This window comes from Durio zibethinus, chromosome 23, assembly GCF_047325235.1.
Source record: "Durio zibethinus cultivar Kanyao isolate XHJ-2024 chromosome 23, ASM4732523v1, whole genome shotgun sequence".
Lineage (NCBI taxonomy): Eukaryota > Viridiplantae > Streptophyta > Magnoliopsida > Malvales > Malvaceae > Durio > Durio zibethinus.
The window spans coordinates 19,419,909-19,480,856 of record NC_143184.1 but is presented as its reverse complement, the minus strand read 5'-3'; the positions used below and the strand labels follow the sequence as shown (position 1 = coordinate 19,480,856).

Sequence of the window (60,948 nt, the reverse complement as noted above, 5' to 3'; positions counted from 1 at the left end):
CTTTATTATGCAAACCAAATCTTAATTATGAATAGTCTTAATATCCAAGGTATTAGAACAAAATGATTTTTATAATTTCCTAATTGAAAAGAAACCATATCTTGATCTATAATTTTTTTATTTAAAAATGGCATTTTATAATTATTTTTTGTTTTTCTCTCTCTTGACCCTTTAACTTAACACATTTTCTTGATAGATGGAATGTATCAATTTATAGGCAGAGAGTGAAAATATTTTTTCATTTGTTAAGTGCATTTAATTCGTATGTTCTATTAACGTATGAATTATAAACAAAATTTTCTTTTATTTACATTGCATTCATTGTTTCATAAAACAAAACTCTTATTCATTATAATGAAACTCTTTTAGTTTAATTATGTTGATTAAGAAAAAGTTTTGTTGACATTAATTAAACAAAACCTTTGTTTTAATTATCTAGTTTAATAAATTCAATACTTATTAAATTATAATAATTAAATTAACTTATTTTTTTTAAGTTATTAAACCATAAATAAATAAAGATATTTTTTAAGTTAGATAATGACCATGTAGGCCATATAATATCCAACAAAGTAAGGTATAAAAAAATAATATTTTAATATCGGATTCGGATATTTATTTTATAAAATCAAGTCAAGTTTGAGGTAAGAAAAAACTTGTTTTGACTCGACCCATTACCATTATTAATTTTCTCCAAAAGAAAGGTTGCCCATAATATTCTTTTTCAAATATCATTATCTAATGACATTTCTTTTGGTGAAATCATAAACGAGTTTAATCTTTCTTTACTTTTTTTTCTTGAATAATTCTAATGAATATCTTATTCTTATTTTTGGTTATAAGAATGTATTTCTTTTGAAATTCAAAATACCAAAATCAAAAGGTAAAAGATAATAGCATAAGAAAACATGTACAATAAAAAGTGATTGAAATATGTCATTAATAGTAATGTCTATTAAATGTAGTAAATGGAAACCTATATATAATAAAAGTGATTATTGAAAAGTGAATATTTTATTACATAAATGAAATTTTAGAGTTGAGTATTTATCTTATATAAATATAAGATAAACTTCATATGCACCGTTTATAAATTTTTTTTTTCATTTATAGTGATTATCATTACCCAAAAAATTAATGATGTCAAAATTTGTGTAAATTTTTAATAAATTCTAAAAATACCTTCAGATTTTAATTTTTTATACAAATTTAAATTTAAAACAATCTTAAAAATTTATTTTTCTTGAAAGATCTAAAATTAAAAACCCAATTTGGTTTTTTATTAAGTCTTTTATACAACCAATATCAGAATATGAGATAAAAAACTTAGTGTGTTACTATTATTGTTGTATTGAGCTTTTAACAATTCTTTTTTTTTTTTTCCACATAATATAAAATAAAAAAAATATTGAAAGGTGGAACCATGAATGAAGGTTAATGTTTAATCAAAATATGCAAAATTAATATTATAGACCAAGTTTGTCTCCAACTCAATGTCAATTTTTTTTTTTTTAAATATCGATCCAATCCCTAATTATAAAACACACTTATTAGATCAGGTATAAAAAATAAAAAATATAAAAAGTCAAAAAAAATTCAGACGAAATGTTGACACTTTTATTAATATTTTTTTAAAAAATTATATAATTAAAAAAAAAGAAAAAACTTATTTTTTAATTAATAATATGAAATAAATCCTACACAATTTTAAAAAGATAATTTATTAAATATGCAAGGAAAAAAATTAAAATTAAAATAAAAAAGCAAAAATGCTATCACCTACAGTCTATTTTGAAAGTCAAAAAGTTAATTAAAAATTAAAAAAAAATCACCTGACAACCTATATAGAAGAAGAAAGTAAAAGCCGAAGTCAATAAAATTAATTTAACGTAGGAATTGTTATAATCCATATCTAACCTAATTATTTGGAAGTTAGAAGCAAGAGGGGAAAATGCGGGATTAAATCCCATTTCTAGCCCCAAGATCTGCCATGTATCTCTTTTCCGACCCTCTCGACTCCCACCCGCTGTGGTTCAAGCCCTCTCTATTCCTCTCCACTAACTTCGACTCTGAATCCTGCATCGCGGATCTCCAAATCCCAGCTCCAGGCCAATCTCTCTTCTCTCAACCATGAACTCATCGACCTCATCAACCGTGATTATACCGACTTTGTCAACCTCCCCACCAAATGATAGTAGTTGAATCTAATGTTACCATTCCTTAGCAAAGCACACGGTAAAATAAAGATCCAACAGATGGATAGATATTCTAGAAATGAAAGAAGAGAATGGAATACTGAATAGAGAAGAAGAGAGAAGAGCAAGAATTTAGGAAGTTTGTCAATGATTCCTTTCTGTTCTTTTTTCCTGTATCACCTTCCTTTTTACACCAAAAACAAGCTAGACGTTAACACCGCTGTAACAAAATAACAGAATTTGATTTTTCTAGCAAACGAAAATATAACCAACTGGGCAGAATGCTAAATGGGCTGCAAAAATGTTTATTGGGCTAAGTAAAAACATAAATTGTCACTAGGTCTACTTGGCTCATATCAACTACCCTGCCCTTGAAACCATCCTTGTCCTCAAGGATTGAATGAAGGAAACATATGCTGCAGCTCGTATAACCTTTCCCATGTGGCATCCTCTGGAAAACAATTACTCCACTACACCAAAACCTCTATGACTGCCTTGCCTCGTTTCTTGATCATTCTCCTGTCTAAAATTGCTATGGGCTCCCTTGCCAACACTCCTTCAGCATCAGGTAGTGAAAAAATGTACTGTGTCACTGCTTTGCCAATTTGTTTCTTCCGCTGTGAGACATGAAACACAGGATGTATTTTTGCTTCCTTGGGCAACTCCAGTCTGTAAGTCACTGCCTCTATCTTCTCTAGTATCTTATAGGGTCCAAAGTACTTAGCAGCCAATTTTGAGTAAAGTCTGTTGCGAACTAATTTTAGCTTGAAAGGTTGAAGTTTAACATAAACCAAATCATTAATCTGTAGCTGCCTGTCAGACCTATGCTTGTCAGCTTGTTGCTTCATTCGGTTTCTTGCCCTATCTAAATGAAACTTGAAAAGTTTAATTGTAGCCTCCCTTGCTTAAAGACTCTTATCCACTATTTCCACCTTAGAATCTCTGAGTAAATATGGCCTGTGAGTTTGAGCAGGTTGACCATAAACTATTTCATAAGGTGTTGTCTGGATGAAAGTGTGGTGATTAGTATTATACCACCACTTGGCCAATAGAACCCATTTCGACCAGCGTTTAGGATTTTCACCTGTTACACATCGTAAATAGGTTTCTGAACACCTATTAACCACCTCAGATTGACCATCTGTTTGTGGATAGTAAGCAGTTGATAACTTCAAATCAGTCCCCATCAACTTAAATAGCTCTTTCCAAAACAAGCTAGTGAATATTTTATCTCCATCTGAAACAATAGTTTCTGTGGAAACTGAATGTATATTGAAAAACTGCTTATCTGAATTATACAAGAATCTTAGGTTTATATACAACTAACTAGGGGTTAAACTAGGAAACTAAATCTTCCTTAATTCTAGGGATACAAATACTTAATTCTAGAGATACAAATATAAATATACAGATTACAAGATTACAACCAGCTGTAAATAAGTGTTTTCCCACACTCCCCCTCAAGCTGGTGAATAGGTGTTTTCCATTCCCAGCTTGGAAATAATTCCTTGAAATGTTGCACTGCTGAGACCTTTAGTCAACACATCTGCAAGTTGACCCTTGGTTGATACATAAGGTGTACAAATCAACCCACTGTCTAGTTTTTCCTTTATGAAGTGCCGGTCTACTTCAATGTGTTTTGTTCTGTCATGTTGTACAGGATTGTGAGCAATGCTTATTGCAGACTTGTTATCACAGTAGAGTCTCATTGGTCCATCCCACTTGATCTTCAAGTCTTCTAAGATAATCTTTAACCATAGTAGTTCACAAATCCCTTGAGCCATTGCTCTGAACTCTGCTTCAGCACTTGATCTTGCCACCACATTCTGTTTTTTACTCCTCCAAGTCACAAGATTACCACCTAAGAAAGTACAATAGCCTGAAGTGGATCTTCTATCAGTTACTGAACCTGCATAATCAGCATCTGTATATGCTTCTAGAACTAACCCCGAATTTCTTTTGAATAAGATACCTCTCCCAGGATTGGCCTTCAAATAGTGCAATATACGGTAGACAGCCTGTAGGTGCACTTCTTTAGGACTATGCATAAATTGACTTACCACACTCACAGCATATGCTATATCAGGTCTAGTATGTGAGAGATAAATGAGTCTTCCAACTAATCTTTGGTACATCTCTCTATTTACAGCAGCATCTTCATTAGCTTCTCCAATTTTATGATTAGGATCCATAGGGGTATTTGCAGGTTTACATGCAAGCTTCCCAGTTTCCTTCAAAAGATCCATCACATATTTCTGTTGTGAGATAAAAATACCATGTCGTGAGTGAGCTACTTCAATTCCTAGGAAGTACTTCAATCTCCCTAGCTCTTTTATCTCAAATTCTCTAGCCAAACACTGTTTTAGAGATTCTCTCTCTTTTTCATCATCTCCAGTTACAATTATATCATCAACATACACTAATAGAACTGTGACTCTCCCTGAATCAGAGTGCTTGATAAACAATGTGTGATCTCCTTGACTCTGTTTATATCCCATTACTAGCATCACTTTGGCAAATCTCCCGAACCAAGCTCTAGGAGACTGTTTAAGGCCATATAAAGCCTTTTTTAGCCTGCATACTTTGTTTGCTTCTAGATGACCTTCAAATCCCGGTGGAACCTTCATATATATTTCTTCTTCCAAATCACCATGTAGAAAAGCATTCTTTACATCAAATTGTTGAAGCTGCCAATTGTAATTTGCAGCCAATGATAACAAAATTCTAACTGTATTCATCTTGGCAACTGGAGCAAAGGTTTCCTGGTAATCCACTCCATAGGTTTGAGTGTAGCCCTTAGCCACTAACCTGGCTTTATACCTTTCAACAGTACCATCTGCCTTGTATTTTACGGTGAAAACCCATTTACACCCCACTGAATTTTTTCCTTTAGGCAACTCTACCAGTTCCCATGTCTGATTTTTCTCTAAGGCCTCCATTTCTATTTTCATGGCTTGCCTCCATTTCTCATTGGATAATGCCTCAGATAATGTAGTTGGAACAGAAATAGTGTTTAGGCTCACAAGAAAATTTTTGTGGGATGGTGAGAATTTTTCAAATGACACAAAATTAGATATTGGGTATAGTGGATGCTTGGTACATTCTCTGGTTCCTTTCCTAATGGCAATAGGCAAATCATAATCACTGGTTATAGTTTTAGGAGATTCATGCTCATTTTGAGAAATAGAGTCAAAAACTGTAGTTACCTCATTTCCAGAGTTAGGATCAGGCTCTTGGACTGGCACTGGTTCAGGATCTGGAACTTTCCTTCTTGAGTACACCTGTAATTCCTTCATAGAATCAAGAATAATATTATCCTTTGTCACATCTTCTGTATTTGGAATGGGTTCAGACTCAAATTCAGTGTTTGACTTGGGCTCAGCAGAAACAGGTTTCGACTCAGAAGAATTAATGGGTGTAAATGTTGAAGAAGGGGGCAAATCAAGCAAAAAGAAGTCTTTATCCTTATCTTCCATGAATGAAGTCTCCCCCTGAAGATAAGGTTGAGTAAAAAATGGTTTATTTTCTTCAAAAGTGACATCTGCAGACACATAGAATTTTTTGGTAGGAGGATGATAGCACTTATATCCTTTTTGAGTTGAAGAATACCCCACAAAAATACACTTAATCGCTCTTGGATCCAACTTTCCCCTGTTATGACTGTGAACATGAACAAATGATGTACAACCAAATATCCTAGGTGTGAGATTGTTTGTGGTATTGAGGTTGGGATAAAATTGTGAGAGTAGTTCCATAGGAGTTTTAAATCCCAAAACTCTTGAAGGTAACCTATTTATAATGTATGTGGCAGTGAGAACAGCTTCCCCCCAATAAGATTTAGGTACATTTGCTTGAAAAAGAAAGGCTCGGGTTGTGGCTAGTAAATGACTGTTTTTCCTCTCTGCCACTCCATTCTGCTGTGGAGTATTAACACAAGATGACTCATGGATAATCCCCTCTTTTTGAAAATAGGTGGATAGACTATGGTTGAAGTAGTCTCTTGCATTATCAGACCTAAATCTCTTGATTCTCACTCCAAATTGATTTTGGATCATGTTTTGGAAGCTTAAAAACACACTATTCACATCTGATTTGGATTTAAGTAAAAAAACCCAAGAGACCCTAGTACAATCATCTATGAATGAAACAAACCATCTTGCACCAGAAATATTAGGAATTGTAGAGGGACCCCAAATGTCACTATGAATCAAGTAAAAGGGAGTAGAACTTCTTTTGTTACTGATTGGAAAAGACACACGTCTATGTTTTGCAAATTCACAAATATCACAATGAAAATCTTCAACATTTAATCCTTTGAACAAAAAAAGGAAACATGTTTCTCAAGGTTCCAAAAGAAGGATGTCCAAGACGAAAATGATAAAGCCAAATTTTGCCTTTATTGGAAGATTTTTCAGAAAGAAATGACAAAGGTAAATTATTTTTGATACTACTTGTGCTATTTGATGTCTCAAGATAGTATAGTCCATCCTTCTCCTTAGCAAGTCCAATCATCTTCCCCGAACTCTGGTCCTGAAATTCACAATAAGAGGGATAAAAAGTTACTTTGCAATTCATATCTCTGGTAAGTTTTTGTATAGATATCAGATTAATAGATAATCCAGGAACATGAAGAACATTTTTTAGAACAAACGAGGGATTAACTTGAACATCTCCTAATCCTGCCACTGTGGTAAGTGAACCATCAGCAACAACAATTTTCTTATTACTAGGACACAGGTTATATGTACTAAACTTTTGTGAAGAATGTGTCATGTGGTCTGTGGCTCCTGAGTCAATGACCCAAGAACTCGTAATAGGCTTAGCCGAGACATTTAATCCATGAGAACCAGAAGCTTTACCTGAACTAGAAACTTTACCCAAAGAACATACCATAGTAGGCTTTTCAAGGATTTTCAATAAGTTTCTCAGCTTTTCAATCTCTTCCCTGTTGAACTCTCCTTGTTTCTGAGACATCTGTAGTACACTAGTGATTTTCCCAGTTAACATTTTCTCAAATTGAGTGGTAGTGATATCTTTCTTTGAAAGGGTTCGGCAATGAAGGCTTAAACAGGATTCGGCAATGAAGGCCTAAACAGGATTCGGCAATGAAGGCCTAAAAAAGTCAGCAATGAAGGCTGAAAATTTTGCTTCCCAAGAAGAGCCTAAAGCTCTGATACCATGTGAAAACTGAATGTATATTGAAAAACTGCTTATCTGAATTATACAAGAATCTTAGGTTTATATACAACTAACTAGGGGTTAAACTAGGAAACTAAATCTTCCTTAATTCTAGGGATACAAATATAAATATACAGATTACAAGATTACAACCAGCTGTAAATAAGTGTTTTCCCACAGTTTCAGGTACTCGACGCAACTTATACACATTGTCTAGATAGAGTTGAGCAATTGTAACAGCAGAGAATGGATGAGATAATGTGATGAAATGAGTATACTTACTCAATCTATCCACAACCACCATAATCACATATTTACCAAATGATCTGGGAAGGCCTTCTATAAAATCCATGGAAACATTAGTCCTTATCTTGTTTGGAATGGGTAGTGGCTGTAATAACCCCGGATATGCTGCAGTATCATATTTACACTGTTGACAGGTTGAACTTTCCCTGACAAATTGCCTCACTGCTTTCTTCATTCTTTTCCAGTATACCACATTAGCTATTCTCTTCATGGTTGCTTTAACTTCTAAATGACCTCCAACAACAGAGCTGTGGAAATGTTTCAACAATTCTGGTCTCATACTACTGTCAGCTTCTACCATAAGCTTCCCTTTTGGCCTTAGCGGATCTGCAACCTAAGTATATTTAGGAAACTGATTAAGCTTATTTTTTATATTATGAAATAAGTGTACCAAAGCGGAATCATGCAACCAGGACTGTTTAATTTTGTCCATAAGATCATTAGTGATAAATGAAATGGCATATAACAGGACTGAAGGCTTTTTGGAAAGAGCATCAGCTGCCACCTTCATAGACCCTTTTCTATAAACGAACTCGTAGTAAAAACCTATCATTTTTACCACCCAAAGTTGCTGGGCAAGAGTATTTGTTTTCTGATCCAACAAAAATTTAAGGCTTTGATGGTCAGTTTTAATTTGAAAATGCCTTCCAATTAAGTATGCACTCCATTTTTTTTTTTTACTACAGCAAGTATGGCCATCATCTCATTTTCATAAACCAAGAGTGCTTGATGTTTACAGGATAAAGCCTTAATGAAGTAAGCAGTAGGCCTCCCCTTTTGACTTAAGACCGCATCAATTCCATAATGCGATGCATCAGTCTCCACTACAAAAATGGAGTTAAAATCTGGAAGAGCTAAAACAGGGCCTATTATCATTGCTTGTTTAAGCTTCTCAAAAGTTGTAGTAGCAGTCTCTTGCCATTGGAAAGCATTTTTCTTTAATAATTCTGTAAGTGTCTTGGTTATAGTACCGTACCCCCTTATGAACGTCTTCTAGTACCCTGTTAATCCCAAAAACCCTTTCAACTCCTTAATGGTTTTAGGAATAGGCCACTCTTTGATGCATTCAATTTTCTTACCATCCATACCAACTTGTCCCCTCCTGATAATATGTCCTAGATATTCGATGGTTGTAGCACCAAAGTCACATTTTGACAATTTGACATACAGCAGATTCTGGACCAGAACTTCAAATACCCGTTGCAAATGTAGTAGATGATCATTCCTGTTAGAGGAATAAACCGTGATATCATCCACAAATACCAACTAAGGAAAGGTTGGAAAATGTTATTCATCAAACTTTGAAAGGTGGATGGTGCATTGGTTAATCCGAAGGGCATCACTAAGAACTCGTAGTGTCCTTGATGAGTCCTAAATGCAGTCTTATGTTTGTCTGCAGGATTCATTCTAATATGGTGATATCCAGATCGCTAGTCCAATTTAGAAAACCAATGTGCACCTGTTAACTCATCTAACAATTTTTGTACCAGAGGTATAGGAAATTTATCTTTAAATGTAATCTTGTTCAATTGTTTATAATCCACACACATTCTCCAAGAACCATCCTTTTTCTTTACCAGCAACACAGGAGATGCAAAAGAACTGTTGCTGTCCTGAATGATTCCCGACTCCTCCATTTTAGCAACCATTTTTTCAATTTCATTCTTCTGGATAATAAGATACCTGTAAGGCTTTATCTGGACAACTTAGGATTCATCCATCAAAGGCATTTTGTGGTCTTGTGGTCTTATAGGTGGTAATGCTGTTGGAGTTTCAAAAACCTTAAAGTACCTGTTCAACAATTTCTGCAGATCTTGTGGTAACTCAGAGAAGTTTGCATTACTGGAAATTCATCATGTGTTTGAGAGGAACCAATTCCCATGATCAACATCAAACCTCCAACGTTACTAATCAACTTCATTTGACTTGTCGGCTTCCTTGTAGTTAATTGTACTTGACTGGCCCTTGCTCCTTGGATAGTATACCAAGTGTTCCACATAGTAAATTGCATAGTGAGCAATTGCAAAGTCCCAAAGAATAGGCCCTAAAGTTTGGAGCCATTGTATTCCAAGAACTGCATCACAACCCATCAAGGGTAAAACAAAGAAATCTGATTGCTGCACCAACCCTTGAGTCTCCTAAGTCAATCCTTTACATATATCTCTAGCCACCAGTTTATCACCATTGGCTACTGTCACACTAATGCCATTAATGGTTGAAACATTACACCTCAGCTTCTTCACCAATGACTGGTCCACAAAGTTGTGAGTGCTCCTAGAGTCCACCAACATTACTAGTTGCTGGTTTTTAACTTACAATGGCTCTTCATGGTTCTGCATCCTTCTGCCTCCATCAAGGCATGTAAAAAAATAACATGTCTATTCTGAATTTTAGTATTATCTTCCCCAGATCCCTCCTAAGTCTCCACACAATTAGAAAATTCTTCAACCTCTTGTGAATTATCATCCCCATCTTCAGTTAGCATTTGATATAATTGAGACTTGGCGCACTTATAGCCTGGAGTAAATTTGATACCACACCACACACACAGCCTTTTTTTCCTCCTCTCATCTCTTTCTTCTTGACCTGGTATCTTTGCATTGGTAGTCTTCATCAGGAGGGATATGGTTTGGCAAGATTGGGTTTATGGGTGTTAAATTGTGTCCCTGGTTTTGTATGTTGGTTATAAGTGAAAAAGGAGGGTTTAGAAGTAGGCAAGAGTGGTGGCAAGGTGGATTTAGGGGAATGGAGAACAGTGTTGGTTAAAGGTGGAGCTGTCACAAGGTTCTTGTAAGGTATAAATGGTCTTCTAGGTACATTGAACAACAAGGACTTCATTTGTTTAGCTAAATTGAAAGCATGAGTTAATGTTTTGGGGTAGAACATCCAGACTGTTTTGGAGATTTCGGGTTTCAAATTACCAGAAAAAAAATCCTGAGAGCATTATCATCCGAAATAGACACCAAATTTAGGAGACTTTCAAATTCCTCGTAATAATCATCAAAATGTTAGTTTGCTTCAGGACAACAAGTTCAAGCATAGAATCAAAACATTCAAACTCAGCAAACCTATTTCTCATCTTAGTGACATAATGAGTCCAACTCACCTCTTAAAGCTTCCCTTGACTCTTCATAAAACGCTGATGCCACTGTAAAGCTCTCCCCTCCAAATGCCTCATCACCGTTATGACTTTCTCAGTTTCCTTGGTTTGGTCAGCTTAAAAAAACTGTTCCATCTTAAGCAATTCCCCCTAAAATCCTCACCTTCAAATCGAGGGCATTCAATCTTTAAGTACTTAGTTTAGAATCTAGAAATTTTAGCTGGTTTTGTTAGAGAAACCTTTTTGAATGATTCACCCCTGTTATTTCCAGATTCAGCTATGATAAACTTTTGTTTTGAGTTTGATGAAGCAATTGCCATTGAGTCACCCTGGTTACCTCCCTTGGTCAAGCTATGCACCTTATCCATCACCTTTTCAAACATCTGGCGTATTTTCTTTCCAAACGACTCTATTCGAGCTCGAAACTCAGTTCTGACCTTTGTCTTCCACTGTTCATTACTCGCCTTCATTTTCTCAAATTCCTTTTGCAGCTGACCCGCATCCTTGTGTAGACGAGTAGTTGTTCCTTCAGCCATTGCCAAGATCTGGTAGCTCTAATACCAATGATAGTAGTTGAATCTAATGTTACTGTTACTTAGCAGAGCACACAACAAAATAAAGATCCAACAGATAGATATTTTATTTTGGAAATGACAAAAGAGAATAGAATACCACTCGTCTACAGGAAAGAGAAAAGAGAGAATTTAAGAGGTTTGTCAATGATTCTTTTCTGTCCTTTTTTCCTTTATCACCTTCTTTTTTACACCAAAAACAAGCTAGATGTTAACACTACCATATCAAAATAAGAGAATTTGATTTTTTTTTTCTAGAAAACGAATATTTAACAAACTGGGCTGAATGCTAAATGGGCTGCAAAAATGCTAAATGGTTAAGTAAAAACATAAATTGTTACCAACTTTAGCTCATATCACAAAACTGGTCGACGTGGATTCCGTGGTGCTTCGCATGCGTGCTCCGCTTCTTGAGCTACGCGACAAGATCCAAGGCTTCAGGGGAGCTGTTGAGACCTCATTCATAATTTGAAGAATGGACTGAGCCAGCGAGCAGAGGCGGCTGCTGCCAGAGACCTGCTGGAGTTGCTGCTCGACACCTTTCATGTTGTTTCCAAGGTAATAGTAATAGTACTGTTTTTGATGATTCATTTCTATTTCCATTAGTATTGATGTAAACAAACTCCTTTATTAGGTTGAAAAACTTATAAAGGGGCTTCCTAGTGTGGCCTCAGATTGGTCGAATGCTTTGAGCATACAACATGTTGAGAATGGAACAATGAATCTCAGAGAGACTCAAAGCATCCTTCTTGAAAGAATTGCCAGTAAGATGAATCGCCTCAACTTTTATATTGCTCATGCACAGGTGCCTCTCCTTCTTCGCCTGTAAATTTTATGCCATAGCCACTGAGATATTCCTCATCTAATTAATTTGTATTTGTTTTCTGAATTTAATTATTTATATATTGATAGTAATGGAAATTCAACTTTTTCTCTGATTCTCCGATATTATTGCAGGAAGAGTGTGATTAATATGGTTAACCGTCACTTTAGAAATAAGTTTGTAAAGAACATTGCACAAACTTATTGGTTTCCTCTCCGGATTCTTGCATTTAGGAATTAGTAGTATATTAGTATTATGGTTAACCATTTCATCAAAATCACCTTTATTAAGAAAATCATAGCAAACATAACCTCTAACAACATGCCAATAATTTTGGTAAAACATTCAATCCATACCATCAGGCTGTGGCAATTTAGAAGGATGCATTTGCAGAAGAGCTGTGTGAACCTCTTCATCTATAAACTTATGCATCAAAGTCTCATGAACATTATATATGCACCCACCCCATATCAGCTATAAACATTTCATTCATATCAAAGTCTCATGATTTGGAAAAATAGTTGAACAATCAGGGTAACTTTGCTTCATGGTGACTGACAGTAAAATTTGTTTCATATGCATTATAGATATGTGCCTCAGAGTGATGTGAACAACCACCAAGTTAAAAGCCTTTTCATTGGAAGTATAAATTCATGGAACATCTGTTTCTATGCAAGTGCAGAACCTGCCTTTCATTCAGAACATTGAAAAGAGGATTTGGAGTGCTAGCCTACTGTTAGATGCTAGCTTGGGACACTGTTTTGTAGATGGGCTGGAACACAGGGATGTCAATGCACTTTATAATTGCTTATGTGCTTATGCAGCTGTTGATAACATTGGTAATGCTGAAGAAAATTTTCACACAGCCATCGTGGTTCCATTGATATAAAACGTAATTCCACATGGGCCCTTTGGAGGAGTTGTTAATGGGGCATCTTGGGATGAACTTGAGAATGATTATCAACAAATCAAAAAATATATTGAGTATGATTTTAAATTGTTACTGGAAATTGCTTCTGCAGGTACATACCTATGCCTTTTTATCCCATTGAAGTCCTATTGATTCTGTGGCTTCATCTTGTTCTTCATTGGGTCTTTAGTACTAAGTTGTATTGGATTTCATGTTGGAAATAGGTATGTTTCCTAACAAGGATATGCTTGAACTTTGTGAATATAAGTATCACAGTTGTCAAAATTCGATGTCTAATTGGTACCTAAAATGGATATATCACTGTTAGTGAAGAGTCTCTGTAACATAATTTCAGTCTTCTCATAGCCTTTGCATATCAAACTTCAGATCCGCTACATGTGGAGGCTGTTAAAATTTTGTGATGTTGTTTTGTTCAGAAAATTCAGGTTCACATGTATTTGACTTCTTGGCAAATTTGATTCTGAAAGAGGCCCTTGCAGCAAACCAAAATGGAAAACCTGGTGGAAGACCTAAAGAATTCCTGAAAAACTACAAATCAAACCTAGATTTCTTGTCTTATCTTGAAGGTATTCATCTGACCTTTTGATTTGCATCTAAGACTAAAAACTTTGCAAAGGTCCGAACTACAGTCTATTTTATTATATATAAAAGAATTTTTCACTGTCAGGCTGTTACCCATCCAGAGCTGTTGCCAAATTTTGAGCAGCACCTTTTATGTTGAGTTCACGAAGCAGTGGAAGGTTGGTATTTATTTCCCTTTTAAGGTATTTAGTGTAGTTATTAGATGTTTATTTTACTAATACTATTGTGCATTATTACTTAGATGTGAACTGCTCATATCTTCAACCACTCAGGTTTCAAGAAATAGCAGGTGCTCTGGATTCTGCACTTACAGCATCCAGTCTTATTCCTGTCTAGAATTCACATTCTGATGAAGAAAATTCTCTGAACCTGACACTTAAACAAAGTGTTACCCTTTTGGAGAGTTTGAGATCCCCCTGGAATGAAGAAGTTCTTATCCTTTCTTGATCTGACAAGTTTCTTCGCTTGTCCTTGCAGCTGCTCTCGAGGTCATTCCTTGAATCAAATAGTTTTGGGTAGTCTAGATTTGCTGAAATATCTTCATTTGACTGTATTTTGTGTGTGATAGATACTCAAATTGGTTGTCATCTGGATTGGCTGCCTGGAAGAAGGGTAGTAGTGTCTCCAACACTGGATGTGAATGGGCTCTTTCAGCTGCACCAGGCGATTTTGTTTTATGTACGCTCATGTCTTTATTTCACTATATTTCTCAAATATTAAATTTACTGAGTTACTTTTTGTAATACATAGAAGTTTAATCAATGGTGTTCTTCTTTTTGAATTTTGAAATTAAAATTGTTGAGAATTGGATGAAGAACTAATAATTACTTTTGTTTGCATTCCTAAATAGGGAGATAATTATAGATAAATAATTAGTTCTCTGCATCCACTTGATTCTTTCTAATGCAGAAAGTTCTAGAGAGAAATTAAAACTGTTAATTGTAATTTCTTATAACATTCTAGTATGTTCCTAAATCTCATTATTAAAATGTAGAAAAATAAATGAAAGTAGTCGTACAATTGCTTCAGATCTCATCATTTTCAGTTCCACTAGTTCAATCTGCTGAATTTTGTGCCTTGTTGTTGATAGGACTTTAAGCATTCTGTTATGTATTTCTTTTTTTCTTTTTTTTAATTCTATTCAAAAGCTGCTTTCAGTTCTCCAAGTCAAGCACTATATTAAAATTTGAAAATATTGTAGGCCATAATTATCGTTGATTGAGACTTTTGAGCAGCATATGTATGAATGCACTTGTGCTTGCAGATTATTCATCACATAAATTGTCTGGCCAAGGAGATTTGTGGTGCATACCCGGATCATATACTTCAGGTTCAATCTTCACATTCCACTGAAGTCCTTGATCTAGTAAAACAAAGCATTTTGTACTGTGGAAATTCATTGGATGATTTATTACCCTTAGTTATTGACGCAATTAAAGAGGCTCTAGTTCAGAAGTCTGTTGAGGTAAGCATTGCAATGTCAGTTATCACAATTTGCGTCATTCTCTACGTATGAAACCACCGTGACAGGTTTAGTGATTTCTATTGTAATTTGGCTGCTTGCAATTTTCATTATACTCTGGAATTTTTTGTTCATTCTCATTTATTTTGATTTCCACAGGACCTGAGACAGCTGAATGAAATAACTGCAACTTACAGGATGACAAATAAGCCTCTTCCTGTCAGGCATTCACCTTATGTGGCAGGGTTATTGCGCCCATTGAAGGTATGAAATCTTTTTAATTTCTATTTATGTCACAAATCACAACTACTGAAGCATCATTCCATGCCATATGCTTTATGAAGAACCCCTGCTTCTCACCTTTGCCCTGTTTGATGACAATTTATTAATGTGGGATGTCATACTGTTGTGACTTTGGCCACTTTTTCAGTTATTCTTCCATCATAATAGTGCTTGTTAGTGGATTACTATGAAAGCTTCTACCTTCTGGGTTGTTTGCAGTATGTGTAAAGTGTCTTGGTTTTGGTCAGTTCATTGTTGTCAAAGGTGCAAGACACACTCCAGGTGTTAGGACCCTTACCCAAGGCACAAGACACTGGACACAAAGAAAGCACTCACCTGAGTGAAGTAAGGCGCTAATTTCTAAAAGATAATTAATATATACCTAAAATGAAAAATTCTATGTATTATGTGTATTAAGCTTAAAATGTACGGAATATATGATTTTGTTAATAAACATTAAAGAGTTTACTCTATCACATTGCCTAATGGATTCAAAATATCATGAATTATCATAATTAATGCCACCAAACAATGTTCCAAGTTTCCTTCTATTCCATCTTCAACAAAATATTTTTTGCATCAATTATATTACTTTAATTTTTATATTCCTTTAAATGGAGCCGAAACTGTCATTTTTTTTGCTATTGAAAGAGTAGTTGACTAAAGAAATTAAAAACTGAAGAAATCAAAGGACACTTGAGTCAAACTTGCCTTTTCTGTGCATAGGTGCAAAAGGCAACTTGCCTGAAGTGGTCCAAGGCACTTTGCCTAATTTGCACTACACCTTTGAGCCTAGGCATAAACCTTGACAACCCTGGGTGGGTGAGGGCGAGAGACAAGGAGTGAGATGTCACATTAAAACATGACAATTAGGGTTTTAAAAATTGATTGATGATTGATAATGGTTTGGGGCCCTTGGACCATATTGGCCCTAATTAGGCTTTAAAGGCTTTTCAAAAGTTTAGACTCCTAACACTTATCTTCAAAACCTAGAGAGGTTAAATACTTGGATGACCCATATAGGAATACGGAGAAAAAAAATGCCTTTAGGATTCTCTCTCTCTCTTTTACATGTAAATATTTGTTTCAGTTTCACCCTTTGTATAATGAACAATACTCCTTCAACATCTTCATTAAATTAAATGATTGCTTATAATCAAGAAAGTCAATTTTATATAATTGAATAAATATCTGTCTCCATCTTTCTCTCTCTTTTAAGTATATCAGGAAACCCTGTGCCTATCTTTGTTTTGAACCTTTTTTAGCTATCTCACCATGTCTTGATAAAATGCTTTGACACATACTTGCATCCGACAGCCACCATGTCTCAGATAAAATGTTTTGACACATACCTGCATCCAACAGCCATGCTTGAGTTAAAGTAATATAGATGATGAAAAAAGTTCATATGTTTTCTCAGGTATGCTTGTTGGTATCACCTTTCTCTAATCCTTGAAGATTAGGACATGATGAGATGGATTTGAGCAACCCGCTTGTTTACATGGTTTCAGTTTCATGCACAATTAATAACTTATTACTGGTGTGAGTTAGATACTTCACTCACACTGAGATTTTTAAGCAACAATAGAATTGCATCAATTCAGATTGGAAAAACCGAGTTTGCTCATACTAGTCTCAATAGTACATGGTGAATGCATGACTGATTGATTACCAAAGATGAAAAGGAATAAATAAGTAAAAGCAGGGTGGAAGAGGGTCATGGACAGTTATTTATATTCTTGGAAGGGGAATTGTATGGTTCGGTATGTTAATCAATAATGGGATTTATATCTGATGGTTACTTTTTCAATTCTAAGATTAAGGACCTGAGTCAAGAACTTAGTACTGAGAAATTAATGCAGTCAATGGATTTAGCTCGAAGTTTTGCTGGAAAGTTGAGAGAGAAAAGTTTGCAGGAACGAAAAAAAAAGTAACGAAAACAATTAAATACTTTCTTGTATGATTGTGTGTCTCTGTGTTAAAAGATTTAGAATACTAAGAATATAAATGATCACAAAAGGCATACAATGAGTTTAGCATTTTCATTTAGTTTTTTTTTTGTTCTCCTTTTCCTCTAAAATTTCAACAAATGAAACCATTTATTTAGCGGTATAAATATGTTATGTTGTTCAGATACATGGATAAATGTTGCACGTGGTATGTGTTCAATAGCAGCGCTTTTAAAATTTTTGAGTTGTTCCTTATATTTGGACTATGGAGGGTCAAAATCCTATATGCATGTCCACGTTGAGGTGTTAAATATGTTATATGTGTCTGCATGCATACTTGAAGAAAATCGAACAATTGAAGGAACATAAAAATTGAAATTTAATTAGATACAAATGATTTTTTTGCATTGAAATATTAAAAATTTTAGATGTATACAGACTATATTTATTACTTGCTTTGGCTTGGATTTTCCATGGAGAATGCGTGTGTATTCTATCTTCAGAGTTTGTGGTCTGCTGCCCACATAGGCAATCATGGCATGTTACTTGTGATCTTTAAACCTCAATTTTTAATGCTTACAGAGTTTCCTGGATGGTGAACGAGCTTCCAAGTATTTGACAAATGATGCTAGGAATAATCTACTGCTAGGTTCTGCGACAGACATAACAAGTCGCTATTATGATCTAGCTGCTGACCTTGTCAGCATGGTTAGTATCACAAACAATTTATTTTCGTAGTTTTCCTTTGATTGAAATATGCTTTGAATAAAACCTCTAGATTATCTTGTCCAGGCACAGAAGAGAGAGTCTTCACTTGAAAGACGAGCTAGGGCAAGCTCAGATATCTCAGACCGTAATGTTTCCGACACTGACAAAATTTGCGTGCAATTATTTATTGATATTCAGGTGAGTTTCCTACAAATGGCAATGGATTGGGAGCATACTGCCTATTGCTTTTCTCCAGAAAACAATTTTTACAATCCCTGTCACTGCTGTTTACTCTGTCAGAATATATATATATATATATATTTATGTTATCCATTTGTATACCTTTAACAGGAACAGGAGTATGGGCGCAACCTTGGGAGTGGAAGCTGCTAATATTGCTGCATACCGATCCTTATGGCAGTGTGTAGCACCTGCTGATCAAGTTTTGGGATCACCTTCTCCTTATCTTTTCTTTTACATGCTAAAGCACTTTACTAGAATCTTTATTTAAGTTGAACTCACTGCGATTTAAAAAAAAAAAAAAAAAAACACTGAAAGGAGGAATTGATATTTTGAATTTGAGATTAAAGACAAATTTATCAATATATTATGGATTAATATTGAATTTATCATTCTATTTTCATTAACATTCATTTGATATACTTTTACATTCAATTTCTCAAGAATTATTTTATTCTCTATTTTTGATTTGTGATTTAAGCGTGGTCAAAAATTCTTGAAGTGTAATATTAAATTTTTTCATATCACAGAAATAACGTTTTCAAAAATCTATTTGAATCTATCTAAGTAGAAAATTTTATTATGTTGAAGAAAATTTTAAACATAATAAAATTTTCTTAAAGTGACTTTGCCTAAATTTGCTATCTCCAAACTAAGTTGCATTAACCAACGCCATTCTCTCTCTCTCTCTCTCTCTCTCTCTCTCTCTCTCTCTATTGTATATGTAATGCGAACTATTTCAACTAGACCGCCCATTCTATTAAGAACAATATTTTATTGGAAGCCTTTGGAATCTAGTCCCATAAATAATTAAATTAAAATTCTTAATTACAACTAGGGTCCATTAGCCATTTCACATCTACCAATTATTGAAATTACATATTAAGTGTCCGTTCCTTTTCAAAATAAAATCTTAATAAATGGGTACATTAGTCATTCATTATCCAGGGTACAGAACAGAAAATGGCTGCTGATGATGAATCTTGACCGTCTATTTGTCCCTTCTTCACCATCTTGTTCATAGGAGACTCAATTGTATTTCTCAAGTCTTAGCCTGGTATCATCCATCCCTCCAAACTTCATCTTCTTCAACTCTCAGCAATTCAACAAATTAACAGGTGATACTTTAATATATATATATATATATATATAAATGAAGAATTCATCATCTTTGCTTCTTTATTGTTTGCTTTTATGATTTGATTGTTTGAAGAAAAATTTAGGCAAAAAATCCTTCATCTCCCTGTGTCGTTGCTAACACTGGCATGCATGTAGCCCGTTTTGCCTCTAAAATATATATACTCATCAGTCAAACTAGAATAATCAACTGCTTTCAGTATTGTGTAAAAGAGACGATGGCAAAAGGAACTTGAAAACTGTACACTTAGAGACAACGAATCAAACTATTTTTGGCACTCTATTAAGCCAAAAATGTTGAATTTCAATTATACTATTCTCCCTTTTCATTTGACCTTTACACTGTTTTTGCTTTCTATTTTACTTTTAATTTACCAGAGTTGGACCTTTTTTTTTATATCGGATAGAACCTTAGCTAAAGGATGCTACTGAAACTTCAATGGTTTTAAAGTTTGGTCCTTTAAATTGAAAGTCTAAGTAAATGAAATTTGTTAATAGCTTGGGAGTTTTATACACGTTTCCTTGTGAATTTTCTTGCTGCTCTACGTACTGTAAGTTGTTGTTGTTGTTATCATAATCATTGGTTGATTGATAATTGCAGTTACAAACTAAGGATAGACCTAGGAGAAACTTGCTTTTGTCCTGTTTGTTGGCATGGAGTCCAAGTTAGTTGTGCACAATGGTGGTTGCCATTGCAGGAAAGTAAGATGGAATGTCCAAGCACCTACTAGTGTTGTTGCTTGGAAATGCAACTGTTCAGACTGCTCCATGAGGGCAAAAACTCACTTCGTTGTCCCGCGTGAAAGGTTTGAGCTTTTGGGAGATTCCAAAGAGTTCCTTACTACCTACACTTTTGGAACTCACACGGCAAAACATACATTTTGTAAGGTTTGTGGAATAACTTCATTCTACACCCCACGGTCTAACTCAGATGGCATTGCTGTTTCATTCAGATGTGTAGATCCTGGGACACTCTCCCATGTTGAGATTCGTCATTATGATGGGAGGAATTGGGACAACTCCTATAGTCAGAGTGGCATTGCATCCTTTTCAAAGGAGTAGTCCAAAATTTGGTGCGATTTTGTGCATTTTGGTATCAAATCCATGACTAAGTGCTGCAAGAATGAATTTATAGAGATTTTCAGCAGAACTATTTTATAGAGATTGTTTAGTTTCCTTTGCAAAGGTATGTTGTTATGATTTTGGATTGGTATTGCATAACTTTTTGGTTTTGTGTATGCAAGAGGTTTTGTGTATGCAAGAGGACTTTGTGCACAAGACATGTTTGCCAAAATGTCTGTAAAATATCATTGCTTTGCTGGAATGTGAGATGCCTTAAAAGGCTTGCTAAGTTTATTATGGGGTTATTCTCAGGGCATTGGTATGGAATATAGGGATGGGTCTCAATTTGTTACTTGGTTTGCGCTTCTTTCTTGAAGGAAGTTTTTAATTGATTTACGTCAATAAATCTTTTATCACTTTAGAAAAAAAAAAAAAAAACCACAAATTCCTGTAATTTTGGGTTCTTCGGCTTCTTGTTGTTGGCTAAACCTGTGATTTATGCCTCGCTTGTGTTGAGAGTGAGTCTTCGATTTTGTTGGCATCTTGTGGCTACATCAAGCGTCAACGAGTTTCTTTTTCTTTTTTTTTTTAATAAAAAAAAAGTTTTTTACGTCATTTTTTTATTTAATAAAAAGAGTATGGCTGTTAAAGAGGGACATGATCCTTTCCACCATTTATGAGCATTACTCAATAACGGATTAAACTAGCCCGAGTGTTGATCATCTCAGGCACACTAGCAATAATTTGTCTACTGTTTCGTTCAATACGCTCTGGTCAATCCAAGTATTGAAGCACAAGGGAATGAATTTGGAAACCATTAGTCTTACAGGCAGTGTTTTACATTTCAAAACATTGAATCAAAAGGTCAAACTTCCTTTATTAACATATTGCCACTGTTCAAGAAGCTCAGCCAGTACCCCGCTTAAATTAAGGTGTGATAGGATTGAACAAAAAAAGTGAATCTCAAAAGTTCATTAAGACTCAAATCCACCAATCACTTCTTTAGTAGCATTGAACTGCATTGTGCCATTATTTTAGATGCCCTGGTAATAGAATCAGTCATGTAGAAATTATCAACAGCAGCCTTGAATGGTGTCAAATTTATCTCCTGACTACAGTCGGGATTCAATGAAGGCCCAAAAGCAGCTGGCTGTATCTCATCCATGCACAGTAGGTTTGGTGCCACAGTCCTCATCCTCGAGCGTATGGCCCCCAGTGTATCGTAAGGTAAACGAATCCCTGCAATCTCTGAGAGTGCTCGAATGATCTTCCAGTCATCCCTAGCATCACCAACCGTTGGGACCGCTGGCAATGTTTGCTGAGTGCACCCTTCTGTATTTTCATATGTACCCTCCTTCTCACTGTATGCAGCTGAAGGAAGAATTAAATTGGCACGATACACACTACGGTCCCCATGGTGCCCCTGATACACCACAAAAGCATCTGCTGGAACTTTGTCCAAGTTCAAGTCATCAGCACCCATTAGATACAAGAACTTAGCAGACTCAATGCTGTTGCTGGATTCTGGCACAAGTCCAAGGTCGAGGGCTGCAGCCTGGCCAGCATTGAGAAGTAAAACATTGAATCCATTCCAGTCAGGTCTGATGACGTTCCCATACTTTGCTGCAATGGCTTCAACAACAGAAAAAATAGCATCTTTGTCCTCTCTCTCAAACAGCCCAGCACCAACAATGATGGCTGGGTCTTTAGCATTTGAGATGGCTGAACAAAAAGAATGACGACCTTCAGCAATCTCAAGAAGTGTTTGTGGGCCAGTGCCAAGATGCTGGTAATCATAGTTGAAGTCTGTTGGAGGACCAATGTAGCCAACCTTAGCATTTGTTGCCCGAACTGTCTTTCGGATTCTGGCATTTACCATAGCTGCTTCAACCCTTGGCTGAAAATTAACATGAAATTATATGATTACATTATACTTGCTACATACTAAGGCTTGGTTTAGCATTGCTGTTGAAAATAGATTTTGTGTTCAAAAGCTGCTTTTGAACCAACCTCAATGCTAAATAACAAAAAAAAAAAAAAAGGGCTTTTCAGTTTAAAAGCCTAGCTTTGCAACCCAAACCAAAAAGCTACTCTAGAGAAGCTTTTGCGGTGGAAAAGAACTTTTGGGATAAAAATCACTATATTACCCTATGTTTCTAATATTTTATTATTTTATGCATATATTTTTAGACATTTGAATTACCGAGCTTTTTCATAGCAATAATAAACACTTAGAATTTTTAATTATACTTTTCTAACCACACTTTTTAAACGCACTTTTTTCAATCCAAACTTTTTATAACTGCAACAGCAATACTAAACTAGTCCTAAAACCAAATCCATTGGTGCTGTTCACACACTCACAATTCAGTGCTATGGGAACACTATCTTTTCTACTTAAATAGTTTTGTTGGTCTTTTAAGGTTTATGGCCTTTTTGGCTAAGAATTTTTTAACTCTATAGGTAGTATTTTTCTTTTTCATTCTCCCTTACACTCTTAGTGCTGCTTGTAGATTTTTTGTTCTCAATTTTTTTTAGGTCTTTTATTTGGAAACACCTTTTTATCAGCTTTTGCTGTTTTTATTTTCATCTCTTTAACTATCAGTTTTTACTCTGTTTTTGTTCAGTTGCTTATTAAATTTTATCATATGAAATTTGAAGACTAGCCAATTGACTTTAAATCCCAACTCAAGGAATATGCCAATTTGTTTAACTAAATTTTATCATATTTTAACTATCCTAATTCTGTTTTTATTAAATTTATCATACGGAATATGCCATATGTCATTTATCATTTCATTATTTAATAATTACTAGCTTATGCTCATAAAAAAGTTAATTGCAATTCGCTCTCTTTACAGTTTTAAAAGCACTTTATAGATTTAACAATACTATATAAGACTTCGGTAACATTTCAAGAAAAGTGTTATCCAAAGAATTTGAATTGTATAATGGCAAATATAACATTTATGTGGTAATAACAACTAAAGATAAGAAATATAGTTAAAAACAATAAATACTACCAACACCTTTTTACTTTCATAGCATAAAGTGAAGTTATTTAAAACTCAATATTATATAAATAGAACCTTTTTTTTATGAACCTAAACAATTTTTTTTTTTCGTAGGACAAAAGCCCACATACAAACCGAAGCAAAATATTACACTCCCATCACATCCCAACATTTACAGTTAATTCACACAGAAGACAATTATGATTCAAGGCTAAAGAAATAATTAAGAGAATGAAGAGAGAGTATGCATCTGAAAATATTCTCTCAATTTAGAAGAAAAATGTAATACCTCCCATGAGAGAGATTGAGATAAGTAATTGCCAACTATGCACAATGGATGTGAATAAAAAAGATTGTAACATTCTGTAAGAGCAAAGGCAAGAAGTATATAATATAAGAATTTGGGTCACCAGAGAATTACCTGGGTACCAACCAAAAGGAATACATCTGCCTTCTCAAGACCAGCAATACTGCTATTCAGAAGATATCTGTATCTTAGATCACCATTAGGGCTTGTGCCAGTTCCTTCGCACCACACATTGTTTGATCCCATTTTGTTTAATAAATCTTTCAGTGCCATCATAGATTCAGCATCAGAAAGTTTACCAGCAACCCCAACAATTTCCTCTGGTTTAACCTGAAGGGCAACCTCAGCAACCACAGCCAATGCATCACGCCAGCTAACAGCCTTAAAGCGCCCATCAGCACCACGAATCATGGGGTCATTTAGCCTCTGTCTCTTCAATCCATCATAACAGAAACGAGTCTTATCTGATATCCATTCCTCATTTATATCCTGCAAATATAAGTCAAGCAGGGAAAAGATGAATTTATCTTGTCCAAACCGATCAATGGTCCAGCCATTAGCAGATGAAATTAAGGTTTTAATTCTTTTTTGCTAAATCTAATTTGGAGAGCCAAACAGACATTACCAACCATAGTTTTCTTTTTTCTTATCACTTTTTTCATTGTTTTTTATTGTTAGTTAGAAACATATCAATGAATCATGCATGTTAATCAAATAAAATGGAAAGCACCATCAGCTTTAAAGGTGCAAAGTCCCTCCTTCAAAATTTAAACATTGAAACTTAGGTAATTTTATGATAAGAAAATTTAGTTACTTCAAATCCTTGCACAAATTGGAAGAGAGAATGTAACCATTACTACCTAGATGAAACGCCCTATTCAAGTAGTCCTCAATTCACTGTTTTCAAATTCTTTAGGGGGATGCAATGGTAAATAGGGGGTGCAGTGCAAAGAGGAACGCCCCCTTTCTGCAGGAACTGCACTGCCTAAACAAACAGGCCCTCAGAATATAAATTCAAACAATTGAAAATTGGGTCTAAGTCATAGAGCATGAAATAAATTATTAGCCACAACCATCTTGGCTTGTGAAACTTGTCATTACGAGAATGATAAGTAGTCACTAAGACACTCACATTCGATTTAGCTTACAAATTTGCAACAAGAGAGGGAGCTAGCACAAGATCAAGGCCTTCTAGAACATCAACAGGACTGTAATAATTCTATCACATACAGCCCATGCCACACTTACCTATTGGCAGTCACAAACTGGAAAATAAAATTTATCTTGCCAAAAACTACGACAAGAAATCTACAAAATGATAACACAAATGTGTTGCTACATATGTCACATTAATCACAATGAGAATTTAATGCTAACATAAACCCATCTTAGGTTATTTGTCATATCTCTTCGAGAACTACTATGAAGGCTGCTTATCTCATAACAGAAACAACATAGCTTTGAGTTACTGAGGAGTCAGCTCAAAACAATTTAAGACTAGTGCAAAAGCGGTCAACATATAGTTTATTGATTGATGGGCGTCAGAAAAAATATTCCTAGAAATGAGTGTCCTATAAGCATCTCATGACAGTTTACCAACCTCATTTAAACGCGGAACGATACGCATAACCTCTGGACCTCTGCTATCAATCCGAATGTTGGATCCAACCGCATCAGTTACATCAATGGTCTCCGTTCCTTTCAACTCCCAGTTTCGGGCCTTAAATGCAAAGGGTTTAGACGTAAGGGCTCCAACAGGGCAGATATCAATTACATTTCCAGAAAGTTCACTTGTCATAAGCTTTTCAACATAAGTCCCAATTTCTTCTCCACTGCCACGACCTAACATACCAAGATCCTGAACTCCAGCAACTTCTGTTGCAAACCTGACACACCTGTCAAAACAACAAAAAGTTATTAGCCTTAAACTCCAACCTTTGCATCGTAGAACAGCAACAATGTAGCCTATAGATATTTCTCTAGCCTATAGATACATCTCAAACAATCAAATCCTCGAATGATCACAAGACTTACTCTAGCCCCAAAAACTGCTTAAAGAAGGAGATGCAAAATTTGGCTTGAAACTTGAAAAGAAAAGATGCTAACAAAGCTGGAGATTTTACATAAACTTGGTAAAATCTATTCATGAATCATAGAGTCCAAGAAAATTTTAATTTTGGCTCAATCGAGGTGTTTACCACAAGCAACATTGTTAAGTGCTTCCAGATTAAATCTCTTATCAAGGGCATGATTTTTGTAAGCGAAGCTTTAGCCCTTGGACTAAGTTGTGTAAATGTAGAAGAAATGCATTAGTCTAATGTAATTAAGTAAAACAAAATTTTACACTGCAAGTAATATAGGCCAACTTAATTAAAATCTGATACTAGAACATTGTAAGTGTAGGACAACTTGTGATTCAAAAGATGATAGACCTATCAATTAAAAATATAAGCAATATTTGTGACAATGAAACACCTATTCGTTCTAAAGTGGAATTTAACAAAATATACATTCTCAGTTCCTATATCTAGCCACAAATGCCTAATGGTAAAAATGCTCAACGTATTTGATTACTCGGAAGAAAATTTTAGAGTGGATGTAGTCACCCTTCGGATTTCATCTCTTCAATTTTATAACCAGCATAAACTTTAAAATATGAATAAATAAATAAAGGGGCAGGGATATTGTTAGGTTAATTTCTGACCTTGTACACTGAATGCACCGAGTCATGACAGTCTTTACTAAAGGACCAAGATTCTTGTCGACAACAGATCTCTTCATTTCAGTAAAACGGCCACGATCAGATCCAAAAGCCATAGACTGATCTTGGAGATCACATTCCCCACCCTGATCACAGATTGGACAATCCAGTGGATGGTTCATCAGCAAAAATTCCATCACTCCTTCGCGTGCCTTCTTTGCCAATGGTGTGTCCGTCTTAATCTTCATTCCTATGTCATAGTCCCAAGCATGATTAAAGAACATAATCCAAAAGAAAAAAAAAAGTAATCAGAAATCCAGAACCAAATCAACAAATAACAAAAAGAGACCTTAGACCATAACCAGCACAGCTTTCCAAATGCTAAAGTTCATTTTATTGAAGCAAATAAAATAATACCCAAATCATTAAATGGACCTAAAATCCGTCACGAATCTTTATAAAAACTTTAAAATTGTTCATCCAAAGAAGATTAAATCCAAAAAATATGAAAAAATTTAACAAAAATACAAAAAAAAAAAAAACAATGAAATCGAAAGTCTAACCAGGTAGGGCGGGCATGGCGCAAGAAGCGACGGGCTTGGGGGATTTTTCAACCTCGACAAGGCACATACGGCAGTTCCCAGCGATCGAAAGTCGGCTATGATAACAAAACCTAGGAATGTCAACTCCAGCGATCTCGCAGGCCTGAAGTACAGTCATGCCCTTAGGGATTTTCACCGGGAACCCATCTACGAACACCTCGATGGCATCATCAGGGTTCGTGAAGTGGACCCGAGCACCGCCCACGGGCTTCTTCGGTGGAAGCGGAGTTGGCTCCGGCTGCGGTGCTGCTGCGGCCGCTGAGGCATCGGGGGATTGGAGCTCGGGTTTGGTGACGATGGGTCGGAATCTAGAGTATTGAGAAGAGAGGATTCTTGAGGTTTTTAAGGTTCTTGAAGCTAACAAGCCTAATCCCATTTTGTTGGCACTCAAAGATCTCTAGCGTGCTTTTGTTTGAACTGTAAAGAGTGGCTACAGATTTCTAAATGTTGCGCAATTGGCTTCGATTGAAAATGTAGGCGTGTGATTCCCACAAGTCGGGTTTCAAATTGACCCGTTTTTTGTTCTCGTGGTCAAGTTACGGGCTTTTCATACGGTGTCGTGTTAGATTGCTAATTTGCCTTGATTGTGTACAGAAAGACTAAATTGAGCCAATTTTTTTTTTAATTTTAATTTATCTTTAAACTCCTATTTAAATATTTACTTTGGTTAAAGAAAACATTATACATATAATCCTTTTTAAATCAGTAACCTCTAACTATTAGTTTTAATAACATGTTAATTGATCTAAATATCAATCGACTAATATTTTTTAATTTTTTTTAACACGATCTAGTATTTTAAATTTTTTTTTCACACAACTTCATTTAGTTTCTAATATCTTATTGTGTACTGTAAATGTCTATTTTATCCGAAAAATCAAATATTGAGTCTAAATAAACCCGAACTAATTTTAGATTCTTCAAGCCTAGTCAAATACATTAATCGAATATATCAAGTTAATTTCGTATAATGTTAATTTCAATTTTATTAAACCTTTAAATTATTATTATTATTATTATACATATATTTTTATTCATTATGACATCTTCATTTTTTTTCTTCCCTTCTCCATTTTTCTTTCTTCATCAAAGTTACAATGTATTTAATGCATTAGAAATTTTCATTGAAATTTTCAGTTTCTCTGAAAGCTTCCCTGCCTAACTTTTGGCCTTTGAGATTTTAGTAAAACTGGTAATAACCTAAAAAAGTCTACAAAAATCTGAAAAAAAAATCTAAGATTTTGATCTTCAAACTGGCTATGTAAATAGAGCCAATTCATAGAAAATTGAAGAACAGAAGGAAAAGAGACACATGGAGTATTTTTTGAGAAATTTTCATAAAATTTTTTTTGAAAATGGGCTACTAGGTTCTATAGAAAAAGAAGAAACATATACACAAGCACCAAAAAACAAAAAAAAAAAAACACCATATCCTAGTAGGAAGAACCATCAGCAAAAAACCTTGATTACATTTTTTTTCGATCTAAGTGTTTGGAATTTTTTTTTTTTGAAGAATCTAGTTTAAGAAAAGTGTTAAAAAAGTCAAAGAGATTGTTTTAGAAATTTTTGGGATTTTTAAAAAAAAATTTTGGTTGGTTGGATTCTTGAAATTTTGTATTTCAGCGACCATATGATTTTTTTGGCAACCAAAATCTGAAAAGTTTTGAAAATTTTCGACATTGTTGAAGATTCTAGCCACCGGTGCATGACGACATCTAGATGAAATCCCGATTTCACAATGGCTAGTGGAAAGAAGGATTTTTAAAGATAAGAGCTCTGATTTCTTAGAGAGAGAGAGTAAAGGAAAAAAAAACTCAAAAAAAGCCTATTTATAGGCTACCAAAACGACATTGTTTTGGCATCTTAACCCACGCCCGACCCATGCAAGATTCGTGCCTTAACCTATGCTTGACCCAACCAATTTGTAAGTTTTTATTTTATTTTATTTTTTGATTTCATTTTTTTAATTTTTTGTTTAGATTTTTAAAAATATATATTATTTAAATAAATAATAATAATCAATAATTATCACAAGTGATAATTTTAATATAAAATTAAGAATAAACAAAAACCCTTAATCTAAAATAAATCCCTAAAAAAATTTATTAAGGAAAATAGAAATAGTTCTATTTCCCTTTGATTTTTTTTTTAAAAATATTTTTTGAATTTCGCTAAAGTGTTGGGATGATTCAAGAAATTACTTTTACTATAAAAAATAATAATAATAAATAAAAATAATAATTACTTATTTGAATAAATCTTTTAAAAATGCAATTTTCTATAATTAATACAAGTAAAAAATATTTTTAGATTTCGTTGATGAGTTAAGATAATCTAAAAATATTGTTTTAATTAAAATAAAGATTTGTTTCAATAAAAAAATGAATAATAAAAAAAATAAAAGTGCTTGTTTAAATAATCTCTTAATTGTTAAATAAAAAAAACTATTTATGAATTTCACTAAAGAATTGAGATAATCCAAAAAGTTATTTTCACTAAATAAGGATTTATTTAAAAATAAAAATGACAAAAATAATAAATAATAATAAATAAAAATAAAAGAAATGTTTAATCAAATCTCTTAAGTAAGAATTTTAAGAAAAATTGGAAGAATCTCATTGTTCTTAATTATCATCAATACAAATATTTTTTTTTAGGATATCGTTAGAAAGTTGGGATGATTATAAAATCTGTTTAAAATTTTTTAGCATTTCATCGAAGAGTCTAGATAATTCTAAAATTAATTTAACAAAATTTTGAGATTTCATCAAAGAGTTAGAATAATCCTAAAATGCTTTTATTAAATAAAATGTCTTATGATGAAATTTCAAAAATTTTGTGAATGGTTACTTTTTTCAAAATTTTTTCCAAATAAAGATATTTTCTTTGAATTTTTCCAAAGTATTAGAGAATTTATAGAAAATAATAATAATAATAATTTCTTAATAAAAAATAAAATTTTCATAAATAAAATTTAGGAAATCAAATATAAAGAAGACCAAAATATCAAAGTAAATGGATGATACATGTTTAATTGGTATAGTTCTTCGAATAGGCGATATGAATGTACTAGTAGCTTTCTCACCCATAACTGTACTTTCGAATCCAACCCTAATTTTGCAGATCTAAGCATTTTTTTGGTAAATTTTAATTTATTTTGAGATTTTTATTAAAAGATGATATTTTTGGATGGCCAAACACACCTTATAAAAAAAATATAATGGTGACTCTAAAAACTTTCATTAAGTCTAGCAATCGAGTCCCCTAGACAAAAAATTATTATGATAACTTGGCGACTTCATTGGAGACACTAAAGAGTCAAGCAAAAAATTAAGCATATGTAATCCAAACTTTGATTTTATGTTTAATTTTAATTCTTTATCTCATTTTAGAATAAAAATAATATTAAAAAAAGGTAAAAATTTGATGGTTTCATTTAGTTTTGTTATGTTATTTTACTTATCTTATATTGTTGCTTATTATATTTTTGATTTTATTTTGATTATAATTGCTTTGTTCCTTCACAAATGTGCACATTTGCATTCATGCACAAGTTTTATACCTGGGTTTCCAAATTTATCCCTTTAGAAAGGAGTAGTATACCTACGCTTTTGTGAGGTTCTAATGCCTCTACTTGTGCTAGTGAAATACTCGTACTCAAATTGAGCCTTTTCAATTGGCAACCCGTTATAGGTAAGAATTGAAAGCCTTACTAGTCCATAGTAGATGACAATGAGGATCAATTTGAGAATCTTTTTAGCCTTTGTTAAATACCAAACCCTGCATATAGTGAACCTTAAGAAACCAACATTAGATAAAGCCATGCCATTTTTATAGACATGAGGGAACATTTATTTTAATATGATTACTAACCCTAATTTGTTTTACTTTCTTTTTGTTTCATGATGATACATCATCATAAACGCTTGCATAAAGAATGTGCTTCTGAATGTGCCAATATTAATAGAAGATTTTTTATCTTTTTGTGGAAACATCATTACGATGTTCTTAGCTTTAAAATCCATCATGTATGAAGATGCTAATGAGGTGATAACTCTATCGAAACCTAAAGCAGAATTTGAAGAAGAAACTTTGCCTAATGAAATCAAACTGGGGCTTCAGTAAAACAACATTTCTGAGTTGGTTGAGATTTAGAGCTATGTAACAACCCCTAAGAAGATGGCTTTTGAGGAAAAATATGGTCATATTGTTTCACTTCTTGAGGTCCTTATGAAAAGCTAGTTGATAAAAGCTTTAGTTCAGTTTTGGGATCCTACTTATAGATGTTTCATTTTCAACGAGATAAATATGACATTGACGATTAAAGAGTATACTACATTACTATGGTTACATTTCTCCAATTCAGATAAAACTTATTAGTAAGGTCAAAAACTTGGATCTTAAAAGAAACTTGCTTGTATGATGGAGGTCTCCACTTAGAATGTGAACTTATATATCTAAACAAAAGGCAAAAATGATTACATCATGTGGGAAATCTTGTGCGATTACATCAGCAAACATTTAGAGGATGAATGAGGCATGAGAATTATAGCTTTAGTAATTTATGGGTAAATCATTTTTCCAAAGGTCCTAGGGCACATTGAGGTATCAATAGTTGATTTTTTTAAGCAAGTGGACAACAAAATTAATCATGTTCCTTCTATACTAGTAAAAACTTTTAGATTATTGAATAACTATCGAATATGCTTCATAGAATGTGCACAACTATTTTATATTTGGGCAAAAAGTCATTTTTAACATCCTGTAGGTAAATTTTGTCTTACTTATAGTAATAAAAGCAGCCTAATTGAAAAAATTTGCAATGTTAAGTGGCTAGAATTAAAGTCCAAAAAAGAGTGGGTATCGATTTTGTAAAAGCTCTCTAGTGCTTAAGTTATATAGAGAACTTTATGGATGCCACGAGAAGTTATGCTGTACAAGTGTGGTGACAAGCTATAGCTTTCACTTTTAGGGCCGTGAGGAGGTATAAACTATGCTCTGCAATGGTTCATCGACAATTAGGGTCAGAGCAATTCATTTTGATGACTCATGAGCTTTAAAAATTAGAGTTCTCTTTCGAAAAACCAAGATTTCTTAAAAAGGTGAAACAAATTATCAAAGAATGTAAGCAGTCCCAGAGAGTATATTGTAAGGGTATACAAATAAAGCCATACATGAATATCTAATATAGAGGAAACAACACGTTAAAAGCAAAGTTACTTCTATAAAAGAAAGACCATACATCAAGAATATGCATATCATGAAAAAGTCCTTGAAGATATGAAAATTATAAAATACAAGTTTGAAAAAGAGAAAGAAATATAAAAGCTTAAAATGAATAGACTTCATCATGAGATTAATCAGTGAAAGTATAAAACTAAAAAAAATGAAGGAAAATTCTAAAGGCTTGCAGAAAACAAGAAGAGATTTATGAGAACTTGCATAAGTTTATCATTTCAATGACCATAAGTTTAAAGAATTCAAAAAGAATGCAAAACAGCTTTAGTCTAATTTATTGTCTAAAAAAGAATAACTTAGTTAGTTTGTGGAAGAAAAAAAGATGTTACAAAGTCTCGTGAATGGCTTGAAACAGCAAATACACTATCAACGCAAAACCATTCAAGTCTTGAAAGAAAAACAAGATCAATTTGAACTTAGAGCCAAAGAAACACAATATTGAAAGGAATAATGTTTGCTAAATGCATTTCAAACCACTTGCCTGGTAGAACAGTTAAGAGAAATCAACTTCAAAGCAAGAGATATGGCCCAAGAAGCTAAGCAAGTAAAGGAAGAAATCTACCCTGGACAACATAGCCAATGTTTAACTACTTTTCTATATAGTTTTTATGCATAGTGCAAGGATGTAAAACTTTTTTTTGAAAATTTTAATATTGTAATATTGTGGTTTAAATATAAAGAGTATTTAATAAGATAGTATGGCAAACTCAAGATTGTAATATTGCAATTTAAATAATGTGACATTATGATGTGGGGGTTCAGGTTTAAACTTTAAATTTTTTACAAATATTTGATACATAATAAGTACATCATTTGCATTCATGCATTCATGCATCATACGTGTTAAATTTTAAAAAATGCATCATGATAGTTTGCAAATGACTAAAAGAAAAGGGCCTTGAAATAACAAATCTCAAAAAGTTTTCCTTAACTTAATCAGGTGCAAGAATACTTAGGTCATTAGGAAACATAGATCAAACTACTTGTTATCGTTACAATACTTGCTCATAAATCATAATTATGAAAAACGAGTAAGCATCTAAAATGAAAATGATAGAGAAAACTTAGTTTGAGATGCAAAAGTAGATGATCAAGTTTCAACAGGTGTTGATAGATTAAATGACTAGGTCTTAAGAAGAGACTCAAAAAAGAATAGCTATAATGATGGATATGATAAGAAAAATGACTAAGAAAAAATAGGTAACCAAAGAATTAACCACTAAAAAGTGCCGAAGCTTAAGAAAACACCAGTGACAAGGAATATTAATTGTATCCACCAAGGTTCACTCCTCCTTATACTCAAGCCTCTCATCAAGTGCATCTACAAATGATATAGCCTAAAAGGTAGCCACATGCTTAGTTTAATTTATCTCTATTCATGATTTAAACATGAAGTCTAGGACACGTTAGGCTAAACATAGGGGCAAGTCATGTTGATCCCATTATGATCCTAGATTTAGATGATCCAAGAGAATAGGAAAAACTGAAGAAAGGCACATTCGTACAATCTGAGAATATACAAGTGCAATAAAAATTTAGTCTTTTAGAGGAAAGGTTGTGAACTGTTGAATGTGTAAATATTTTCAACATAGTTGATGCAAGTAAACTCAGTTTGATTTCAGACATGATAATCATACCAAATTTTAAGGTGTCAAAATTTGAAAAATATGATGGAATCAAATACCCCATGGCATATATCACTGTGTTTTGTTAAAAAATGATCGGGCATATAAACAATGACAAGTTGTTCATCCATATTTTTAGGATAACTTTATCAAATCAGCTACTATATGGTATATTCAATTAGACAAGAGTCAGATTCATTCATGAAAAGATCTAGCTAAAGCATTTATTAGTCAATATAAGCATGTCACAGATATGGTTCCAAATAAACTGTTTTTGTAAAATATAAAAAAAAAAGCTAGTGAAAGCTTTAAAAAGTATGCTTAGAGATGGCGAGATGTAGACTTTTAAGTTCAATCTTATCTTATCAAAAAAGAAACAACTATTTTATTCATCAATACCCTTCAAGCCCTGTACTATAATATTGGTCATGCCATGAAAAACTTTGTTGATATGGTGATTACAAGTAAGATAATAAAAAATGCCATTAAAAATGAAAAGATCGAAAGGGGTGATATTTTTGGATCAAAGAAAAGAGAACCATTCATGAAAAAAAAAGTAAAAGTGCAAGCTGTCACCATTGAAAAACTAAAACTAAGACCTTCTACTCCATTCTATTCATATTTCACAAACCAACCTTCCTACCTAATCATTTCCAACATTTCCTAAAACCCAAACCATTATCAACCAGTGCAAACCTAGATACCTACCTTCTAAACCAATTTTTGTTCCCAAACACCTCCACCATAACCTTTTACATAGTCAAACGCTATAGACTTTAATTGAAGAAAACTTTGAAATAATCGAAAGCAACTATAATTTGATCCAATTCTTATGACTTATACGAAACTATTCTCTTAGTTATTCCATAAACACTTGGTGGCCCAACTACCTATAGAGCCTTTAAAACCTCCATATCTAAAGTGATATGATCTCGAAGCCTATTGTGACTACCATTATGAGGTTTAGGGACATTTTCTAAAAAATTGTACAACTTTCAAACGCAAGGTGCAAAAGCTTATTGAAAATGGGATTTTGAATTTCACAACAAAGGTCAAACCAAATGTTAATGCCAATTCATTACCCAATCATGGTGGGAGATCAGTAAACACTTTAAGTAGTAAAATAACTCGAAACATCAAAAGAGAAGCAAGTAAGATTAAAACCCTTATGAATAAAATATTTGATCCTCTAGTGAAAGTCAATATGATTTGCCCAATACCTAGAGACTTAGATAATGGGAAATGCATATATAATCCTAATCACACTTGTGAATTCCATATGGAGGTGGTTGGTAATTCATTTTAGGATTGCAAAGACTTTAGACAAGAATTATAAAGGATAATGGATTCTTTCTTAGTCAAATTTTATGACGAATATATAGAAAATTCAGTAAATGTTATGATTGAAGATTCATCAAAGATCAAGCTTTATCAAATGAAATTTGAGCCTATTACCATCTTTTATGAAGAAAAGTCAAGCATTAAGCCAGTTCGTATGAATTTTGAGCCTATCACCATTTTTTATTAACAAAAATCAAGTGTTAAAATTGATGAACCAATTTGTACGACTATGCTAAAGGTGACAATTGAGGTCCTATCCCATTTTCATACAAAATTGATAAGACAGCCACTTGAAAATTGCTTGTGATATCATATCACAAGGTTTGGATAATGAATTCCTTTAATATGGCACATATGACATAAGCACAGCAAACATAATTGATGTAAAGTGCATAACTCGAAGTGGGCAGTGCTATACCTTAAAAGCAGTTGCGAAAGCATAAAAAGAAAAAGCAAAAGAAGGGAAGATGAGCTTAGAAAAAAAGATAAACCACCAAATGATCAAAAGACTCAGTCGGTCGTAATTTTAGATTGAGAACATAAGAATTCAATTATGAAAAAAAAAACTTGTGAGTTCTTAAAACTTATTAAGCATAGTGAGTATAGTGTGGTGGAGCTATTAAATTGCTTACCAACTCAAATTTTCATGCTCTCATTATTGTTGAATTCTGAGCTTCATAGAAATACCTTACTCAAAGTACTTAATGTGGCTTATACGACTCATAATATATTTATAAAGAAACTTGATCGCATACTAGTGAGAAAATTTATATTGTTTAGCGATAATAAAATTTTACCTAATGGTAAAGGCGATGCTAAAGACTTACATATCTTCACAAGATATAAGGATCATACACTGGTCATGATGCTCATTGATAATGGATCCTCTTTGAATGTCATACCTATGATTATACTATCTAGATTACCAGTTGATATGTCTTACATAAAGACAAGTTACATAATAGTAAGAGCTTTTGATGAAATTTACCATGAAGTGATAAGCGATATCGAGTTATCAATTCAAATTGGCCTATGTACTTTTGATATAGTTTTTTAGGTTATGGATATTGTTCCTTCTTATAGGTGTCTTATAGGAAGGTCATGGATTCACATGGTAGGAACTGTCCCTTCTACTCTACTTCAGAGGGTAAAATTTATAATTGATGAAAAAGTGATCATTCTTGCTGGTAAAAAAGATTTGTTGGTAACTTAACCATCAACTACGTTTTATGTTAAAATAACTGAAAAAGTCTCAATATATTCTTTTAGATCCTTTGAATTCATTAATGTAGCCTATGTAAGTGAAGGATTAAAGATGCATATTCTAAGCCTATCAAAAACTTCTAAAATGGCCTTAAAAAATGATAAAAAAAAAGGGCAATAAGTGTGGGTTGACTTACAAGAGATGAAACGACCATAGATGATACCTAAGAAAGATGATCAATTTGGTTAGCTTTTTGCTTTTTTAGACAAAAAGCAAAAACTAAAAACCTATCTTTTCTTTCATATATCTATCCGGACATAGCAAAAAATAAAGAGAAGGGGCCTACACCATCATTAGAGGATATCTTCACTAAATTTTTTATATAGATGGTGGCTAAAAAAAAGGTGAATAAAGATTCAAAAAGTCCATGGGTTTATCTTACTCTTTTTGGTACAGAGCTAAAGAATTAACATATCAAGGAGCTGCCTGTTATTTTTAAATTTTTTTCAAAATAATGTGTTAAACCTAATCTAAATGCTTTTGTTAAAAGTATTAATTGTCTTGTATGTGTGTTTGTTTTTCAACTTTGTTTGAATAAATAACAAGCATAATGCATTTGTCATATTTCTTTGGCTTTTTTCATTTCAATTCCTTGTATTACTATACATTTCTCTATATTTTGTCTATTTTACTCTTTGTCAAGTACTCAAATAATGAATGTAAAGATCATTATGACAATATTCTAGGATTTGACTTTGAAGAGTCTATTTATATTGGTGAACTTGATTATGAAAAAGATGTGGATAACCACGTAATATCCCTAGAACTATTAAGATTAATGGAACAAAAAGAGAAGCAAATCATGCCTCATCAAGAAGCCATTGAAGTTATGAATTTTGGGGACAAAAAACTAAAAATGAGGTAAAATTGGTACTTTAATGTCGTCACTAATAAAGTAAGGGATGATAAAGTTATTACATGAATATATAGATATATTTACTTGGTCGTACCAAGATATACCAAGGCCGAACACTAATGTTATGAAATTATTGATACTGCTAATGTCATGGGTTATAGCAGTGATCATAGCTAACGATAAATGAATGATAATGATGATTTGTGATAAATGATTTTTACAAATTGATCGTTGATTTGGTGACATATTTGTTATCGATTTATGAATTTACGAAATATTTGACAGAACGATGATTTTTTAAATACTTTGACATTATGATTTGATAAATTTTTTGAATGATCTATATGATATGTATGAAAAAAATGATTGATCCTGTAAGGTGTATGAACTTATACTTACTGAGTTGTGGTTTACTCATTCTTCATTTTCTTTTCTTTTACAAATAATATGAATATTAAGTATGATTTATCTTATGAAGAGCTAGAAGAATCTGAACACTGGTGAACTACTTAAAGAATAGGTTTTATGAAGTATTATTTTTTTTTTAGTTGTAATACTCGACATTGAACCTTTAGAGACTTGTTATTTAGTTATTTTACTTATTGAGAACCTTATTTTATTTAAGAATTTGTTTCAATAGTTATGGATTAAGCTTCGTATTGCTTTGGGATTTTACTTCAAAGTAATATGACTGTGTTATGTCTCGATCTCGGGGTGTGACATGGCCCACTTTTAATTTTTGCTTCATAAGGAATACCCAAGTAACCCTAGTGTGATCATCAATAAATATGATAAACCATCCGAAGTCAATAATGTTATTCACTCTGGATGGATCCTAAATGTCACTGTGTTTCATTGAAAAAAGATATGATGGTTTGTAAGGCAAATTAAAATATATGGTACGAGTATGTTTAGATAATTGGCAGATTGTTTATTAAAAGTTGTTAGGATTTGATTGAATAATGAGGGAAACAACTTTTTTAGGTACAAAAAATTTGGATGACCTAACCGATAGTGCCACAACATGATAGTACTATTTTTATTATTGGAGAAGAATGAAGCCATACAAGCGACCTTTTGATATTGTCTTTCAAAATCATTAACTCTTAGGATATAGAGTCTTGCACACATCTTAACATTGCCAATCATCTTCCCTAAATCTAAATCTTGAAATTCACATATATTTGAAAAAAATTTAGTAACACACTCAACGTCTCTTATAAATTTGCTTATAGATAGTAGATTGCAACTTAGATTTGGGACAAATAAAATAGGATCAAGTGTTATCTCTTTAAAAACTATAACAAAACCTATATCGGTTACTTTTAAGTGACCCATCATTAATTCAAATTATGAAATTTTTTGACATGGGTTGTATTTACTAAATATAGATGCATCACCAGTCATATTGCCTAAAGCTCCGAATCCATAATCTAGGAATTTGATTTCTCTAGTTTTACACTTAAGGCACTTAAAAAATTTTCTTTTTATGCTAAAAAATCTATTCAAATAAGAATAGTAATATTCTGCAATGATTGAAAAACGCTAACTCCGAAGTTAATGGTAACCTTCGACGCTAGGCTTTCCTTTTCACTGGCCATGTTGGACTCCGAATGAAAATTTTCGAAGGTTCAGATCGTGCTCTGATACCATAAAGAAATATCTAGAATAAAAATATTTTATTCTTCTATATTTTTCTTATTATAATGCTAGAATTGTATGAAAATATATAGGCTAAAGACTGAATATTCTTAACCTTAAAAATCAAGATTTTCATGCATTAAAACAACTAATCAAATGAGTAATTTACTTTCTACACATAATAAGAAAATTTTTAATGCATTTGGTGCAATTACCCAAATCACTTCTTATTCTAAAAATAAGATACTTAACTAAAATAGATAAAGTCAATTAATTAAGTAATAATGAAGATTAGATTTTCAAAGCTTTTAATTTTATGAACTTCTAGTTAAAGGATTCTTTCAAAATTAGGCATGATTTGTAAGACCAAAGGACATAATCTATAATACCTCTTAGATTTTCTTTTCAAAGTTTCATGGCCTTTGGTTATATAAACTATTTAAAATTTCATAGCCTGTAGTTGAAGAGCTTTCTTTAAAGTGTCATAGCCTCTAGTTAGAAGAGTTATTTAAAGTTTCATTGCCTTTGGTTAGAAGAGGTTCTTTTTAAAGTTTTATAACCTTTGATTAGATGAGCAATTTAGAGTTTTATTACCCATGGTTAGAAAAACTTTTCAAGATCAAACATGATTTATAAAACCTTTAAGGAATAATCGATAAGACCTCTGAAATTTTAAATTCAAAGTGGTAAAACCTCTAGTTAAAGGAGTTTTTCAAAAAAAAAAATTTTAATTATTTTCAATCGATGGTAAAAAAAAAGAAAGGTGTTTGTGTTTGTAACATCATGTTCATCCAGACAAAAGTCTTGTCTTTTTGTCATTTGTCCATTCCTAATTCTTAACAATATGTAAAAAAGGGCAATTATAGATACTTATTTTGTCTGAAATCTAAATAAACCCGAACCAATTTTTGATTCTGTTTGAGTCTAGTTAAATATGTTAATCGAATATATCAAGTTAATTTCATATTAGGTTATTTCAATTTTATTAAATTATTATTATTATTATTATTATTATTATTATTATTATTATTATTATTATTATTCATTTTGACATCTTCATTTTTTTTCTTAACTTTTTTTCCCATTTTTCTTACCTTTTTTTCCCATTTTTCTTTCTTCCTTCACCAAAGTCACAATGCATTTAATACATTAAAAATCTCTAATGAAATTTTCAACTTCTCTGACAGCCTTTCTGCTTGACTTTTGGCCTATGATATTTCAGCCAAGTCGGTGATAACCCCAAAAAATCCAAACAAATCCTAAAAAACCTAAGATTTTGATCTCCAAATTAGTTTTATAAATAGAGCCAATTCACAAAGACAGAAGAACACAAGGAAAAGAGACACATAAAGCATTTTTTAGGAAATTTTCATAAAAAAATTTTTGCAAAAAGGCTACTAGGTTCTACAAAAAAAGAAGAAACACACACACAAGCACCCAAAAAAAAAAAAAAAACCACATCCTCATAGAAGGAACTATCAGCAAAAAAAAAAAAATCTTGAAACAAAAAGAAAAACTTGAGAACATTTTTTTTATCTAATTGTTTTAAAATTTTTTGAAAATTTTAAAAAAATATTTTGGTCAACCGAATTCTATAAATTTTGAATTTTTCAACAATTGGAATCTAGGTATCTTGCCAAAATATGAAAAATTTTAGAATTTTTTGGCACTGTTATTTCGACTATCTATGCACGGTGATAACCGACTGAAATCTAGGTTTCACGACGACTGGTGGAAGGAAAGATTTTTAGAGAAAGAAACTTTGGTTTTAGAGAGAGTGTGTGTATGTGGAGGAAAAATTTAAAAAAAAAAAAAAAAACCTCAAAAAAGGCTTATTTATAGGCCACCAAAACAACGTCGTTTTGGCCTCTTAATCCACACCTAAACAGCATAAGATCCATGCCTGACATGACTCATTTGTAAGTTTTTCTTTTTTTTATTTTATTTTATTGTCTAATTTTAATTTAATTTAATTTTTGTTATATTTTTGTTAGATTTTTTAAAATATATTTTTTGTTTAAATAAATAATAATAATAATAATCAATAATTATCATGAGTGATAATTTTAATATAAAATTAAGAATAAACAAAAACCCTTAATCTAAAATAAATCCTAAAAAAAATTATTAAGGAAAATAGAAATAGTTTTATTTCCCTTTGATTTGTTTACAAAAAAAAAAATTTCTTGAATTTTGCTAAAGTGTTTGGATGATTCAAGAAATTACTTTTACTATACAAAATACTAATAAATAAATAAATAATTACTTATTTGAATAAATATTTTAAAAATGCAATTTCTTTAATTAATGCAAGTAAAAATATTTTTAGATTTTGCTGATGAGTCGGAATAATCTAAAAATTATTTTTGTAACTAAAATAAATATTTGTTTCAATAAAAAATGAATAATAAAAAAATAAAAGTGTTTGTTTAAATAAATCTCTTAATTGTTAAATAAAAAAAAATATTTGTGGATTTCACTAAAGTGTTGGGATAATTTAAAAAGTTATTTTCACTAAATAAGAATTTATTTAAATAATAAAAATGACAAAAATAATGAATAATAAATAATAATAAAATAAAAAAAAAAGTTTAATCAAATCACTTTAGTAAGAATTTTAAGAAAAATTGAAAAAATCTCATTTTTCTTAATTATCATCAATAGAAATGATTTTTTTTAGGATCTCTTCATAAAGTTAGGATGATCCTAAAATCTATTCAAAATGTTTTAGAATTTCACCGAAAAATCAGAATAATTATAAAATCAGTCGAAGAAAATTTTGGGATTTTGCCAAAGAGTTGAGATAATCCTAAAATTAGCTTTATTAAATAAAGTATCTTATAACAAAATTTTAAAAATTTTATGAATGGTCAATTTTTTTAATATTTTTTTAAAATAAAGATATTTCTATGAATTCCATCAAAGTGTTGGAGAATTTACAAAAAATAATAATAATAATTTCTTAATAAAAAATATATTTGTCATAAATAAATTTAGGAAGTCAAATATAAAGAAGACCAAAATATCAAAGTAAATGGAGACACATGTTTAATTGGTACCATTTTTTGAACGAGCAATATTTGGATACTAATACCTTTTTCACTCGTAACTGTACTTCAAGATCCAATCTTAATTTTGACATATTTAAATATTTTTTAATAAATCTTAATTAATTTTGATATTTTTATTAAAAAATTATGTTTTTGGGTGATCAATCATACCGTATAAAAAAGAGGATTGGTGGCAAGTTTGAAAACCTTCATCAAATCTAATGATCGAGTCTATCAAATGAAAAATTGTTATGACGTGTACAAAGAGATCAAATGAGTCCAATACTTTTCATATTTGTCTTTTTGGTAATACAGTTAAAGATATTTAAGAATTTTATTTGGACATAATTTATTTTTCAAATAATTTTAAGATACATTCTTTCATACACACACATACGAAGGAATTTAAATATTGTGACGATTGTCATTACAAAAGTGTTGAGTATTTGGTGAGATTATACAAAAGGTTTTAAAACTCTAATAAAACGATCATTTTGCCCTAAAAAATTAAAAATATTAGAACTTTTAATGGCATTTGTATATATATTCATTTTTGTTACTAACATATTCTTTCTTTAATAGTAATAAGGTTGTCTTACAAAGACTTACGCCATCGTATTTCGTCGTTGGCTCCACGGCTTTTCATGGAATAATGCAACTTGTTCTTTCTTCAACTTGGCTTTGTATAAAGGGAGCTTAGCTTTGTAAGCTTTTGGTGATAATGAGCAGTGAACATAAAAGTTCTATGAAAGAAAAAGATAAGTATCTATATTTTAGGAAAAAGGTTAAAAGAAAATCTTTTAACTATTTTCATATTTGATTCATTAAGTGAAATTCTCTAACATCTTCAATATTGAAGTTAACTCAAGAATCTTGTCATATTTCAAAATTATTTTTATTTATTCTTTTTAGTAAAATAATATTCAGTGAAGTAATTTTTGTAAAAAAATTCTTATTGAAACAAATTTTGGTGAACTTTTGGGTAAAATTATTCATATTATTTCTTGAGAGAATTATTTTGTAAATAGCTGTTTAGTGAAAATATTGATCCATGAAAAAATTATTTCATAAACAACTGTTTAATAAATAATTGTTCCATGAACAATAGTTTCATGAAAGACTTATTTCACGAATAATTGTCCTATGAATAACTATTTCAAAAAAGAGATGTTCTATTGATAATTGTTCCCATGAACAACTGTCCTGTAAAGGAATAGTTGTTCCATGTGGCAAGCTTCAATAAAATACCCTTATTTTGATTTACTTTTATTACGAAATAAAAAATTCAACAACCAGCATTGTTACGTTAGGGGAGTTTTGATTTTGGGTAGATTTAGAAAGTTTTTGGGCTTAAAAATTAGGATGAAAGAAGGTCAAGGGCTATGGATAAATATAGTAAGAGACGAGGTTATTTGAAGTGACAGATGCAGGTGTTTATCTGGTTTTTTGGTCATAGCTTAGATTGTAAATCAAGGATTTTAGAGACTGATTTTGAAAATTCCAAAGTTTGAAACGGTAATGAGAAGGTTGAGAAGGAGAAATGGTAAAATTTTGAGGTTAAAAGGATTTTAGTGCTAACAGCGATTGACAGTCGACGTGATGATTCCCGATGATTGAAAATTTTATTAAAAAAAGAAACTCCTATTGAAATAAGAGAGACAAAAGGTCAGAATGAAAAAAAAAAAAAAGTTTAAAAAACACCAAAGTCCAAATGGTGCATTTCATTTTAGAAGAAAAAGGAAAATATATATAAATTTTTAAAATTGTGAGGCTGCAGCGTGCACTGCGCATGATCCTAGAATGAGATAAAGATGGATGTGTAGAGATATTTTCAAATAAAATGAGGCATAAGAGAAATATATGAAATATTTTCATATAAAATGCAGGGGATATTTTCACCTTTTGCTTCTCGCCTCTAAAAGGTTGCTCCATATCTATAATACATCACATAAATTGCGTCAATTTGTACTTTTCCTCTTTCATTAAACTCCCATTTTTATTAAAGCTAGGGCTCGCCATCACCTCTTTATCATTCAAATCCGTGCACAATTCACAGCTTTAACCTCTGTTTAATTTTTTTGTTTTTAGTTTGTTTTTTTTTCTTTTAAGAGAAATTATTTAACCTATTTTTAATAGAATTTTTACACTTCATAAAAAGGGTTAATAAATCCTTTAATATGCATAAAAAAGAAAAAATATATATCACACATGATTTTAAATTATAATAAAATATTTAATATGATATTTAAATTTTAAAAATATTTGATGTGTTATTTAAATTATAAATTTATTAATTAATAAAATATTTAAAAGTTGTTCATCATTTGAAATTAACGATTTTAAAAATAAATATATAATAATTAATAAATTTATAATTCAAATATCATATTAGATATTTTTAAAATTTAAATATCAAATTAAATATTTTACTATAAAGATCATTTTTAATATTAATTTTAAAAAATAAAAACTAATTAAAAATAAGACACATGATTATCTTTTCATCTTATTTGCGAAGTTAAAAAAATTACAATATCGATATATCAAAAAAATAAAATTTGTTTTTAAATTTGATTTAAGGTGTTCTCAAACTTTTTCTGAATATAATTATCTCCTTCAATGATTTTAAGGACGCATTTTTTTCATATAGATTTAATGAATTCGAAATTTTATTAAACCTTGAAAAGAAAAAAGAATCCTCTTCTTAAGGACTGGATTATTGTTTCTGTTTATTTCTCGTTACTTTTATGATTCGTCCGAGAGCTTCTCGTCAACTAAGTTATTAATTTTTAGGTCAAATAAGCATTTGATTTTATAACTACTGTTTCACAACTAAATGTAAAATATAATAAATATAGTTAAGAAAAAAACAACGTTATTACTTAATTAATGCAAAAAAAAAAAAAACATTTTTAAATCTTTTTGAACTATTATCTCGTAAAAATACTACTTCATTATTTGCAATGAAAAGAAAAGTAAAATTGTAAAATGATAAATTTTCAAATTTTAATATTTTTGCAATTACCAAACAACATTTTTATATGTAATGTTTAACTTTCAGTGAAATATCAAACAGCTCTTATAATTTAAATTCAATAGTTATCAATTTTAGTGTTAAAAATAGAATATTTAATTTTTCAGTTTAGTAAATAGAACCTGAATCTCATTATCTCTTTTATTAGTTGTACAAATCGAGTATTTATAATTTCGTCATTGTTATTTTGGTCGAATGATTAACGAATTCTTCTGTCAAATATAAATCGATATGCCGTTGATCATGTTGATTGATGCTAGTTCAGGGTAAATCAAAAATAAAATTTTTTTTTTCTTTTTTTTAAAATGGTAATCATACGATATAATTAACATTATAAATATTTTTTAAATTATATTAAAATATTTAATACAATATCTTAATTTAAAAAAACTTTAATCTAATATTTAAATTATAAATTTATTAATTAATTTGATAATATTTTTAATTTAATTAAATTTTAAATAATAATATATAACGAATAAATAATCTTTCAAATATCATAATAATTAATAAATTTATAATTAAACTGTGGCATTAAAAATTTTAATAAAATACATTCAAATCTTTAAGTTTTAAACATAATTCAACTTAAGTGCATTAATTTAAAAAATAGACATCATGTCTCAAAACTTTTTAATTACTAAGATACTAAAATTTTTATATTAGTTAACTTCGTTAAAAGGTTCGTTAAAATATTATTTTACTCATAAAAAATCAATATTTTTAAATATTCACATAAAATGATTATTTATAATAATAATTTTTTCTTAAAATATATTAATAATATATAAAAAAATTCGGTGCAATATATAAAAATAAAATTCACAATTATAAATAACATTTTTTCAACCAAATATTTTTTCTTATTATATTTATGTTAATATATGTTCTTATTATAATATTTTTTTCTTATTATAATTTTCAATTTTGTTTTTATATATTGCACCTAAAAATCTATTTTATATATTATTAATATATTTTATATATTTAAAAAATTTATTATTATAAATAATTATTTTATGTGAGTATTTGCTTATTATAAGTTACATGTTTTTATAGGTACTGTAATATATAAAAACAAAATTTATAATTATAAATAATATTATTTTTCAACCAAATATTTTTTTCTATTATATGTTACATGTTCTTATTATGACATTTTTTTCTTATTATAATTTTAAAATTTATTTTTATATATTGCACCTAAAAATCTTTTTTATATATTATTAATATATTTTATATATTTTAAGAAAAGCTATTATTATAAATAATTATTTTATATGAGTATTTGCTTATTATATATTACATGTTCTTATTATAACATTTGTTTTTATTATAATTCACAATCACAAATAACATTTGTTTCAACCAAATATTTTTTTCTTATTATATGTGATATATTCTTATTATAACATTTTTTCTTATTATAATTTTGAACTTTTTTATATAGTGCACCCAAAATTTTTTTTTATATATTATTAATATATTTTATATATATATTTTAAAAATTATTATTATAAATAATTATTCTATGTGAGTATTTGCTTATTATAAGTTACATGTTCTTATTATAACATTTTTTATTATAATTTTGAATTTTGTTTTTATATATTACACCTAAAAATCATTTTTATATATTATTAATATATTTTATTGGTTTTAAGAAAAAATTATTATTATTATAAATAATTATTTTATATGAGTATTTGCTTATTATATGTTACATATTCTTATTATAATATTTTTTTTATTATAATTATGAATTTTGATTTTATATATTATACCTAAAAAATCTTTTTTATATATTTTTTAAAAAATTATTATTAAAATAATAATTTTATATGAGTATTTAAAAATATTGATTCTTTAGTGATAAAATGATCTTTTAATGAATTTTTTTAATGAAGTTAACTAATAAAAAGATCTTAATATATTATTAATAAATTATTATTTTTTGATTTATTAATAATAAATAAAATTTATATATCAACAGTGTATCAAATATAAATTTTTAAATAAAATATTTTGAAACTGAAAATTTACTTTTTAAATTAATAAATTTGAATTGAATTATATTTAAAATTTGTGGATATATTTTATTTTAAAAAATTTAAAAGATAAGAAATGAAATTGAACATTTCGGAGAACCCCGTCGTCGTAAGATCTAACCGATCTATTAAGAAAATGCTTACGCTTTACTGTAGATTTCTTCATGTTTTGGTTTGTCTCTTTCTCTTTCCTTCCCCGTTGGCCGTTGCCAACTAACCACAGTAGACAGCTCCCTTAATTTGCTATATATAAATACTACCCCACCCTCTCTGCTGCAATCTACCCAACCTCACTCGTAAGTCAAAACTTTGTTTCCATGGTTCTTCTCTTCAAAAATCTGCCCTTTCCTTCCGTTCTCCTTGTCTTTCTTTCCTTCCTCACTTCTTTATGCTCTCTCTCAACACAAAACCAGAACACCTCCGTTTCCTTCTCTTTTCCACTTACTTCCCTCCGTTTATCTCGTAACAATGTTCAAACTCTGTACCCTTTTTTTGTTTCGGAAGGCAGCCAAAACCCAGGCCTTCGGCCAACCCCATCTTCATATAATTTTAAAACAACGTTCAAGTATTCAATGGCTTTGGTAGTGGCTCTACCTATAGGCACTCCACCGCAGACTCAGCAGATGGTGTTGGACACTGGCAGCCAACTCTCTTGGATTCAGTGCCACAAAAAGGTTGGACAAAAGCCGCCTCCTCCGGCGTCGTTTGATCCTTCTCTTTCCTCTTCTTTTTCTGTTTTGCCATGTAACCATCCTCTCTGTAAGCCTCGAATTCCCGATTTTACCCTCCCTACATCTTGCGACCAGAACCGTTTATGCCACTATTCTTACTTCTACGCCGATGGAACACTTGCTGAGGGCAACCTCGTCAGAGAAAAGTTCACGTTTTCACGTTCCCAAAGCACCTCTCCTCTGATCCTTGGTTGTGCCACGGATACCAGCGAAGACAAGGGTATTTTGGGAATGAATCTTGGACGATTATCTTTTGCTTCCCAAGCTAAAATTTCCAAGTTTTCTTACTGTGTGCCGACTCGTCGAATGCAACCGGGGATTTCACCCACCGGGTCGTTTTTTCTCGGTGCAAACCCAAATTCCATCGGGTTTCAGTATATTAACCTTTTGATTTTCCCTGAAAGTCGAACCATGCCTAATATGGATCCTTTGGCTTACACCCTTCCAATGCAAGGGATAAGAATAGGAGCCAAAAAACTGCCAATTCCCACATCCGCTTTCCGCCCCGATGCAGGAGGGTCGGGCCAAACCATGATCGATTCGGGTTCCGAATTCAGTTACTTGGTTGATGAGGCCTATAACAAGGTGAGGGAAGAGGTGGTGAGACTGGTAGGTCCCAAGCTTAAGAAGGGTTTCGTGTACGGAGGAGTAGCTGACATGTGTTTCGATGGCGGTAACCCAATTGAGATCGGACGGTTGATAGGCGACATGATGTTGGAGTTTGAGAAAGGGGTGGAGATCACCGTTGAAAAGGAGAGGATGCTAGCTGATGTTGGAGGTGGGGTCCATTGCTTGGGGATCGGACGGTCGAATACGCTTGGGATTGCAAGTAACATAATCGGAAACTTTCATCAACAAAATCTGTGGGTGGAATTTGATCTAGCGAATAGGAGAGTGGGATTCGGTAAGGCTGATTGTAACAGAGCAGTATAGAGGCATTATTATGGTGATTTATTTTTGGTACACTTTTTGATTTTGATGAGAATGGGGTACTAGACCAAGATGATAGGGTCTAAATGAATGTAGATGACACGTGTCACGTGTTGAAAATGGCTTTGGTGATCCGTATTTGACATTATAACATGGAGGTTTTAAGCATGCATGTACTTTAGTTCCTGTGTTGTGTGGTGTTAGTTGTTGGGATGAGTTGTTGGGATGAGAAGGGAGACTATATGTAATTATAAGAGTGTATATATGTAAAATTATGTTATAAAAAAATCATCGTTTATTTATGCTTTGCTCTCTCATACCTTCACTATTTTTTATTTTTTTTTTTGGCTTTTTTATTTGTTTTATTTTAATAATACATATCACAAAATGATTGTCAAAGAAGTACTATTAAAAAAATAATAGAAGAAAATAGTATTATAGACTGCAGGCGGCAATTAACAAGGACAACTGCAAATCACAGGTCAAATGGAAAATGACACAAAATTTTGGTTAGAACGATAATAACAAAATAAAAGGCTTTGGATTGGTGACGGTCATCACGAAATTCAACAACTTTCTTTGTTTGATTTGGTGGAAACAGACATCTCTCCAGCCGAAGTGATTGTTCATGTATCAACACCTTAAAATAGGAATGTATCACTTCACTCCGCTGCTCCATCATATATATTGTAAACTTTTGGTCTTCCCTCCCATCACTTTCCGTCTTATCCTTTTTTTAAAATATGCTTTAGTACAAGAACATCGTAAGGTTAATTAAAAATCAATTTCAATATCTATTTAAACGTCAAATTATTTTTTATAAAATTACAATCTTAAATAAAAGAAGGGATTTTTAAAATTCATAAATATTATTTTAAAAATAATATTTATAAATTAATTAAATTTTAAATTTTGTAATTATAAACCTAAAAGTATAAAGGTATCTTTTTAAAGGTATTTTTAAAAATTATTCCAAAATTTTACATGAAATATATATTACACCATCCTTAAATTTTTAATTCCACTAATTAGTATAAAATTAAATGAACATATTTATAGTTTATAACAAGAGATGAGGTAAATATATTATGATATTTATGAACATTTGGTGCAACGTAAATACGCATATACCGACTTGTTCAGAGAATTGAAAATTTCTTGCTACAAAAAATAAAAATAAGATAATAGCGAGAAGTAATAAAAAATAATAAAAATCACATTATTACAAGAAAAAGGTGGGTCCAGGTTTTGTTGGATGTATGGCACGTAGACGACAGCTTGTTTCGACTCTTTCGCCGACTTAACCGAAGACTGGTACCCTTTTATTCCCGACAATCACATTATTAATTAATCTTAATTAAACCTAAACATAAGCATATTTACTTTTTTATTTTTACCTTTTTAACCTCTGCACGTGGCCACTTATATCATCTATAAATCATCTCTCATTCTCACTTCATCGCATTCTTGACTGAAGCAAATTTTAAAAAATAAAATCGGATCTAGATGGATAATATATCCAATCTCCTTCGTTTATGAAAAATTTTGTGTGTTTGGTTCATAAAAATAAATTAATTTTTTTAATTTTCATAAAAAATAAAAAATAAGTAAAAAATTTTTTGGTTGAAAAAATAAAAAATAATTTTTTAAAAATAAAAATAAAAAAGGACGAAAATTAAAGGAAAAAAAAAACTGTTTTCATTATTTTTAATGAAAGCATTTTTTGGAAGAAATGGAAAAAAAACAAAATTCTTTTAAAAAGTTTTACTATTCATTGCAAATCACCAAATGACCGAGGTTCAAATCACTAAATAAGCAACAAAAATAGAATAATGAAAATTTTAGATAAAATTTTAATATAAGAATAAAAATAAAATAAGAAATAAAAAAACAAAAAATAAGAATAAAATACGAACAAAATAAAATTAAATAACTAGAAATTAAATAATTTTAAAATTTTTTCATAAAATATTTAATGAATCCGATAATATAATATCCTCAAAAAAATGAATGCATTTTTTGAATACTCATGAAATAAAATTTTTTAAAAAAAATTAACTAGAACGTTAGAAAAACAAAAAAAATTTCCAATATTTTAAATAATAAAATTTAATTAAAGATAAAGACCTTTTTTAACTAAGAAATTTTAGAATAATGTAAGATTAAGAGCCTTTTAACTATGAAATTTTAGAATAATATAAGATTAATTAGAAGTCCTTGGAATAAAATATAAGAAATTACTATAAGATTATAATTATAAAATCATATAAGATAAATAAGAAGTCTTTAGAATAAAATATAAGAAATTTTATAATAATATAAGATAAAGTTCTTAGAATAAATAAAGCTTTGCAAGAAAATTATTATAACATTATAATTATAAGATCATTATTGCATAAAACCTATTTTGTTAAAATGTTCCTAAATAATGCTTTATCAAGAAATGATATTTATAAAAGCTGTTGTGAAGAGCACTTGATTATTCTTTTACTTTTGAAGTAAGCAATTAATGTCATAAGTGGAAATTTGAATAAACTTAAGTTAACATATAAGTATTTGTTGTAACAAGAAGTTCACTTAACATGACCCAATGTGATAATGTTATTTGGTAATTCACCTATTGTCTATTACAATATCGTTATGTGATGGTTGTATAATTAATCTTTTAACTTGAGATTACTAATGATCTTATATGATGAATGTTATATTTTGATTAGACCCTACTTATGGCTTTAACCATGGATACTCTAGTAAGATATTATTAGGTAGAACATGAGGCATATGAAAATGTATGAGTAATGAATATAGGGTTGTGTAATCAGGTGAAAATCTCACTTAGTCTTGAATGAATTAACTTAAGAAATATTTGGTTATAGTGGAATAAAGATTATAGTGGTTCTAAAGGTTTTTCAAGAATTAATGTCAAAGCCAAAACTTAATATGGTTGAACAAAATTTAGTAAATACTAATCCATATTCAATGTTAAACCGATATATTAAGTGATAAAAAGATATTAATTATATTGAAAGACTAAACACGATAAGGTATGTCAAACCATATCAATATTCCCTAGCAATTTAAGCTCATGACTTATTGCTAGATAATAACCATGATCTATAAATATAATATTGATTAATTAGAGAATTAATGATGAATTCAAAATGATTTTGATTCATCTAATTCGAAATACAATCAAAGATTACAAATACTTATATTTATTGTCAACATGTTAAAGAAGCTTATAAGCCACAAACGATAGAACATGAGGTAAAGGATTAAAATTGAGACAGATTAAATTGGATTCAATTTGTTAAGTCAAAGCCCTAAACAGTGAAATAAGTAAAAGTTCAATACCTATTAAGATATGGTATGGCCAACCATATTGAAAATCCTATTGAGAATAGGATTTGGCAAGGGACAATTCTATTTGGAATAGAATTAGGCACATACAACCCTAATAACAAAATGTTGAATGCCCTATCTCTATTTAAAAGACTCGGGCTGCCCTTTTTATATGTAAGTGATTAGATGTAATTAGCATTAGAGTAATATTACTATTATCTCATGTGTTGAGAACAAATTGAGAGAAAACATGAAATATGGCAATCGATATTTTACTAGCCTAAGATTCGACTAGACTTTCTCCTATCCTTTTGTGAAGGTTATTTCCTTATTGTTCGTGTGGATTATTTTTATAAGCCTAACACTTGGATAATGCTATAACCAAACTTGAGGTTCTTGAGGGCACCAACATATAACAAAGTAAGTGAAAAAACCACTCTCGTTGATTATGCATGTATGTTTATGCTAGTTCTTGTCAATATGATCCACGCCTTAAAAGATTAAAAATTTTTAAATTCCTTTCACTTTAACTTTTATGCAATTTAATTTTTCATGATATTTAATTTTTTCCATTTACTTTTATGTTATTTAAATTTCCATATTGAGTTGCCTTTAATATCATGCATTTTAATTTCAATCTTTTTAATTTTTTTTAGTAGATGTGAATATACCTAGATGCCCCTTAGTAGTTAGCATTAGGCCACCATCGTAATCCTTGAGAAACGATATTTAGGATTATTTACTCTATATTACTTGTGCGATCCGTACACTTGCAGTAGTCTAATAGGGACTCTTTGAATAGAGTTTGGTGAAGCCATGAAGCTAAGACTCTTTAAGAGAGTTTTGGTGGAACTGGGACTCTTTGAGAGAGTTTTGGTGGAACTAGGACTCTTTGAGAGAGTTTGAGTGGAATTAGACTCTTTGGGCAGAGTTTTAGTTTGGTGTCTATGCTATTGATGATGTTTTGGAATGGTGGGGACAAAACTTTGTGTTGGTGTGGGTGAGATTAGTGAAAGTGGAATAATTAATCCATTTTGTTAAGTGGGTACTAATTGACGGGTGTGGGTGTTGATTGGCTAGGTCGTGTTTTGGGTTTTAGGTTTTGGTGTTTGGTGTTTTGTCAAGCAAAGGTTCAAAAGGTTTTGGGGGTTTTGTTTGAGACTCAAGGCTATTCCAACGACTTAATGTGAGTTAAGGAAACTTTTAAGAACTAGAAATGGAGGTTTTAAGAAGAGTTCTTTAAAATTTTAGGAAAAAGATTGGGGAAATCTTAAAATGGAGTTTCTTAGAGAGAAAGAAAAAAACTACTTGAGGCATGTTGAATGAAGAGCTGGAAAGGGCCATTTATAGTGAGGGCTTGAGTGTTGGAAATGAGGGTTAAACTCTATCATATTAAAGAGATAATTCTAGTGATTAATTGTCAAGATATATTTTTAAGAAAAATCACATTTATCACCCAAATTATCTCACTATGGTATTTATTTCAGTTATTTATCCTTTAAAAAGTTAATTATCATTTGGTAATGTCATTTTGGGAGGATAGATTCAAAAAACGCAAAATTAATCATGAAATTCGACCAAAAACACGATCGAATTATCTCATTATGATATTTATTCCAGTTATTTATCCCCTAGAAAGTCAATTTATCATTTGATAATATTATTTTAGGAGGATAAATCCAAAAAATACAAAATTAATCACAAAATTTGACCAAAAACAAGATGGGCTGATCAACACTTGAGATTTTCTATTGGCGGTGCAATTCTAACATCCTAATCCTAACTTCAAATAGCCATAATTTTCACATATGATGTCATAATCGAGTGATCTTTATATTGTTGTAAAGAATAGAGAGTCAAGATTCCAATGAAACTAGTTTCATTCAAAAATTAAAAATATTGTATAAAATATGTCAAAAACATTAAAGGTATATTATATTTCAAGGCATGCTTCATATTTTAGTCATATCTTATTAGATACTAATCGTATTTGAGCTTATAATATATCAAAAGAAAGGGAATTAAATGATTTTTCTAACATTTAAAATCTTATCTAATAATTCCAAGTATTGCACAAGTTATAAGCTTTAAAATCAGATAACATCAAATATAAAAATACAAATTTTTGAAATAGTTTATATGCATAACATATTAATTTCGATTTGCCAAAAAATTTCCAAAGTCCAAAAATAATTTTAAGTGTCCCAAAACCTTTTCAAAACCCAATTTATTAAGTGCAAAGTTTTGGACTTACACAAGTTTCAAAAAAGGATGAAAATTAATACTCATCATAGTTTGAAATCTTACAAAAACTTAGTTTTAATTTTAAAATAATGCTAACATATATGCAAATTCGTTAGCTTTTAGAACCTTATAGATATCTATAAGCTTTTAGAAGTTTACAGATATTCATATTTGTAAGCTTATAAAAGCTAACAGGTTTGCATATATAAAAACTTAGAAAATGCAAATCAATATGCTTCTAAAAACTTACTCTTATAGATATGCAACAGATATGGCAAAAATGAAAGGATGTGGGGTAAATAGAGGTGGGGGACGTGGTGTAATTAATCTTAGTGCAAGTATGAATCGAAGGAATCTGACTGCATTTGAGAGAAAATCGTCCAAAGGATGATATTTTGTTTTAGAAAGTAACCCATTGATTATAAGCACAAAGATGATGCCAATAAGCTATTTAAACCTTTCTTAAAGTTGTGACAGATACGTTTATCCTAAAGAGTTTTAGTTTTTATATTCCAATTAATATATGGAATGGCCAGGTAATCATTTCAATCACATAATCTGTTTAGGCTTTATTCTTATTGCTTAATGTTTATAAAGTTAATAACAAGATTATAATTGTTGTTATTATTGTTATAGGGTTTAGGGTTTAAATTGATAGCTTCTAAATGATGTCCACCAATGTATCCATGCCAATGTAATTTAATCAGGGTTGGCATCATTGATTAAGTGCACGTATTGACTATTGAATAATACGATAGTGTCAGCAATTTGTGAAAGGTTGTAGCCTAAGACAAACACCTTTCACTTACCATTCTGTGAGATGACAATCAAGCTAGATGATGTGTTTACCATTTACCATATACCAGTTATTGGGGCCATGGTATCATTTTAGTATGTGATGGTTGATGAGGCGAACACTATATTGGTTCAGTTAGTTAAAGTGACAAAGGTTAACGCAGCTAATAAAACTAAAGGTTGTTATGAACTATCAATAAGGCTATAGTGGTAGTAGGATATTTTTAAAGTTGTGACGAATACATCTTCTTATTGAGCCGTAGAGTGTGCTATCAAGGCAATGTTGCTCAATTTGTTAAGGTGTATGTTATTAATTGATAAGAGTGCAGTTAAAGTATCAATAGCATATTTAGCCTTATTGAGCAACTTTAATGCCACCAGATCATATGCTTAGGGGCAGATTTTTTGACATATTTGTCTAGGCAGCTTAATATTGCAAGCAAGTTAGACATGTTATTTATACTTCTTCAAGTATGTATATATGATTAGTTATATGGTATTTTAATTATTTGTTCTTTGATACAAACGAACATGTGATTAATGATTACTTAAGTATTTAACATATGTATGAATTTATGGGCACTTTCCACCACTGAGTCTAGTACTTATATTGTTATATTCGAATAAAATACCTCGTGCTCAACGTTGAAAAGCTTGTACTTGTATAGATACATTATAAGCATTATAAGAGGGATTGGATGACTTGCAATTATCTATAACAATATCTTCATGTGATGATTCAAGAAGAAGAGTAATTAGTGCTTTATTTAGAGTTTTTTTAGGGTTTTATTTGTACTTATATACTTATAATTTATGTTGTATACAAGAACTAATAGTTATATTTAAAATTAAATTGTGTCTGAATTACTTATATTGTTTAGTAATATTCAAATAAATTGTTATTGATTTCTCAATTTACATCACTAAAGGATATTTTAATTGTCTATTTTTCATACGGCATCATTAGTTAAAACATTAACTAGCTAAAACATAAAAGATTTAGTTTTCCCCAAAACATGAAAAAAAAAATCTAAAAACCTTAAACACATTGATTTAAGGAATCATATTATTCTAATAGTACACATAATTGTTTAACACATAATTAATCTACACATAAAATGAAAAAACATTCATCCTTGTTAACCCTAAGCCAACATATACAAAAGTGAAAAAAATTCATCATTGTCAAGATTACCAACATATTACCAACATAAATATAAAAGGTTTCTTGGGTGGCTAAATCTAAGTCTTTGCTAAGCAATAACTTGAAATCCTTAATGCAAGGTAAATAAGGAACCTTCCCTTCACATAGCACAGTCATATCGATGCCTAGGTAGTTGCATAAAACCAAAGGTACTGGTGAAACCAGATCTAATAACACATGTAAAAAAAGCTCGTTATACGCTTTCAAATAAAACTATCAAATATAAAACTAGTACGTAACATATAATTTTGGTACTTGCATTAAATGATAATCATTAACAAATCCAATTGCAATAACTATTTGTTCTATTGTTGCAGGCGATACAAATCTAAATGAGAAATATGTTAGGTATTGTATTGCATTTATGTGGACTTTCAAGACACAATACTACGAGACTATGAAATGACTCATATCAGGTAAGGTCATCTACTTATTGTATGAGGCAAAAGTCTCGAAATAGGATAATGTTTCTAATAATTCTTTAACACACTCAATAAATCCATACAAACTAACATATACTTAATAAACTCATAAATCAAATCTCGTTGAACTTGTGACCAACCATTTAAATCCATACAAAGCAACTCAACAATAAAACCAAATCGCAATGTCCATCTGCCTTAACATTCATGATGTTCTATATGTATGGATACAACTTTATTAGAAAACTATCAATATATCACATTTTGTGTTTACCTTAGGAACAATGAACAAGTAATTTATTCCTCTCCATCACTTAAATAAAATTAAAGTGGTTGGAGATGTATTGTCCTAAGTAAACAACGCTATTTCAAAGTGTGAAGTGTTGGATCGAGTAGATGTATTTACTTTCATAGCCTTGCAACCTTTTGTCTTAGCCTTCTCTGGTGGTGAAACTAAGAAAGTTGTTAAAAGGTCATCAAGTTCTATTGACTTTCTTTTTAATGTTAATTTACTAGCCTTATCACATACGATGAAGCATTTTACAATATGCTTGATCTTATAGAGATTGATCAACTTAAAAGATATCTCATTAACTTTGCTTTTTATCAAGTTCAACTTTGTCTAATGAAAATGTAGTTCAAATAAGGAAATTAGATATATTCTACAATTTCATGCACACAAGGTAATCCATGTGTGCCTTTAATCACACAACATAAGCGTGCTTGTTAATCCTAACTTAATTTACTCACTTGGCCTTACTCTCACTTAACCTTACTCAAAATCATATTAAGTACGCTCATAGATACCTAACCCTTAACTTTTTAAATAATGTTGTCTTATTATTGTGTTCAACAATTGTTAAACTTCTTACAAATGATGTATTTATCTACATATATTGTAGCTCAATAAAAAAATTATCTTCCATGATGATTCAAAATTTTTTTGAAAGGATCTAAAGTGCCTCTTCAACTTTGCATATGCATTCTCAACCTTATACGAACTTAGAAAGGTATATTATAATGAATATTTTATTTTAAATTGTGAAAATCAAAATAACAGAAAATGATTTGCACCATACCTATTTGTTATAACATTACCAAATTGTGTTATTTTGTTCGTCTAAATAAAACCAAGCCTATCTTTATACCAAGTTAACCATTGATTCTTTACATAATCAAGTGATGCTTAATAAGAGTGATAATCAATTTTCCATGAATGTAGATGCCTTTGGTACTCATCCTTGATTGATGAAAACATTAGGATACTTTAACTACTGATCATCTTAAATGCACAACCACAACCACTCTTCTTTGTTCTTGTATCCTTACGAAGCATTTCTTTTATATTAGGCTTACTCTTTGGCCAGCTATATTTTGTACTACATTCACATGGCAATTGTATTCTACGTTTTTTTTTCTCTAAACTTTCCGATTAAGAGCTTTTAATCACAACAACAAAATCATTATCTTTTCCAACCTCCTTAGCCCATGAAATAATGGTTTCCCTGCAACAAAAACACTTACACATCATAATTGACTTATCACATTGTACCTTTATTCAAATGAAAGTTAATCTAAATTTTAAAAACCAATCTCACCACGTAATAATAAATGCAAAACTGCAATCAATTTTGCTATCCAAATGGTATAGTGATTGATGTAACTAAACTAGTAAAGTATCAAATTTTTTTTTCATATTTGAAAATTGAAAATTGTATAGTAATTGATGCAACTCGACCTATTTTTTTTTTTTGCATTTCGTATCCATTTTTAGAATGTACAAAAATAATGACGATAAGTAATAATGGTTTAAAGTTTGAGATGGAGAAAAGAATAGATAAGTTTGATCTCGAGAAACTCAAAATAGGTGTATGTAAAAAAAGACATAATTAAAAGATAAATTATGTAAGGTAAATTAAATAATTTAATAAAAGGGTAATTTTGTTAAAAGAAAAAAAAGGAAATTCTATTTACATTCCCATTTTTACTCTATACACCCCGTTACTAAATAGATTTTAAATTCAAACTTAAATTTCCTATTTCTATTAAATATACCACATTCCTCAACAATTGATTTTCCTTTCATACCTTCAACATTTTTTCTTCTTTCTTTTTTCTTCTCTCTTTAATCTCAAACCAAATTAACCCTAAAATTATCATTTTTTTAGTTTTCTATTGATTAAAAATAAGATTTCGAGATTTATTTCGTTTGATTTGATTTAAATACATGCGAATATAAGTTAGGATTTACGAAATAAATTTTGCAAAATTCAAACTTTTCAAAAATTTATTTTCGAGAAGTCTTTAAGGCTATCACATATTCATTTTGAGAAATCTAATTTTCAAAAATACAACATAAATTTTAAAAATTTATTTTTGAGAATACATCATAATTTCAAAAATAAATTTTTATAAATATAAAAATATCAGATTCAATTAGAAAGGATGATGAAAGATGAAGAAAAAGAAATAAGAAAAGGAAAAGAAGAAGAAGGTAAAATTATAATTTATTAAAAGATAAATTTGATATTTGTTTTATGGATATTTTTGAAAAAAATTAATACAATGTAAAAAAAATTTTGAGTGATGTATTTAAAAACCTTTAAAGAAAAACTATGACTGCAATAAGCAATTTTTAGACTATATTTGATTTTTTTTTTCGTTAAATTATGTCAAAGATCATTATACTATACAAAAATTTAAAATTTAATCCCTCTATAATAATTTATATAAACTTAGCCTTCTTATTATTTCAATATAATAATTTCAGTTCAATTGTTAATGATGTCATAATTTCACCATTAAAATTGTTAATGTAATGCACAATAATTTGTTGAGATTATTTTTGGTGATAATATGAACTTAAAAATGCCATGTAGCATTAAAATTAACGTCATACCAAATCTTTAAATTTTATTTCTTTTTTTCCTAACCTAAATGATTTCATTTATCATTTTTAAAAAATCATTTCATTTATTTTCTAAATATGATTAACTAAAAAAATTAAAAAAACGATGAAAAAAAAAAGAAGTGAAAGCAAACCAAAAATCAATTGATTTCGCTCTCTAAACTTCAAACCTACCGTTCAATTCTCTCATTCTTCAACCTTCAATGAATTCTCTTCTCGAACTCTCTGCCCTCTCAAGCCAGGATTTCCATCGAACTTGTTAAGTGTCGCATGCAGCTTTATCACCGAGTTTGAAATCCAAACTTCTTCGTCGGCAATCGAGAGACCCGTCTCTGTCAATCCGATTAATGTTAAACGTAAATAACTGAAAAAAATAAAAATAACTCTGAAAATGAAAAAAAAAAAAAAAAAAAAAAACGAAAAGAACATTATGTTCCAAACTTCCAGGGATGCATCCAAGGGAACCACTAGTTACACAAGAATCATGGATAGAAACATTAGGACATTGGGAATATGAATCTCACAGCGGCAATTTCACCATTTATCCCACCAGTGTGATGCTATCATCAAGTTTCGGCGTGATATGTTCGTTAGATCCTGAATCAGTTTGCTTTGGACCTACGGGGACAAACTTTGAGAAGTTAAAGAACAGTAAAGAAACATTGGAGTTTTGAGTTTTTTTGGGTTCGAGGACTGCAAAAAAAGAAAAAAAAAATGGAAGTTAGGATTTTTGGAATTTCGGATTCAAGAAGTTTTAGGAAGTATTTTTCAAATCCCAACAGTAAAAATTTGGAAAAGAGTGAGGAGGAGGTTCGGACAAAGTTTGAAGACCATCGGAGGTAGCTGCGGTAGTAGATTTAGATTCTTAAGATTTGGATTCTTTCGATTTTTTGTGAAAAAATAGGATTTTTTGAAAAAAAAAATCTAAACCGAATATTTGTAGAGGAGATTAAGGAGAACTTACAGGTAATTTTTTTGTTATTTTTCGACACTAGTGCATGGCGGCGACGGTCGATTATAGGAATCTGGGTTGTATGACTTCTGCGATTTGTTTTGGGTTGTATGAATATTCGAAGTTGTTTTATTTTTTTCAGTCATTCATATTAAACAAAATAAAATTTGAT

General features: G+C 30.9%; 4 protein-coding genes and 1 long non-coding RNA gene across 8 annotated transcripts; 3 read left to right on the top strand and 2 right to left on the bottom strand.

The window, feature by feature from the left end:
* Window positions 1-10,581: 10,581 nt before the first annotated feature.
* On the top strand, window positions 10,582-18,731 carry LOC111314687 (conserved oligomeric Golgi complex subunit 2-like). Of its 4 annotated transcripts, none has more exons than XM_089752904.1 (12): window positions 10,582-11,909; window positions 11,986-12,115; window positions 12,762-13,196; window positions 13,522-13,671; window positions 13,773-13,845; window positions 13,960-14,175; window positions 14,256-14,365; window positions 14,952-15,152; window positions 15,309-15,413; window positions 17,963-18,088; window positions 18,173-18,286; window positions 18,440-18,731. In XM_089752904.1, exons 6-12 carry the CDS (start codon window positions 14,109-14,111, stop codon window positions 18,479-18,481), a joined length of 765 nt encoding a protein of 254 aa, XP_089609030.1. In that variant the 5' UTR covers window positions 10,582-11,909; window positions 11,986-12,115; window positions 12,762-13,196; window positions 13,522-13,671; window positions 13,773-13,845; window positions 13,960-14,108; the 3' UTR covers window positions 18,482-18,731. The 4 variants fall into 4 exon arrangements, with proteins under 4 accessions (XP_089609030.1, XP_089609029.1, XP_089609031.1 ...); XM_089752903.1 differs by having other exon boundaries at window positions 11,986-12,156; window positions 13,929-14,175; XM_089752905.1 differs by having other exon boundaries at window positions 11,707-11,909; window positions 11,986-12,156; window positions 12,762-13,671.
* Window positions 18,732-19,308: 577 nt separating this feature from the next.
* LOC111314689 (carbon-sulfur lyase) lies at window positions 19,309-20,743 on the top strand. The gene is made up of 2 exons (XM_022916300.2): window positions 19,309-19,446; window positions 20,067-20,743. Exon 2 carries the CDS (start codon window positions 20,120-20,122, stop codon window positions 20,525-20,527), a length of 408 nt encoding a protein of 135 aa, XP_022772035.2. The 5' UTR covers window positions 19,309-19,446; window positions 20,067-20,119; the 3' UTR covers window positions 20,528-20,743.
* A 570-nt stretch (window positions 20,744-21,313) lies between these two features.
* Window positions 21,314-27,593, bottom strand: LOC111314688 (NADH dehydrogenase [ubiquinone] iron-sulfur protein 1, mitochondrial-like). Its single transcript, XM_022916299.2, has 5 exons — window positions 27,113-27,593; window positions 26,553-26,799; window positions 25,449-25,743; window positions 23,963-24,337; window positions 21,314-22,424 (listed from the first exon to the last, which is right to left on the bottom strand). Exons 1-5 carry the CDS (start codon window positions 27,525-27,527, stop codon window positions 21,522-21,524), a joined length of 2,235 nt encoding a protein of 744 aa, XP_022772034.2. The 5' UTR covers window positions 27,528-27,593; the 3' UTR covers window positions 21,314-21,521.
* Window positions 27,594-47,333: 19,740 nt separating this feature from the next.
* On the top strand, window positions 47,334-49,211 carry LOC111313617 (aspartic proteinase PCS1-like). The gene has a single exon (XM_022914290.2). The coding sequence runs from the start codon at window positions 47,566-47,568 to the stop codon at window positions 48,910-48,912; it is 1,347 nt and encodes a 448-aa protein (XP_022770025.2). The 5' UTR covers window positions 47,334-47,565; the 3' UTR covers window positions 48,913-49,211.
* Window positions 49,212-58,042: 8,831 nt separating this feature from the next.
* Window positions 58,043-60,943, bottom strand: LOC111313618 (uncharacterized). Its single transcript, XR_002693021.2, has 4 exons — window positions 60,789-60,943; window positions 60,349-60,442; window positions 59,999-60,156; window positions 58,043-58,421 (listed from the first exon to the last, which is right to left on the bottom strand). It is a non-coding gene; the product is annotated as an uncharacterized LOC111313618 (long non-coding RNA).
* Window positions 60,944-60,948: the final 5 nt, after the last annotated feature.

Bases quoted from the DNA above. Each gene is read 5' to 3' on its own strand.
- LOC111314687 (XM_089752904.1), top strand. From the start codon at position 14,109: ATGAAGAAGTTCTTATCCTTTCTTGATCTGACAAGTTTCTTCGCTTGT. The intron at 14,176-14,255 runs GTCATTCCTTGA...TGTGTGTGATAG, and splicing joins TCCTTGCAGCTGCTCTCGAG to ATACTCAAATTGGTTGTCAT. The intron at 18,089-18,172 runs GTTAGTATCACA...TATCTTGTCCAG, and splicing joins CTGCTGACCTTGTCAGCATG to GCACAGAAGAGAGAGTCTTC.
- LOC111314689 (XM_022916300.2), top strand. From the start codon at position 20,120: ATGGAGTCCAAGTTAGTTGTGCACAATGGTGGTTGCCATTGCAGGAAA.
- LOC111314688 (XM_022916299.2), bottom strand. From the start codon at position 27,527: ATGGGATTAGGCTTGTTAGCTTCAAGAACCTTAAAAACCTCAAGAATC. The intron at 26,800-27,112 runs GTTAGACTTTCG...ACTATGACATAG, and splicing joins CGCCATGCCCGCCCTACCTG to GAATGAAGATTAAGACGGAC. The intron at 22,425-23,962 runs GTAATTCTCTGG...GTTAATTTTCAG, and splicing joins TCCTTTTGGTTGGTACCCAG to CCAAGGGTTGAAGCAGCTAT.
- LOC111313617 (XM_022914290.2), top strand. From the start codon at position 47,566: ATGGTTCTTCTCTTCAAAAATCTGCCCTTTCCTTCCGTTCTCCTTGTC.